The sequence below is a fragment of the Chiloscyllium punctatum genome, chromosome 46, assembly GCF_047496795.1.
Source record: "Chiloscyllium punctatum isolate Juve2018m chromosome 46, sChiPun1.3, whole genome shotgun sequence".
Taxonomy (NCBI): Eukaryota; Metazoa; Chordata; class Chondrichthyes; order Orectolobiformes; family Hemiscylliidae; genus Chiloscyllium; species Chiloscyllium punctatum.
The window spans coordinates 64,053,818-64,125,906 of record NC_092784.1 but is presented as its reverse complement, the minus strand read 5'-3'; the positions used below and the strand labels follow the sequence as shown (position 1 = coordinate 64,125,906).

Genomic DNA, 72,089 nt, shown 5'->3' with positions numbered 1-72,089 from the left:
AATTTCACAATAAGCAAATCGGAAGTCCATTTTCATAGATTACCATAGAAGCATAGAAGGCAGGAGCAGGTGTAGTCATTCGACCCCTCAAACTTGCTCCACCATTCAATATGATCACGGCTGATCATCGAGCTCCATAACCTAATCCTACCCTTCCCCATGAACTGGGAGATGGCATGGGGCAGGGTGACACTAGGTACAGGATGGCCACTGAACCTTCAGTTCGCCACTTGACACATAAGATTGGAGTGGTGCTGGAAAAGCAGAGCAGGTCAGACAGCATCCAAGGAGCAAGAAAGTCAACATTTCAGTCAAAAGCTCTTCATCAAAAGGCCTTTCCTAATGAAGGACTTTTGCCTGAAATGTCGATTTTTCCTTCTCCTCGTATATTGCTTGACCTGCTGTGTTTTTCCAGGGCCACTCTAATCTTGACTCTGATCTCCAGCATCTGCAGTACAAACTTTTGCCCACTTGACACATAAGATGGCCATGGGACCACAACATGGAGAGAAACAGCAGAGCAAACACACTCACTGCTTGGGGCCACCAGAATGCCAGCACAATGCACTCACAACCTAGTTGATTAGTTTAAGGCAGATGGAGGAGGGAATACATATGAGTATTGTATACTGCCCACTAAAGTGTCTGGGTCCAGCCAACGCCTTTTATAAAAATGCTAACAGCTTTATACGGACTCAATACAAAGTGCTAATAGCCAGGGCTGCAGTAATCATGCTTCTCAGGAAGAGTGATTAGCGCCTATTACTACAGCAATGGACTTCCGCGCAGACATTGAAACTGACAATGTCTGCACGGAAACTGACACCAACCGACTGATATTAACAAAGGCTGCGCTGGAACTGACAATGACTGTATCAAAACTATCAACGATTCTACAATGATTGCCATAAACAAACCATGTTACAAAGACAATAATCTCATCACTGACCTATTGTATCACAAGATGTATAAAAGTATCTTGACATGTGCTCTGGGTCAAGAGAGGAATCACAGCTGACCACTATGCTGTTGGTCTTTCTCTCCCAGGAGCTCCAGTATTTCCTTGTGCAATAAACTCTGTCATTGAACCCTGACTTTGACTCTGAGACTGGTGATTTTCCCCATAACTCCCTTGATCCTTTAGGCACAACAGCTACATCTACCTTCTTCTTGAAATACACAATGTTTTGGCCTCAGCCACTTTCCGTGATAGTGAGTCTGTGTAAGTCACCACCTTCTAGGTAAAGAAATTTCTCACCATTTCAGTCATAAACTGTGATCCTTGCATCTGAACTCTCCGACCATCAGCAACATCCTTCCTGCACACAACCTGTCTCGAGTATTGATAGAATTTTATAGCTTTCTATAAGATCTCCTCTCATTCTTTCAAACTCCAGTGAGTACAATCCTAACTGACTCAATCTTTCCTCATACGTCAATTTGATAATTTTTTGCTGAACTCCCTCTGTAGCAAGAACATCTTTCTTTCGATAAGGAGACCAAAATTACACAATATTCCAGTTGTGGCCTCGTCAATGCCCTGTATAAATGCAGCAAGACATCCTTGTTCCTGTACTCGATTCCTTTTACTTTCAAGGCCAATATACAGTATGCTATCTTTACTACCTCCTGCATGTGCGCACTTACTTTCAGCGAATATTCATGAGCACACTCAGGTTTCGTTGAACATTCTCTTCTCAATTTAAGCCATTCAAACAATAAAGTGCCTTCCTAGTTTTGCTACCAAAGTGGATAACCTCACATTTGCCCAAATTATGCTGTACCTGCCATGCATTGTGGCAAAAGTGAGGACTGCAGATGCTGGAAATCAGAGTCTATATTAGAGTGGTGCTGGAAAAGCACATTCCTGATGAAGGGCTTTTGCCCGAAACGTCGATTTTCCTGCTCCTCGGATGCTGCCGGACCTGCTGTGCTTTTCCAGCACCACTCTTATTTAGATCCTGCCATGCATTTGCCTACTCAGCCTGTTCGAATTCCACTGTAACATCACTGCATCGTCCTCACAGCTCGTCCTTTCACCCAGCATTGGAGAAATTAAATTAGAGATCACAAAGCCCCGTTCAAAGTGAAATTGACAAACAGTTTATTAGTACGGCGATATCGCTGAAGAGAAATTGACTGAGCTGAAACAGTAGCTGAAAATTCTCTTCCCCCATCTGAAAATCAAGCCAGGTCTTATAGGAATCTTGTACAATAAGGTTAATTAAAATGGGGAAAGGAGTAATCTAGTTATAATGATGATACTTGGAAACAGTTATCGGATGAATGTCCTGATTCTCGATACAATGCAACATCCTGACAGTATCAATGGGTCAGGAGCTTCCAGTCTTCTTCACAGGTAGGTGAGAATGTCTCTTTTGAAACAGTGAGGTGCTTCCATTGTCTTGTCCTGGGAGCAATGCTCTTGGTGGTGCCTCTGTGTCTGACCTGTTCTTTGTGTGGCTTTGGTATTGCTGGGTTATGAGTCTGCCCTTGGGGCTTTGGGACATCTGTGTTGATCTGGTATTGTTAGTGTGTTTTGGGAAGTGTATTTTCTTGTCTGGGAGTGCTGTCTGGTTTCACTTGTCAGCCTGCTTGGTCCCTGCTGAGGCATTCTGGGTGTTTCTGGTATAGTTTGGCCAAGTTTGCTTCCCTATGCTCTGTGTGGGCTTACTATGGGTAGGCAGGTTGGCAGATCTTTTCCCACATCTAGCTTGTGACATCTGCAAACTATGAGATAGTACATTTAAATCATTATCATTTATTTGAATGGATTCACATTATTACCTATTCTCATCTCATCCAAATTTGTTTTCCTATGTTTTTCAAGAGGTGGAGAGAAACTAGACAGTGACATAAAAGTCACAGCAGGTACCTGATGGCTTCAGCTCACTGCTTACTCCTTTGGGCCTCCCCCCATTATAGATGGCAGACCTTGACATCTCTGGTCTGCTCCATAGACAATGGTCACCTGCATGTCCACAGATGATGGCATCAGAGACACATCAGCCTCACCATATCATCATGGCACATCTCCGACCCATTTGGAATATAGATTAGATTTAATTCCCTACTGTGTGGAAACAGGCCCTTCGACCCAAGTCCACACCGACCCAATGTAACCCACCCAGACCTATTCCCCATATTTACTCCTGACTAATGCACCTAAAACTATGGGCAATTTAACATGACCAATTCATCTTTGAACTATGGGAGGAAACCCACACAGACACAGGGAGAATGTGTAAACTCCACACAGATAGTTGCTCAAGTCAGGAATGGAACCTGGGTCCCTGGTGCTGTGAGGCAACAGTGCTAACCACTAAGCCACTTCATAGTTTGAGGTGCACTGACACTTTACATTGTAATTATGCTGTCAGGACATCTTGCACACAGGACAGGCACAGAATTCCTTCAATGGACCAAGAGTTCATCTTAGTGTTCTTAGCTTGCTCTCTTAGCACTCATTCGCTTTGCGCCTACTTAGATGCTCACTGCATCTCTGTCTAGTCATGCAATTTGCAACTTTTTTGTGATTTGCCATCTCATTCGGAACTTGCAGGCTCACAGTCCTTATGTGTTGCTTTGCCTTTTAATGCAAACACAAATCCAAGCAACTTACTGTGGTAATGAAGAAAAAAAAATCAGTCAAGGGGGTGGACATGTTTCTGAATGACATCATGCTAAATCAATGTTATCCTGAACCAGATACAATCTGGTTTTGTATGTGCACCAAAAGACTTGAGCAATATATATCTCAATCAAACCAACAATGTACATGCATCCCACTGTTTTCCTTGTCAGGTACCCTGATGTCCCAATACTTGGAGGATGCTGTTCAAATCCAGTTCAGTTCCTGGACGCAGTCGGAGAGATCACAAGGTCACACATTTGGGCAGTTGCATTACCCAAAACACAACTCGGGTAGTGTCTCCCACCCATCCTCCTCCTCTAACCAAAAACAAAGCTCAGTGCATCAGTTGGTAAGGTGACAAGTGTTTCCTTTTGTGTTTCATTTCTTTTATTTTTGGCAGTCTATTTGGAAATTTAGAAATAGTGGGAATGGAGGTTGGGCAGTTGAATGTTCTTCTGCAGTAAGTGGGAGGTAAGGATCACCTCTAGTGTCCCTGCTGACTTCATTTGTGGGAAGTGCATCCAACTCCAGCTCCTCGAGAACTGTTAGGGAACAAGAATTGGAGCTGGATGAACTTCGGATCATTCAGGATGCAGATGGGGTTATCGAGAGGAGTTACAGGGAGGTAGTTACTTCACAGGCATGTGAAGAAAGTAGATGGGTTACCATCAGGGGTAGAAAAGGAATCTGGCAGGCAGTGCAGGGATCTCCTATGGTGGTCCCCCTCAATAACCATTTAAGTATAAAGTATACTGTTTTGGATACTGATGGGGGGCAGGACTTACCAGGGGTAAGCAATGGGGCACAGGTGTCTGGCGCAGAGTCTGTCCCTGTTGCTCAGAGGGGAAAGGGAAAGAGAAGCAGAGCTTTAGTCATTAGGAACTCCATAGGTAGGGGGACAGATAGGAGGTTCTGTGGGAACAAGAGAGACTTAGTTGTGAAATAGAAGTCAGTGACAAGAATGGGAGATCAGCAAAGCTCTTTACAATGAGTCTTGTTTGCTGGGACATGGAGGTCCCTGCATCACTAATGGAGATTTACTAGAATGATACCAGAAATTAGGGATTTTAGATACAAGGATAGATTAGATACATTAGGCTTATTCTCCATGGAGCAGGGAGAATTAAGTGGTGACCTTATTGAGATGTTCAAAATTATGAACAATTTTGACAGGATAAAGATGATATGTCAGTAATTAGGGGTCACTGTTTCAAGATTATCAGCAAGAGAGCTGGGAGTGAGATGATGGAAGACTTCCTCATTCAGAGAGTTGTTAAGATTTGGAATGCACTGCCCAGGAGAGTGATGGAGGTGGATTCAATATGAGGTTTCACAAGAGACCTAAATGTGTTTTTGAAACTGATGAATTTACAGGGCTACAGATAGGGCTACAGAATGGGACTAGCCAATACAGACATGATGAGTAGAATGGTTTCATTTGGCACTGTAAAGTTCTATGATTCTATGATTCAGGATCCTCTCCTGCTAAGGCAAAGATCCTCTTTGTAGGGGTTAGAAATGGACCCTGGGTATACCACCACTGTTTGTGGTGCTCTCTGCCTTCTTCTGGGATGTTTTCTCCTGAAATTCAAGGAACAGTTATTGTGTGTCCTTGATAAATATGTACCTGTCAGGCAGGCAGGAAGTGGTCAAGCAAGGAAACCGTGGTTTACTAAAGAAGTTGAATTTCTTGTCAAGAGGAAGGAGTCTTATATAAAGATGATATGTGAAGGCTCAGTTATGGCATTTCAGAGTTACAAGTTAGCCAGGAAGGACCTAATGAGAGCTAAAAGGAGCCATGAGGGGACACAAGAAGTCTTTGGCAGGTAGGATCAAGGAAAACCATTAAACTTTCTCTCGCAATGTCAGAATAAAAGAATGACTAGAAGTAAGATTAGGGCCAGTCAAGGACAGTGGTGGGAAGTTGTGCATGGAGTCCAATGAGATAGGAGAGGCGATAAAAAATATTTTTCATCAGTATTCATATGGGAAAAAAGAGAAGACTACTGAGATACAGGCTATTAGACTAGACTAGATTGAGGTTCATGAGTTCATATGAGCAATTCTAGGATTCTCTGGGAAGCCAGGGAGGTGATTGAAGAGCCCTTAGCTTTGATCTTTATGTCATCATTGTCTACAGGAACAGTGCCAGAAGATTGGAGGAAAGCAAATGGGTGTCCCCTTGTTCAAGAAGGGAAGTAGAGACAACCCTGATAATTATAGACCAGTGAGCCTTACTTCAGTTGTGGATAAAATTTTGGAAAGGATTAGAAGAGATAAGATTTGTTATCATCTGGAAAGGAATAATTTGATTAGGGATAGTCAACATGGTTTTGTGAAGAGTAGGTCATGCCTTGTAAACCTTATTGAATTCCTTATTGCCTGGGGAGGCAATGGCCTAGTGGTATTATCGCTGGCCCGTTAATCCTGAAACCTAGATAATGTTCTGGGGGCCTGGGTTCAAATCCTGCTACAGTGGAATTAAGACTCTAATGATGACCATGAATCCATTGTCAATTATTGAAAAAACACATCTGGATCACTGATGTCCTTTAGGAAGGAAACTGGTCTGGCCTACATGTGATTCCAGACCCACAGCAATTAGGGATGGGCAATAAATGCTGGCCTAGACAGTGACGCCTCAACCTGTGAATGAATATATCTTTGAGAAGGGGCCAAACAGGTGGATGAGGGTAAAGCAGTTGATGTGGTGTATATGGATTTAGTAAAGTGTTTGATAAGGTTCCCCATGGTAGGCTAATACAGAGGTATGGGACTGAGGTTGATTTAGTGGTTTGGATCAGAAATTTGCTTGCTGTAAAAAGACAGAGGGTGGTGGTTGATGGGAAATGTTCATCCTGGAGTTCAGTTACTAGTGGGGTACCATGAGAATCTGTTTTGGGGCCACTGCTGTTTGTCATTTTTATAAATAGTCTGGATGAGGGTGTAGAAGGATGGATTAGTAAATTTGTGGACGACATTAAGGTCAGTGGAGTTGTGGACAGTGTGGAAGGATGTTGTAGTTTACAGAGGGTCATAGATAAGCTGCAGAGCTGGACTGAGAGATGGCAAATTGAGTTTAATGTGGAAAAGGGTAAGATGATTTACTTTGGAAAGAGTAACAGGAATATAGAGTACTGGGCTAATGGTAAGATTCTTGGTAGTGTAGATGAGCAGAGAGATCTCAGTGTCCATGTGCATAGATCCCTGAAAGTTGCCATTCAGGTTGATTGGGTTGTTAAGAAGGCATATGGTGTGTTAGCTGTTATTGGTAGAAGGATCGAGTTTGAGAACCATGAGGGAATGTTGCAGCTGTACGAAACTCTGGTGCGGCCGCACTTGGAGTATCGTATACAGTTCTGATCGCCGCATTATAGAAAGGATGTGAGGGCATTGGAAAGGATGCAGAGGAAATATACTGGGATGTTGCCTGGTATGGAGGGAAGGTCTTATGAGGAAAGGCTGTGGGACTTGAGGCTGTTTTCATTAGAGAGAAGAAGGTTGAGAGGTGACTTAATTGAAACATCTAAGATAATCAGAGGGTTAGGTAGGATGGACATTGAGAATCTTTTTCCTCAGATGGTGATGGCTAACATGAGGGTACATAGCTTTAAATTAAGGGGTGATAGATATAGGATAGATGTCAGAGGTAGGTTCTTTCTCAGAGAATAGTAAGGATGTGGAATGCCCTGCCTGCAACAGTTGTAGACTCACCAACTTTAAGGGCATTTAAATGGTCATTGGATAAACATATGGATGATAATGGAATAACGTAGGTCAGACGAGTTTCAGATTGGTTTCACAGGTCAGCACAACATCGAGGGCTGAAGGGCCTGTACTGTGCTGTAATATTCTATATTCTATTCTCTTCTATTAGATACAGGGGGAATTAAGTGAGATGAAAATGCTGGAGAAACAGAGTTAGCATTGAGTACAGTGACCTTTTTATGAAATCCAGACTAAATGCAGGGATCATGGTTCCCCTGGTTGAGAAGTCTAGAACTAGGGTCACAGTCTCAGTGTAAGCAGTAGGCTATGTCAGACTGAGATAAGGAATCATTTCTTCAGTCAGAGGGTGGTCAACTTGTGGAATTTGCTACCATAAAGGCTGTGGGTGTCAGATCACCGAGTACATTCAAGAAATAAATGGATTGTTTTTGAGGTATTAAAGGTGTCAAGAGGTATGGAAAGGAAGCAGGAATATGATGCGTGATAAAGGATTAGCCATGATCATATTGAATAATATAGCAAACTCAAATGGCCTACTCCTGTTCCTAGTTTCTATGTTTCTATGAAACCTTAATCTGTTTCTGTTTCCATAGATGCTGCCAAAGCTGCTTTGTTTCTCCAGAACTCTCTGTTTTATTTCCTATCTCCAGCACCTACAGTATTATGCTTTTAATTGAATGAGGTGAAGTTGGCTAGCATATGTATAAGAGTCAGAAATCTATAGCACAGAAAAAGATCCTTTGGCCGATCGAGTCTCCGCCTGTCAAAAACAGGCACGTAACTATTCTAATTCCATTTTCCAGCTCTTATAGAACATTACAGCGTAGTACAGGCCCTTCGGCCCTCGATGTCGCACCGACCTGTCATACCAATCTGAAGCCCATCTAACCTACACTATTCCATGTACGTCCATATGCTTGTCCAATGACGACTTAAATGTACTTAAAGGTGGCGAATCTACTACCGTTGCAGGCAAAGCATTCCATATCCTTCCTACTCTCTGAGTAAAGAAACTACCTCTGACATCTATCCTATATCTATCACCCATCAATTAGAGCTATGCCCCCTTATGCTCGCCATCACCATTCTTGGAAAAAGGCTCTCCCTGTCCACCCTATCTAACCCTCTGATTGTCTTGTATGTCTCTATTAAGTCACCTCTCAACCTTCTCTCTAACGAAAACAGCCTCAAGTCCCTCAGCCTTTCCTCGTAAGACCTTCCCTCCATACCAGGCAACATCCCAGTAAATCTCCTCTGCACCCTTTCCAAAGTTTCCATATCTTTCTTATAATGCGGTGAGCAGAACTGTATGCAATACTCAAGTGCGGTCGCACCAGAGTTTTGTACAGCTGTAGCATAACCTCATGGTTCCGGAACTCGATCCCTCTATTAATAAAAGCTAAAACACTGTATGCCTTCTCAACAACCCTGTCAATCTGGGTGGCAACTTTCAAGGATCTGTGTACCTGGACACCGAGATCTCTCTGCTCATCTACACTACCAAGAATCTTACCATTAGCCCAGTACTTTGCATTATGGTTACTCCGACCAAAGTGAATCACCTCACACTTGTCCGCATTAAACTCCATTTGCCACCTCTCAGCCCAGCTCTCAGCTTATCCATGTCTCTCTATAACCTACAACATCCTTCGTCACTATCCACAACTCCACCAACATTAGTGTCTTCTGTAAATTTACTAACCCACCCTTCTACACCCTCATCCAGGTCATTTACAAAAATGACGAACAGCAGTGGACCCAACACCGACCCTTGCGGTACACTGCTGGTAACTGAACTCCAGGATGAACATTTCCCATCAACCATCATCCTCTGTCTTCTTTCAGCAAGCCAATTACTGATCCAAACTGCTATATCTCCCACAATCCCATTCCTCCGCATTTTGTACAATAGTCTACTGTGGGGAACCTTATCGAACACCTTGTTGAAATCCATATACACACATCAACTGGTTTACTCTCATCTACCTGATTGGTCACCTTCTCAAAGAACTCAATAAGGCTTGTGAGGCACGACCTACCCTTCACAAAACCATGCTGACTATCCCTAATCAAATTATTCTTTTCTAGATGATTATAAATCCTATCTCTTATAACCTTTTCCAACACTTTACCAACAACAACTGAAGTAAGGCTCACTGGTCTATAATTACCAGGATTGTCTCTACTCCCCTTCTTGAACAGGGGAACTACATTTGCTATCCTCCAGTCTTCTGGCACTATTCCTTTTGATCCTTGTATGTCTAGACATTGCAAGTGCCTATCTAAAAACTTCTTAAATGTTATGAGACTTTCTGTCTGTGCCATCTTTTTAGGCAGAATTCCAGTTTACTATTACTCTTTGGATAAAAAAAATCTTGTTGATGCAGGTGGTAAGGTGTCCTGAGTGAGTGAGAAGGCAAGTTAATGTCCTATGGGGATTGTGGGGAGTGAGAACAGTGTATGGCTGATGCTTCATGCAATATGTGCCTTAGTGGGAGGTGAGTACGGAAGCAAAGTTCAGGTAAGTTTGAGGTGGCAGAGAGAAGATGACAGCACTTACCCCACGTGGAATGCAGAAAGTCATTAAATCTCTTCCTGCACCACTCGGTTTGCCTCCAAACCACGGGCATTGCACTAACTCAGGTATCAACAGTGGATCTGCTCAACAAGGTCTCCTCTGGCAGTCTTGAGGACTAAAATTCTCTTTCTCAGCTTTCTATGGGGCACTTTTTCACAGACAGGAACTGTGAAGGACATCTGCTAACTGACAGATATTGACCCAGTGCATAGCTGTGTTTTAAAACTGCTGCTGAGTCCAGGAATCTTGGGAGATCCTGGCTGTAATGGCTAGCGCATGTTTAGTGAGCAGATCACTTTGGTTTATGCATAATGAAGCAAGCTGTGGAGAACTGCATGAGCTAACTCACTAGAGCTCATGGACAGAAATACTACACAAACTCACTGAAATTGGAAATTAGATGATTTTTGTGTTTCTTCTAACTTTATTCAAGAAATGTAAACATCAGTAATAAGACTAGGTATTGTCCATCCTTAGATAACCTTGAAAATGTCCTGATAAGCTACCTTCTTGAACTATTGCTGTTCATGTGGTGCTGTTTGTCTGATAGGGAGAGAGTCCAACGACATTGAAGGAGTAGTGATTCCAATGAAAATGGTGTGAAGCTGGGAGAAAATGTGCAGATATTGGTGTTTCCATTTGTCTGCTGCCTTTGTTCATCAAGGATATTGCTGTCAAAGGATCTCTAATTGGGTGGCACGGTGGCTCAGTGGTTAGTCCTACTGCCTCACAGCACCAGGGTCCCAGGTTCAATTCTGGCCTTGGGTGACTGTCCGTGTGGAGGTTGTGCATTCTCCCTGGGTCTGGGTGGATTTCCTCTGGTTTCCTCCCACAGTCCAAAGATGTGTAGGTCAGGTGAATTAGCCATGCTAAATTGCCTGCAGTATTAGGTGCATTGGTTAGAGTGAAATGGGTCTGGGTGGGTTACTCTTCAGAGGGTCCTTGTGGACATTGCTACCATTGTGCACTGGTGCTGGAGGCAACCAATATGTGAATGGGGTGTAATCAAGTTTCCTACTTTATCCTGAACAGTATAGAGTTTTTTGAGCATTGTTAGAGCTGTACACATCCAGATCAATGGTGATTATTCCATTTCACATCTAACTTGTACAGCACAGTCAGTGGACAGGCTTTTGAGTCAGGATTTGAGCTACTGACACAGAAGTTCTCACATCTGACCTGCCACGGTTTAGATATGTTACAATGATGAGAGATTCAGTGTCAATAATGATGTTAAATGCAAAAGGGGAGATTGTCATTGCTTGGCACTTGTGCTACATAACTTTCACTCACCACTTAATAGCCTAAGCCTGAATGCAGGTCATGAATTGTCTCTGTATCTGTTTTGCAAATAGTACTGAGCATTGTAGCATCATCAATGATTATCCTCACTTCTGATCTTATGATGGAAGGAAAATCATTGATGGAGCAGTTTTAGAATCATACAGCATGGATACAGACCCTTTGATGCAACGCATCCATGCTGATCAGGTTTCCGAAACCAAACCAGTTCCAGTTGCCTACGTTTGGCCCAAATCCCTCTAAACCTTTCATATTCATGTATCTGTTCAAATGTCTTTTAGTTGTTGTGACTCAAAGGGTGGGAGTTTTTCCCCAGAGTGCAGGAGATTGAGGGGTGACCTTATAGGTTTATAAAATCATGAAGGGCATAGAAAAATTGAATAGCAAAAGCCTTCTCCCTGGGGTAGGGGAGTTCAAAACTAGAGGGCATGGGTTTAAGGTGAGACCTAAGGGGCAACATTTTTACACAAAGGGTGTTGCATGTGTGGAATGAACTGCCAGAGGAAATGGAAGATGCAGGTACAGTTATAACATTTAAAAGACTTTTGGACAGGTACATGAGTAGAAAATGTTTAGGGGGATATGGGCCAAATGCAGGCAAGTGGGACTAGTTCAGTTTTGGAAAACTGGTCAGCATGGATGAGTTGGACCGAAGGTTCTATTTCCGTGCTGTTCAGCTCTATGAACATAATGTTGGCCTCAAAGACAAAGAAATACAAGACCTTCAATCCAAATTTAAATTTCCTATTTGTTATTCAATTGACTTCACGGTGATAACATAGTCTCTGGTTGCTGTGAATAGAAGTTTACAAAAGATGTAGGCATAAAATATGTATCAGATGGCATTGTCATTCTGTGAAAGCTCATTGCTGCTTGCAACGCTGAACCTCATTAAGTATCAATCATTAGGGACTGTTGATGGCAATTCAATGCCTCAATTTATATTCTGAAAAGTATATTTTACACGAAAACACGTGTAATATTTTAATTTTATTCTCAAAATAGTTAATGATGAGCAAGTGATATCCACTATTGGACCACTGTCATACCAATACAGGCTAGGTATGGCAACTGCATCATGAAATGGACACTGCCTCATTCATTGAAAGCACCTAACAGCAGCTGAGTTTACCATGAAAGCTTGTCCTTCTGATCCTCTCTCCTTGCCTGAGGCATGGTGACCCTCAAGCCACTACCAGTCATCTCTCTGTAATGAGAGAACACCCTGCGGTCTGGTAGGACGACAGCAACTCTACCTAACCTTACATTACCGAATTATTGTTAATACATAAGATCTCTAAAATGCCTTTTGTATAGTATCAGCCTGGAATAATCACCTACAGAGATAGGATGGATGGTTAGGAAGTTGTAAATTTATGCGGATATGAGTTGCGACCTGTTTTGTTCATATCAACAAAGTGCAAAAGACAGAGCCACAGTAATTGTGGTTTTATTCAGATCAATAACAGTCAACAATTTCCATTCATTATCTCGCTTCAGTGCTCAGTCTGGAACAGAAACTGCTTACTCATCCGCTGATAAGATCTGGTGCATGGGTGCTTTCATGACCGTTATTTTAATAGCTAAGAATTTAATAAAATTACCTTCTGTTTCCACAGAAACACCGCTTTAGTATACACCTGAACAAAAGAAATGTTTGCATCTTTTTCAGAATATCTCAAAAGCATTTTTTTTTCTGCAATGATCAAATAAGCAATAGTCAAATGTTACATTATATTTGGTGGCTGCTGGGGTAGTAAAGTTCCCATTTAAATAGCAGGGCTTGCCACTATCCACGGTTTTGGACATCCATGGTAGGTCGTGGAATGTATCCCCTGCATATATATATATATATATATAGTATATATTTCTAATACTGTAATAATGAAAAGTGTTGTACTGTGTAGAGTGTTGGATTGTGTTTTATTGTATTTCAATGATTATGACAGTTTTATATTGGATGGGTAAACATTAACAGAATGGTTTGTTTCGACAGAGAGTAAACACAGACACAGACTGATTGGGCTGAATGTTCCTTTTTATCTATTCAATGGAACAATCTTGTCTGCTTTTTTAAGAGACAATGATGCACAGTTAATTGTAGGCACTCTCAATCTCCCAAAGAAGAAACAGAGCCTTCCTCTTTGATGTTCCTCTGGTGTCCTTTTATGGGCATTATGTACAGACTTCAGCAGCCTAATCGAATGAACTGTAAAGGTTGAGGACTCAGAAGTGACATTGGAAAGCTAGTCTTCTCGCCATATTAAAATAAAGGAAGTGATTTTTCTGGCTGTTCAGACAAATCATGTTAAGAGAGAGAGAGAGAGAGGGCACGATCAACATGTAATAGAAGGACTGGTCATGCAGCCCCTGATTGTAGAGATACTGGTGCTCAGGGAATCCAATTTTTAATAAAAGAGTAACTGTTGAATTAACTTTTGTAACAATGGACAACCACCTGATGAAGGAGCATCGCTCCGAAAGCTAGTGCTTCCAATTAAACCTGTTGGACAATAACCTGGTGTTGTGTGGTTTTTAACTTTTGTAACAAAGTCACATTACTGAACATTAACTTTGCTGGGGAGGGGATGAAAAGTGAAGAGGGGAGAGAGTTGCATTATGATGCCACTGTTAACTGTCTTGGTATAATATCATGAAGGAATGATGGGAGTTTTGGAAATTTACAAACAATGCATCTAATAGTTTTCTCAGAAGTCTTTCTTTGGCGATTGTATAGTTTTAATTTCCTCCTTTCTTTTCAATTCTTGATTTACAGGTATTCTGTGTTTCTAACAGTGAAGAGAAATTCAAAATATCTGTTCAGTGCTTCATCTGTTTGCTTATTTGCCGTTATTAATTACACAGACTCATGCTCTAGCTGAAGAGTGTGGTGTTGGAAAAGGCAGCATCCGAGGAGCAGGAGAATTGACATTTCGAACGTAAGCTCTTCATCAGGAATTAGGAGGTTGGCCCAAGGGGGCTGAGAGAGTGGGGTGGGGCTGGGGGAAGATATCTGGGAATGTGATGAGTAGATGCAGGTGGTGGGGGGAGGGGGGTGGTGAAGGTGATAGGTCAGAGGGGAGGGTGGAGCGGATAGGTGGGAAGGAAGACAGACAGATCGGACAGTTCAAGAGGGCAGTGCTGAGCTGGAAGAGTGGATCTGGGATAAGGTGGAGGAGGGGAAGTGAGGAAACTGGTGAAATCAAAATTGATCCCATGTGGTTAGAGGGTCCAAGGGCAGAAGACGAGGTGCTCTTCCTCCAGGCAGTGGGCGGCTAGAGTTTTACAGTGGAGGAGGCCCAGGTCCTGCATGTCCTTGGTGAAGGGAGAGTTAAAGTGTTCGGCCACAGGGCGATGGGGTTGTTTAGTGTGAATGTCCCAGGGATGTTCTCTGAAATGTTTCGCAAGTTGGAGAGCCAACTCTCCCCAATCTAGAGGATGGATACAGTCGGTGATGTGTGGAAGTACAGGTAAATTTCTGTCAGATGTGGAAGGATCCTTTGGAGTCTTGGACGGAGGGGACGTGGTATGTAGGGCTTTAGAGAGGGAATTTGAGAGCTTTAGCACCTAGGCAGCTGAAGGCAAGGTGAACAGTAGTGGAGCAATTGAGATTGGAGATGCTGAAGAGGCCAAAATGAGTTGAGTGCAGGATCTAAGAGAGTTATGAGGCTAGCGAGATTAACAAGAGAGGGATGGAGTATGTTTTTGAAGATATTTGAAAACAATTTAAAGATTTAAGAGTCAAAGTGTAACTTAATCAGTGTGATAAGTGAATGGGACTTATTATAATTTAAGACATCAGAGTTGAATCTTTGATGACATCAAATTTACATCAGGAGGAAGGGAGGTGGAAATAGCCAAGTTCTAGAGGTAAAAAGTATCCAAGGCAGAGAAATCCTCACTGCTTGGAGTAATGCCTCTGTTCTTGGTGTAATAATTGGTTTGCTGTAGTCAGGAATTGAGCAGCTGAAAATATATAGATTTTCAGAGATGTAACAGAGCCACCCAAAGAAAAAGCAAAGAAGATAAAAATGTGCCAGGCTCCAACATTCAGTTATTGGGTGAATTATAATTTTGTGCATATTTGATGTTACATGTGGAAGTGAACGGAGATATCAGACAGAATTTAATTATTTTCTACTGTCGGTTGCAAAATCATGAAATAGTTCAAGAATTAATTTGTAAATACTGAGCAAACAAGGGTAGACCCAACCATCTTTGGCTGCTTCATCAATGATCTGCTCACCATCATATTGTCAGAATTTGGGATGTTGCCTGAATATTGCACAATATTCAGCACAATTCACAACAACTCAGATACTGAAGCAATTATTGTCCACATATGCCATCAGATCTGGAGAATATCCAGATTTAGGTTCTTATGTAGCAAGTCAAATTTGTGCCACACAAGTGCTGGTTAATGATCATCTCCAACCTTTGCTCCTTGGCATTCAATGTCATTACCATTTTCTGAAACCCCATGATCGCTATCTTAGAGGGTTATCTCTAACCAAAAACTGAACTGAACTAGCCATACACACTGATTCTGGATTAGTGGTGCTGGAAGAGCACAGCAGTTCAGGCAGCATCCAACGAGCAGCGAAATCGACGTTTCGGCCAAAAGCCCTTCATCAGGAATAAAGGCAGTGAGCCTGAAGCGTGGAGAGATAAACTAGAGGAGGGTGGGGGTAGGGAGAAAGTAGCATAGAGTACAATGGGTGAGTGTGGGAGGGGATGAAGGTGATAGGTCAAGGAGGAGAGGGTGGAGTGGATAGGTGGAAAAGAAGATAGGCAGGTAGGACAAGTCCGGACAAGTCAAGGGGACAGTTACTGAGCTGGAAGTTTAGAACTAGGGTGAGGTGGGGGAAGGGGAAATGAGGAAACTGTTGAAGTCCATATTAATGCCCTGGGGTTGAAGTGTTCTGAGGCAGAAGATGAGGCGTTCTTCCTCCAGGCGTCTGGTGGTGAGGGAGCGGCGGTGAAGGAGGCCCAGGACCTCCATGTTCTCGGCAGAGTGGGAGGGGGAGTTGAAATGTTGGGCCATGGGGCGGTGTGGTTGATAGGTGTGGGTGTCCCGGAGATGTTCCCTAAAGCGCTCTGCTAGGAGGCGCCCAGTCTCCCCAATGTAGAGGAGACAGCATCGGGAGCAACGGATACAATAAATGATATTAGTGGATGTGCAAGTAAAACTTTGATGGATGTGGAAGGCTCCTTTAGGGCCTTGGATAGAGGTGAAGGAGGAGGTGTGGGCACAGGTTTTACAGTTCCTGCGGTGGCAGGGAAAAGTGCCAGGATTGGAGGGTGGGTTGTTTGGGGGCGTGGACCTGACCAGGTAGTCACGGAGGCAACGGTCTTTGTGGAAGGCGGAAAGGGGTGGGGAGGGAAATATATCCCTGGTAGTGGGGTCTGTTTGGAGGTGGCGGAAATGTCGGCGGATGATTTGGTTTATGCGAAGGTTGGTAGGGTGGAAGGTGAGCACCAGGGGCGTTCTGTCCTTGTTACGGTTGGAGGGGTGGGGTCTGAGGGCGGAGGTACGGGATGTGGACGAGATGCGTTGGAGGGCATCTTTAACCACGTGGGAAGGGAAATTGCGGTTGCTAAAGAAGGAGGCCATCTGATGTGTTCTGTGGTGGAACTGGTCCTCTTGGGAGCAGATCCGGCGGAGGTGAAGGAATTGGGAATACGGGATGGCATTTTTGCAAGAGATAGGGTGGGAAGAGGTGCAATCCAGGTAGCTATGGGAGTCGGTGGGTTTGTAAAAAATGTCAGTATCAAGTCGGTCGTCACTAATGGAGATGGAGAGGTCCAGGAAGGGGAGGGAGGTGTCAGAGATGGTCCAGGTAAATTTAAGGTCAGGGTGGAATGTGTTAGTGAAGTTGATGAATTGCTCAACCTCCTCGTGGGAGCACAAGGTGGCGCCAATGCAGTCATCAATGTAGCGGAGGAAGAGGTGGGGAGTGGTGCCGGTGTAATTACGGAAGATCAACTGTTCTACATAGCCAACAAAGAGACAGGCATAGCTGGGGCCCATACGTGTGCCCATGGCTACACCTTTGGTCTGGAGGAAGTGGGAGGATTCAAAGGAGAAATTGTTAAGGGTGAGGACCAGTTCGGCCAAACGAATGAGTGTGTCAGTGGAAGGGTACTGTTGGGGACGTCTGGAGAGGAAAAAACGGAGGGCTTGGAGGCCCTGGTCTTGGCGGATGGAGGTGTAGAGGGATTGGATATCCATGGTGAAGATGAGGCATTAGGGGCCAGGGAAACGGAAGTCTTGGAGGAGGTGGAGGGCGTGGGTGGTATCTCGAACGTATGTGGGGAGTTCCTGGACTAGGGGGGGATAGGACAGTGTCGAGGTAGGTAGAGATGAGTACAGTGGGGCAGGAGCACGCTGAGACAATGGGTTGACCAGGGTGGTCAGGCTTGTGGAGCTTGGGAAGGAGGTAGAACTGGGCAGTGCGGGGTTCCCGGACTATGAGGTTGGAAGCTGTGGGTGGGAGATCTCCTGAGGTGATGAGGTTCTGTATGGTCTGGGAGATGATGGTTTGGTGATGGGGGGTGGGGTCATGGTCGAGGGGGCAGTAGGAAGAGGTGTCCTCGAGTTGACGTTTGGCTTCAGCGGTGTAGAGGTCAGTGCGCCAGGCTACCACTGCGCCCCCTTTATCCGCTGGCTTAATGGTGAGGTTGGGATTGGAGCAGAGGGATTGGAGGGCTGCACGTTGTGAGGGTGAGAGGTTGGAGCGGGGGAGGGAGGTAGACAGGTTGAGGCAGTTAATGTCCCGGCGGCAGTTGGAAATGAAGAGGTCGAGGGCAGGTAATAGGCCAGCGCGGGGTGTCCAGGTGGATGCAGTGTGTTGGAGGTGGGCGAAGGGGTCCTCGGAAGGTGGGCAGGAGTCCTGATTGTGAAAGTAAGCTCGGAGGCGGAGGCGACGGAAGAATTGTTCGATGTCACGTCGTGTATTAAATTCATTGATGCGTGGACGGAGGGGGATAAAGGTGAGTCCTTTGCTGAGGACTGATCGTTCGTCCTCAGTGAGTGGGAGGTCTGGGGGGATGGTGAAAACTCGGCAGGGCTGGGAGCTGGGATCTGGTGTGGGTGTAGAGCTTGGAGTGGGGGTGGAACCTGTAACTGGAGTGGGTGTGATGGTGGGGGGAATGGGGGTGGAGTCATGAGCAGGGGTAGTGTTCCCCTCGGGGTTCTGGGGGTGGGGTCTGTGGGGGCATGTCAGCAGAATACAGGTGAGTGGCGCTGGTGGGGGCGGAAGTGGTGGTGACCACGGCAGTAGGGGTGGCGGAAGTCACTGAGCGTGTGGCATCAGCGATGATGTGAGGGGCGGAAGTGATGTCAGGTGTGATGCATGTGGAATTGTGAGGGGTGGAAGTGGTTGTGGGAGTGGCCATGATGGGGGCGGAAGTGACATCTTCAATCAGCATGGGGGTGGTAGCTGCATCAGCTGCATGGCTAATGGTGGAATAGGTTCCGAGGCCAGGGGAATCTTCTGGAATGTTTGAGGAGCGCTGGTTATGGACGTGGGTGGATAAAAGTTTGTTGTACTTACAGTTTTTGATGTTTAAGATGGAATTGAAATACTGTTTGTTGAGAGTATGAATTCTCCTGAGGATGTAGTACAGAGTGGGTCCTTTGTAATTCTGAGAGAGTGTGGCCCTCAGCTGAGGCAGGGCTGACTGGAGAGAGGTTAGGTGCCGGCGCATTGCTGCAAGCGTGGAGCGGAGGATCTTGAAGGAGAACTGTTGCTGGTGTTTTTGAATCTGTAGTCTGTACTGTTTGTCCTGTTCGGGTCCGAACTCTGCTGGTTTAAAGGTGGTCTGGAGTCCGTGTGGGATGAGTTGGTTACGGAGGCATGCACTGAGGAAGCAAATGTGGCTGTGGTACCAAGTTTGTTTCACAACATGGTTGAAGAGCTTCAGAGCAGAGGAAATGACCTGGGAGTTGCAGTGGGAGAGGGACTCCCTGAGATTCTTGTAGCGAGAGGAGGAAAACATCTTCAAGGCAGGCATCCTTGCAAGAGGATTCGCAGTAGGGTTAAAATCAACAAGGTAAAAACAATGACTGCAGATGCTGGAAACCAAATACTGGATTAGTGGTGCTGGAAGAGCACAGCAGTTCAGGCAGCATTCAACGAGCAGCGAAATCGACGTTTCGGGCAAAAGCCCTTCATCAGGAATAAAGGCAGTGAGCCTGAAGCGTGGAGAGATAAGCTAGAGGAGGGTGGGGGTGGGGAGAAAGTAGCATAGAGTACAATGTGTGAGTGGGGGAGGGGATGAAGGTGATAGATCAAGGAGGAGAGGGTGGAGTGGATAGGTGGAAAAGAAGATAAGCAGGTAGGACAAGTCCGGACAAGTCAAGGGGACAGTTACTGAGCTGGAAGTTTAGAACTAGGGTGAGGTGGGGGAAGGGGAAATGAGGAAACTATTGAAGTCCACATTGATGCCCTGGGGTTGAAGTGTTCCGAGGCGGAAGATGAGGCGTTCTTCCTCCAGGCGTCTGGTGGTGAGGGAGCAGCAGTGAAGGAGGCCCAGGACCTCCATGTCCTCGGCAGAGTGGGAGGGGGAGTTGAAATGTTGGGCCACGGGGCGGTGTGGTTGATTGGTGTGGGTGTCCCGGAGATGTTCCCTAAAGCGCTCTGCTAGGAGGCGCCCAGTCTCCCCATTGTAGAGGAGACTGCATCGGGAGCAACGGATACAATAAATGATATTAGTGGATGTGCAAGTAAAACTTTGATGGATGTGGAAGGCTCCTTTAGGGCCTTGGATAGAGGTGAGGGAGGAGGTGTGGGCGCAGGTTTTACAGTTCCTGCGGTGGCAGAGGTAAGTGCCAGGATTGGAGGGTGGGTTGTTTGGGGGCGTGGACCTGACCAGGTCCATACACACTGAGTCTATAAGAGCAGGTCAAAAGCCAGGAAACCTAATTCATCTCCTGACTTCTCAAAGCTGTTCACCATCTCCAAGGCATAAACCAGGAGTATGATGGAATATGTTCAGTTGCCTGGATGTGCAGCTCCAACAACACTCAATAATTTAGAAAGCAGCAAAACAAACTATTAAAATGTCTGCCAGAGCCAATGTCAGGTGATAATTGTGACAAATTACTCTATTTCATATACAGGCTGGCATCTTCAGGTCGAAAGGTGATAAATAGTCTGTAATTTTGAGAATAATGACTCCAGAAGGAGAAAATCAATGCTAGCTTTATGCAACATTTTGAGCTTCGCACATTTGTGCAAACTCACTCAAGATGGTGACCAAAAAATTGAAGCCTTGAAGGTAAGGTTGATGCTAAACAATGTATCAAATACTGCCATTTGGAAGATACAGATGGTTGCGCGTGCTGTTTGGCATTTCCAATGCTCTGGAAGCGCTCTCAATGAAATGTCATTTCTCATGGTGACCAGAACAAAGTAGTTATTGATCTCCTCAGAGTGTAAGCTATTTTGGATGATCTCCTAGTCTTTGGATGTGGCAATACAATGTAATAAGCCATCACAAATGACCATCAGAAGCTGGTAAAGCTGTTAAAGAGATCTTGCCAGATGAACCTGAAGCTAAACAGCCAACCAAGTCATTCAAGTGACTATGTAATCAGATGATAGACAGTTAGAAGTCTTGCCATGATCTCATGATATTTACCAAGACGCCCTTACCATCTCTGCCTTGGCTTTCTCAATTTATCTTACTCAACTACACTCCAACACTGTTGACTTCGGCAACTGTTATTCAATCTTCTCCACTAACAGGCTGTGGTGTTCTCCCTATTGTCTAACCTTGTCTGTCCACAGGAATTTAGTTAAATCCCTCATAGAGTGATAGAGTCATACATCACGGAAACAGACCTTTCAGTCCATGCTGGCCATAATCCCAAACTAATCTAGTCCCACCTGCTGCGCTTGGCCCACATCACTCCAAACATTTCTTATTCATTATTTATCCAAATGTCTTTTAAATGTTGTAACTGTATCAGCATCCATCACTTCCTCTGGAAGTTCATTCCACATGTGACGCACTCTCGATGTTAAAAAAAAATTGTCCCCGTGTCTTTTTTTAAATCTTGCTCCTTTCACCTTAAAAATATGCTCCCTAGTCTCTAGTCTTGAAATTCCCCACCTTAGGGAAATGGCACCTGCCATTCATCTTATCTACACCCACCATGCTTTTATAAATCTCTAAGGTCACCCTCCTACATTCAAGTGAAAAAAGTCCCAGCCTATGAAGCCTCTCCTTACAACTCAAACTCTCCATTCTTGGCAACATCTGGTAAATCTCTTAATAAACCCTTTCCATCTTAATAATATCCTTCCTTTAACAAGGCGACCAAAACTGGACACAGTACTCCAGAAGAGGCCTCACCAACGTCCTGTAAAACCTCAATGTAACATCCCAACTCCTATACTCAAAGGTCTGATCAATGAAGGCAGTCATGCTAAACATCTTCTTAACCCCTCTATCTATGTGATGCAAACTTCAAAGAATTATATACCTGAACCCTAGGTCTCTCCATTCTACAACATCACCAAAGGGTCTACTTTTGATTGTATAGGTCTTACCTTTGTTTGTTTACCTCGCCTTTATCTAAGTTAAACTCCAGCTGCCATTCTTCAGCCCCTTGATCCAATTGATCAAGATCTCTTTGCAATGTTGGATAACCTTCTTCACTGCCCACTATACCGCCAATCTTGGTGTCATCCACAAACTTAGTAACCATGCCTTGCATACTCATTTAAATCATTTATATAAATGACAAACAAAAGTGGACCTCGCAGCAATCCCTGTGGAACATCGCTGGTCACAGGCCTCCAAAAACAAACCTTCCCTGTCTCCTGCTGTTAAGCCAATTTTTGTATCTAATTAACAAGCTCCACCCTGAATCCCATGTGATCTGACTGTACTAATTAGTCTAACATGCGGAACCTTGTTAAAGGCTTTACTAAAGTCCAAGTAAACAATCTGCCTTCATCAATCTTCTTGGTTACTTCCTCAAAACACTCAACAAAGTTTGAGACACTATTTTCCTTGCACAAAATTATGCTGACTATCCCTAATAATGTCTTGCCTCTCCAAATTAATATAAATCCAATCTTTCAGATCCACTTCAATGACTTTTGGGAATACTGTGTGCAATTCTGGTCTCCTTCCTATTGGAAGGATGTTGTGATGGGATGGGACCATTCACCAAAGCAGATTCGCTGCTGACGATTAGCCACTGCCCTTTGACCGCTGAGGACGCTTAGCCACCGCCCATTGGCCACTGAAGACGATTCACCACCGCAAATAAGCAGATTCGCCGCCAACGATTAAACACTGCCCTTTGACCACTGAGCATATCTAAACTATATAAAATTGTTGTTATATTGGTTAAGGTAGTGTTTGCATTGTTTCAGTAACAACTTATCTTTGTTACAGGAGAGTTCTTTTGTAAGCTTGTTTTTTTTTCCATTTACCCTCAAGTCTTCAAAATGGAAACAGAAATTATTAGTAAATGTGGAAATAAGAAGTTTTACCCCGATGGTTTTATGTATGTTTTTGATAAACTATCCAAGAGTGATTCAAGTATTAAGTTTTGACGATGTGAACAAAGGGGTTGATGTAATGGACAGATCCACACCAAGAGTGTCACTGTGATAAAAGCAATAAATGAATAAAAAAAGCTAAAAAAATCGAGACACAGACGATAGAATTTAAAAAATTGTTCTTGGATACAATGAAAGAGATTGTTTGGAATATCTTAGAGGAATAGCGCATAACTATCAAATGAACTAAAATTTCATTGTTTAATATTAATGTGGGATTTTACTACCATTATAAAGATTTTTAAAATATATTTCCTTTTTCTGGTTAAAGTTCGTAACTCATTTTTATATATAAACCAATAAAATGATATTTATTTTACCTTTTTTTATCAATATGTAGTATGTAGTTGTATAAATAAAGGGGACTGAGAAGTATGAAAGAATAGGTGGAAGGAAAACAATCAGTACATGTATATATTTCCGGTGGTGAATAGTCTCCAGAGGTCAAATGACCCCAGTGGAGAAACGCTGGCGGAGAACTGGCAGTGGCTAATCATCGGCGGCGAATCTGCCGTGGCGAATCGTCACCAACCCTAATGTGAAACTTGAAAGGGTTCAGAAAAGATTTACAAGGATGTTGCCAGGATTGGAGGAGTTGAGCTATAGGGGGATGCTGAATAGGCTGGGGCTGTTTTCCCAGGAGCATCAGAGGCTGAGGGGTGACCTTATAGAGGTTTATAAAATCATGAAGGGTGTGGATAGGGTAAATAGGCAAAGTGTTTTCCCTGGGGTCAGGGAGTCCAGAACTAGAGGGCATTGGTTTAGTGTGAGAGGGGAAAAATTTTAAAGGGATCTAAGGGGCAGCTTTTTCACGTAGAGGGTGGTACGTGTATGGAATGAGCTGCCAGAGGAAGTGGTGGAAGCTGGTACAATTGCAGCATTTAAAAGATATCTGGATGGGCATATGAATAGGAAGGGTTTAGAGGGATATGGGTCAAGTGTTGGCAAATGGGACTAGATTAATGTCGGATATTTGGTGAGCATGGACGAATTGGGCCAAAGGGTCTGTTTCTGTGCTGTACATCTCTCTGACTCTAACCTACCCACCATCGAAGTTAGACTCACAGGCTTCTCCTTACATCCTTTCTTAAACAAAAGCACAACATTAGCCACTCTCCACCCAGATTTGTAGATGATACAAATATTTCTGCAAGGAGTCCTGGAATTTCCCCCCTAACATCCCACAAAGTCCTGGGATACACTTGATCAGGTTCCAGAGATTTGTCCACTTTTATATTTTCTAAGACCTCCTGCACTTGCTCTTCTGTAATGGGAACTGTTTTCAAAACATCAACTTTTAATTTCCCTGTGTTCTCTAGCCTTACGGTACAAACCAACATGAAATAGTCATTTAACATCTCTTCAGTCTCCTTAGGTTCAACACAAAGACGACTTAATTGATCTTTAAGGAGCATTACTCACTTTCTAGTTGGTCTGTATCAATGTCTGCTACTTTTAAAACTTAATTTTTTATATCTATATATATGATTTCAGAACATGTCCCCCTTCATCACTTGTCAAAGGGGCAACTCTCCGAAAGCTAGTATTTCCAAATAAACATGTTGGACTATAACCTGGTGTTGTCTGACTTCTGACCTTGTCCACCCCAGTCGGACACCAGCGCCAAAACATCATCAGCAGATAAAAGCAAAGATCCCTTATTCTTATCTAGCCATCTTCAGGAATCTATGGGCAAGCACCCCAAAATCACTCAGTTCCCCTGAGATTCCTAGTGTACTGCTAATCATTGACCATAAGATATAGAAGCAGAATTCTCCCTTAAGTACTACCTTATCTCCTTGCTTCTTGCATCGTCTCCCACTTATCAGGTTAAATTCCATCTGCTGTTGATTTGAAGATCTGACCAACCCATAAAGGAACAAAAGGGCAAGGTTAGGAGAAATGATTTAAAATTTACCTGGATGACTGCAGCTCCAACATCACTCAAGAAGTTCCAACTTCATCCAGGACAAAGCACCCACTTGATAGGTACTCCATCCAGACTCTTAAATATCCAAATGCCTATATCACTTGTGCACCATAGTTGCAGTGTATCATCTGCAAGATGCAATGCATTATCTTATAAAGAAATTTGACAGTACCACTTTCCAAACGTATGACCTTTACCAGCAAGAAGGACAAGGAGAGTAAGTGCATTGGGAACACCATTATCTGTAGATTCTCCTTTAAGACACACACAATCCTGAATTGGAAATGTATCATTGTTCCTTCACGACCATAATACTAACATCATGGAAATTGCTATCTGACAGCACTTAGTGCACTTATGTGACATGCACTACACCGGTTCAAGATAGTCATAGTTCACAGTACCTTCCTAAGGGCAACTAGGAATTGGCAACAGGCTATGCCACTGAAGCATATATCTCCACCATGGATTTTGAAAATAAAAAGCTTTAAACCCATCACTGGCAAGTTTATCCATGTTGCCCAGATATACAAATTATAAACAGTAAATAAAAAAGTATCCCCAGTCTAGGTGCGAATTGTGAACTGTAACACAAAAGTAAATTGCCAATTAAGTGGTAATAAATAAAGGTTTATAAAAAAATTGATGAATAGTAAATGGGCATGTGTCCATTTACTGTGACAGGATGAACAGTCAGCAGGGACACATTCCAGACATAATGGTAGCACATACAAGCGGCATATTTTTACATATGATTTTTATAAGCCTTAGTGGCATCTGCTACTGGCAGTTTGAAATGATGCAAATAGGCATAACTAATTGTAAGGGAGTTGTAATGTCAACTTTCTGACAGCGAGATGAAAGAAGGGAGTAACATTGCAGTTGAAGGGTGATCAAACTTCTCTATGACAAGTGGCTAGAACCTATTTGTTACATACTAGCTGCCATGCAAACTCATTGAAACATCATTTTGGCTGGTAAAATGGCACCTCAGCAATTAACTGCAGCAAAAGAAAAGCACATGGCTTCAGATTCATGACTGGTTAAATGTGACAGCAGCAGATGAGGTAGTCTTCCTTGGTAGATTTCAGTTGGGTGTTGCTTTTCTTCCAAAGGCAGCTTTGTTGGTCTGTGAGAGAGGGGGTATTGATGCATTGAGAATGGCTGTTGGCTGGACAATGGGGATTGAGGGACTAGAGGGAGAGTGGATTGTAGCAGATTTATGAGGGCTTCTTGGGGGCACAGGGAGGAGGCTGATCCGCACTGGGAAAGTCAATATGTACAAATAGAAAGTAGAACATGATTGGGGGAGGTTGGGGTGGGATGTGGATGATAGAACAGACAGATTGCAGGGAACGGATGCCTGTCCAACTGCCCTAGCAGATTGCCAACTTCCTGTGTTCTCACCATGCGACTGCCCAGGCCCCTCAGTCATGAAGATGCAGTTATTTGGCTGCTGCATTGCTGTTTCTGCCTAGCATCTCAACCTAGACTCAACTCCACTTCCACTGCCAAAACAATTGTGTTACAACATGATTCTGGCCATATCTCAGAGGAAATGCTTCCATTGTAAAAGAAAAAAAATTACACACTTCATTGATTATTATGAAGTACACTTAACCTTCACTTCAGCACATTCACTTACTGAATGAGACAAATCAATAGAGAGTCTGACAAATAGTTTAAATCATAAAAGCGCCAAAGAATGTTTCTGCATGGTTGGAGATTTTCAGAAGTCTTTTATCTGTTATTTTAATGAACACATGATCTCCTTCATTAAAATCAAATATTGCCCCCAGGTAGCTATTGTCCAGCCACCGGTCTGAATTCTGCCCTGTGCAGAAGAATTTCCGAACAGCCATTAATTCAATAGGTTGTGGATAGGCGTCTCCTTCTTTGAAAACTATCTGCTTCAGAAACCCATTTCTTTCAACATCACATCCTATTTCACCCAATAGGATCTTTGAGTAAATGAAGTAATGTCCAGATTTTTTAATCACCAATGCTCCTTCCTTATAGTCAATTCCACGTAAGAAGGCAATCCCTTTGTTGTGTTCCCATTGCAGTCGGCCATACCCTGAGGCACTGAGGTTACATCCTGTAAGAATACAAACATTTATAAATACTGTTGTAACCAGACAACACCTATTCCACCATTACAAATTATCTGTGATTAAGTGTGTTTTATTTGCTATCAGAGTCATAGAGATGTATAACATGGTCCTATGCAAGCACATGAGCCACATGAAAGCTGTAAACCCACAAATGGAGTAGGAGCAAAACATATCCGGACTCTCAGAACAGCTGGAAAGGCTGTTGGAACATGGGGGTTTCCTACATCAATCCATCCTCAAAGAAACCAGAGTCTGAGATGGACACCTGAAGAAGAGGATGAATTTCCTCCAAGATGCTCTGTGTGCAAGAGAAAGGCTACGGACTGATACATGCTGCCCGTATCCAAGGCTGAGTTGGAGGAACCTGGATGTGTTGTGAAAATGCCTCAGGAGAGGCCATAAGAAAAAGAACAGCCTCCATCTCCTGACTCAGAGGGAGAGGGATGTAGTGATTGTAACAAGGTCAGCCAGGTGGACCTAATAGAACATGAGTTTCCTGATTGAGCCCTAGATGACAGATATAAACAGGAGTGTCAGGGGATCTGTTCACTCTGAGACATGGCTCTGAGGGAGCTGGATCAGTGTCAAGAACTATACATCTGTAAATAAAAGGTGACTTGATAATGGGATTCTGGCCTCTGGATTTTTTTTCATTTGGGACTGTCCTCCTCGGAGGCTGAAAGATTTGATAAAGGTTTTCAAAATCATAAGCAGCTGGATGAGTACATATGGAGTAGTTGTTCCCACTCATAAAACAAAAAAGAACAACAGGGCACAGACTTAAAGTGATGTGTAAACGAAGCAAGAGTGTTGTGAGAAAAAAAAATTGAGGATAAGGAACGCACTGCCTGGAAATATGGTGGAGGCAGGTTCAACTGAAGCATTCAAGAGGCACTGGATGGTTACTTGGATAGAAATGGAGTGCAGGGATAATGGGGAAAAGGCGTTAAGTAGAAAATAATTGCAGGTGTGATGGGCCAAATATTCCTCTTCTGTCACAATTCTGTCATCCTTTGATTAGGTGGAATATTTTAAGTGTTTCTTGGATTAAATTGTACTAGATTTTACATTGTGTCACATTAGGCTATTGTCAGTAATTATCCATAAAGCTAATATTGATCAGTGAATCTAATCTTTTGGTTTAGTTCATATTCAAATGAAATTGAAATATATATATAGACTGACTGTACATGAATGAAGATGAGCATAGTCTAATGTTCAAACGGCAATCCAAGCCAGCAGAAAAATATGATGTATTTATGTACCAGGGTTCACAGCACTAGAAATCCCAAAGTATTTGTGAAGTAGTCACAGAGGAGAAAAAAACAGCAGCCAATTGCTGTTTAACAAGCTCCTCCAAACAGTAATATAATAACAACCATATCGTCTGTTTTTGTGATGTCGAATGAGGGACAAATATTGGCAAAGACATTGGAGCTAAATCCCTTGCTTGTCTTTGGAGCACTGACTAAAATCCTTTGCATCCCCTTGATAGAGAATAAAGGGCCTTGGTTTCACATCTCGTCTGAAAGATGCTACCCCCATGGTGCTAATCTGGAGTGTCAGTCTTGGATGCTGCATTTAACTCCTGGAGTGGCACTTGAATCCACAACCTTTGTACTCAAAGGAGACAGTGCTGTCAGTTCAAAAAAAAGAAACTTAAGCCAATTTATAATTTCAGTGTGTTTAAAACTCTCCAGACATTGAGTGAGAGATTGACACACCCAGGTTGACACATCTTCATGATAACATTGATAACAAAATATTCTGATACCAGTGTTAAACTATCAGTATATAATTCACTGTTTATGGCTATTGATGATGGTTGAACTAGCTATTCTGCTTTGAGAAACTCCTGCAGTGATATTGTGAGGATGTAATGATTGATCATCAACAACCATAGTATAGGATTCTTCAGAAATTGGGCTTCTGTTTCCTTTAAGCACACATGAGGAAGGTCATGGGAAACCATTCATCATGCCTTCTTTTGCCTTGTCATATTATTCATTAAAATTGAAAATGGGAGGAGACCATTATCAGCACCTAAAGAGAAAGGCCCAAAACTTTGAGGCATGGAGTAATGACTGGCAGGAGGCTGGAAGGATACAGCAAGCCAGGCAACAACTGGAGATGGAGAAGTCAATGTTTCAGGTATACTAGACAAGGTCTTTTCCCTAAGGTGGGAGAGTCCAGAACTAGAAGGTATAGGTTTAGGGCGAGAGGGGAAAGATTTAAAAGGGACCTAAGTGGCAACTTTTTCAAGCAGAGGGTGGTGCATGTATGGAATGTGCTGCCAGAGGAAGTGGTGAAGGCTGGTACAATTACAACATTTAAAAGACATCTGGATGGATATATGAATAGGAAGGGTTTAGAGGGATATGGGCTAAGTGCTGGCAAATGGGACTATATTAGGTTAGGATATCTGGTCAGCATGGATGAGTTGGACCAAAGGGTCTATTTCCATGCTGTACATCTCTATGATTCTATGAATCTATGACTCTCTGACTTTATTGATTACTGAAGATGATTGATAGGGCAGTCATTAATAGAAAGAAAGTTCTCTGCTTTTTGAAGCATGAAGATACCTCGATAGTCTTGCTTTTCAATGGTATCATAGCTATACTGGAACAGCTTGGTGAGGGAAATAACTTGGTCTGGTACACAGGTCTTGCGCAATACACTCAAGATGCTGTTCAGAATCATAGTCTTTGCCGATTCCAGTGATTTAATTCAATTATTCATGCTGATTAAACCAAATTGGCTGGAAACTGATATCTACAGTGGTGGGGATGACAGGAGTAGCTAAAAAGAGTCATCCAATCAGGATGCACTTCTAGCGAAAGATTCCACTTAACACATAAACTTTAATGTTGTAGACTGCACCATATTTGAGGACTCATGAAGCTTCTTCCTATTAGATTCCTTGTTCTCCACTATTCTCATTTATAATTGTTACAGCTAATGTGCTTTGTCCTTAAGTGAAGCTGGGAGACTACTTTAGAACAGCCTGCTGCTTTAGTGTTTTTTTTAAATCTGGTTCACCAAGGAAATCTTTGGTGCAAGTTGCTGGTGGAACTACATCTGGAGTACTATCAGCAGTTTCGATCCCCTTCTTTAAGGAAAGTCATCACTTCATTGGAGGCAGCTCAGAGAAGGTGCACAAGGATGATCCCAATATGGAGAGATTGACTTATGAACAAGGATTATGCAAGTTGGAATTCTACTCATTGGACTTTAGAAGAATGAGAGGTGAAGTAATTGAGATGTATAGAATGCCTAAGAGGCTTGATGGTATAAATTATGCAAGACGTTACTCCTCATGGGAGAGTCAAGGACCAGAAGGAATAGTCTCAGAATAAAGGTGTGCCAATTTAAGACTGAGATGAGGAGGAACTTCTTCTTTCATAGGGTTGTGAGTCTTTAGAACTCCTTGCCAGAGAGAGAAGAGTCCTTATGCATATTTAAGGCTGAGATAGAATCTTGATCAGTAGAAGGATCAACAGTTATAGGGACAGGGCAGGAAATAGGCATTAGAAGTGTCAGATTGGCCATGATCCAGCTGAATGATGGAGTAGGTTTGAAGGGTCAAGCAGGCTACTTCTCTTCTTATTTCTGATAGTCTAATCTGTAGATAGCCTGCGCAGTCCAGTGAAAAATCATCAAACTGAAATGCCAACTCTGTATCTCCCTCTGATCTGAATATTTTTATTGTTTTTTTTAAAATAGCTCTGTGGGTTGCTTCATTAGATTTGTAGCTTATTACTGCACAGATCTGGTCCTGCTTTGAACAAGGTTTGGTGTCCTGGCTTCATTCTGTTCAAGATGTAAAGAATGTGCAAAAGCAATCAAATCACAAATAGTGCTGGCATACTATTCCACCACACCTCATGGATGCTTAGTTTTCAGCTGCTAAATCTGACCTTAGTCCACATGTCTAATTGGGGATCAGGATCTCAAGTATAGTTACAATCTCTGTGGCAGCCATGGATGCTGCGGAGCTCTGACTAAGTTATAATAACTATGTTCCCACTCTAACAACCACTAGCTCACAAAGCAACCCTCCAACCCCACCCCAGTTACCACAATCTTTCGCAGCTACCTCTATCAAGTCTCACTGAAGGACTGTAACAATTCCCAAGGCTTAACATGGGGTCACAGTACAAAAAGGTTTGGGAATCTCTGCCTTCATCAGTCTAACTTAGTGTCATTATAGTGCTATAGTAAACTATGGAATGTATTTTCATATGTGATGATCAATTCTGATAGAAATATCATAGAAATACCCACATATATATCTATAATAAGTTAAGCTGTGAAAAAGATCAAGTTGGCTCCTTTTTCATGTTAATTTCCTCACCACCAGATCCAGTCTGTCATTCAGAACATCATCAGTTCGGTCAATGATACTACTATTGACCCACTTCATGAAGGGCATTGAAATTCCCCATCCAAAGTATATTCTGCGTGCTTGGTTCCCTCTGAAATTCCTACAAGTAATGACCAACATGGAGAAATACTGATTTGCATTTGTAGTGGAGACAGGATGAGCAGGAGGTGGTGTTTTGCAAAAGCTTTCATTTTTTTTTAATCTTGAAGCCATTTAGACTTCTTGAAGTCCAGGGTTAATATTGAGGGCTCTCAGAATCACTCCTTCTAAAGTTTCTCCCACCTCTGGTAATGTATACTGGCCTTCGGACAGGACCAAAGAAGGAGGATTCTTAGTTGACACATAAATCCTTTGGATAAGTTCCATCCCTGAATATAATTACCAATGGTTCAAATTTCCAAACTTGGACATCTTCTTACTGAATTTTATAGCAGTTATAAAAAACTATACAGGACATTTTTCATGCCCTTAAGAGGAAATCATGTAATTTGGGACTGGAATAACAAACCTGGGTATCAGACTGTCTTTATTGAAATGCAAATATGACCTTTAAATCCTGTGGCTTTCTACAAATTACTAGATTTAGTGAATTCAATTTCTAAATTTGCCATGGTGAAATCTAGCTTGTTAATCCAACATCATATCATTAAACTACCATACCGCTTATTAATACATTCTTCCTATAAAAGTGACTTGAGACACACTGAATCTTATGATAGTGTTTACCACTTTGTAACAAGGCCAGTAAACAGGTGCTGGACCCCTCATAAGATACCATTATAAAATCATAGTTAGAATTTTGTGGTTATTGCATGAATATACAATTAAGATATCTGCTTGACAATCTGAATTATTCATTTTTAATTATGCCACTTACATATAGACTTACCAGTAACATGTGCTGCGGGCTTTTCTGAATCTTGGAAGATCATATCTAAATAACAAAACAGAAAGTCTTCATAAAATGACATTTGAACATGTTCACCGTTACATATATTTAATCACTTATTTTAAAAAGGTGTAGTTTCAAAGAAAAGATAAAAAGGAAATCATGTATCTTTGTTTAAAAAGGAAGCTAGAACACATTCAGGGACTGAAGAGCAGTCAGTTTGATGTTGATGTCAGGAACAACAACAGTATCCTATCTAAGGGAGAAAACATCCAGAAACACACAACCTAATAATAAATTGTGGAAATATTCAGGTTTATTTCTAGATAGATAGAATTTATGTTCATCGTGCATGAAACCTTGGTAAGGATGTACAATTCTGCTCACTATGTTATGAAAAAGGATGTTAAGGCAGTGGAGAAAAGCCAAGAGTAGATTTTTATGTGGATTATACCAAACTCTTTGAGGAATCAATGGATCTAGAAGTGCAAGGTGAGCAGATGCATGCAGGTTCCCATCAAGGAATTGAACAAGTTGGGAAGGCAAAAGATGTGCTTCTATGCTCACAATTGAGCAATGCAATCAGAAACCAGATCAGCCAAAGCAATGCTGATTTTGAATACCAGTCTAAGCAAGCTGGAATTCAACATCTGATCCATGACATTCCAGACAGACCATGAATGAAGCTGTGAGTAGACCTCTACACTCTTACTAGAACTGATTATCTTGTCACCATAGACTATTATTCTTACTGTTTGAGAAGTGGACCAGCTGATTTCAACTACCATGGAGACCATCAAAAGCACACTATAGCCATTATGGCATTCCCAACATTGTCATGAGCAACAATGGCCAATATTGGGGAAGACATTAAACAGGAATACAGAGCCACAAATAATAAAGGTACAGCCGTAATTATAGGATACTTTATTCTGCATATAAAGTCAACAAACCGAATCAGTAACAATGTCAGAGAGGAAGGAAGGATTCTTGGAGTGTGTATGAGATGGTTTTCTGGATTAATATGCTGCAGAACCAACGAGAGGATAGGCCATTTTAATCGAGGTATTGTGTAATGAGAAAGGAATAATTAGCAATCTAGATGTTTGAGGCTCCTGGAGAAGACAGACCATAATATAATAGAATTCTTCAATAAGATAGAGAGTGAAATAGTTGATTTTGAGACAATGATTCTTTATTTGCCTGCTGCCCTTTGTGATTGTTTTGCCCTCTCAGCCTGGAGTATCTGTTGGCATGATGCAAGGTTAATATGTTCTCCCTGGAATATGCTCTAGCTGCTGATTTATAATCTCAGCACTCCTGCACATGTTGATCGTTTTTCTAAGGAGGTTTCTCCTTTCTCAGTAGACATGCTCCCGTTAAGCATCTCTATTGCCTAATACAGTTAGATTGTATTGTAGTTGTGCAAATTCACAGGATTTTGAGTCACTGTGAGGCTCAATGTGCATTCAAGGCTTTCAAAATCTCTGCAGTCTTACTTTTCCTGTTCTTCAGAGAGAGTTAAAGTGGAATATGCTTTGAAACAGTCTCTCGCAATAGTGATAACAGCACAGCTACATGCAGATGTGCTGGCTTGTTAAGTAGATGTTCCTAATATTTTGCCAGTATGAAAAAAATGACAGTTCTATTTCATATATTTTATACTGGTGCTGTGAGAGGAAGGGTTGGAGCCATTGTGACTAATACAATGTTTTAACTGCAGCTTTTTTCTTTGTTTCCTTTTCAATGTTTTTCAGTGACTTGTAGCAGCTTTTACAGCTCTGAAAATTCCTGTATCTCTTTGTCAGTAGCTGTGTTTTCACACAGTTCTTTGACACTCAATCTCAGTTCTATTTCTGACACCATATTGCATGTTTATTACAGTTCCACAAAGCCTGCCCTCACTCTGTCTTTATTGAAACTGCTTACAAGACGTATGCCCCAGTAGAACCAAGCTTCAGCAAGTTACACATCTCTGAGAGTATTATCATCAATTGTAAATAGCTATTTAATCCAATGAGAGGAGATAGGAACAGTCCAATTACCTCATTGCTTATCATGAGTGGGATTAGGTGTAAAAGACTAGGTTACAAATAGAATTCCTCAAGGCTGCATGTTTGGCCTATTGCTGTTTATTACAATGACATACGTTACATGAGGATATTGATGCAGCTATTCATAAATCTGTGGATAATATAAAAATGTGCAAACAAGTTGGAAATCTAGACAAAATGTTTGCAAAGCAATTTGGTTATGGTGCACTTGAATATGGTTAATAAAAAAGGTCTTTTGATATTGATAAGTGCACAGTCATGCAGTTGAAATCAGGAACCCCATTTTTCAGTACAGTGCAGGAAGGGACTTGGGGCTTTCCACTGATCATGCATTAAAGGTTCAAAAACAGTGAAAGATAGCTCTAATGGGAAAGCAACTATCATTTTAGGTCGAATTGCCTGAAGAGTTAAGGAAAAACAACGCTAAACACAAACACAAGGCTGTGATGTGCTTACACATAGATCACTATCGAATTTTGGTCACTGGTTTATGGTGGGGATATAAAACATAAATAGAAGATATACAGGACAGTGATCAATCTGGTACCTGTTATTACAGCATGTGTATAATCAGGAGGCACCAGACTGAGACTATGTTCATTAGAAAGGAACAAGCTCAGAAGGATGAAGAATTGAGTTTTGTTTTTGTATTATGAAATTATTAGATTCTGCCCAGTTAGCTAGGTTACTTGGGATGGATAGATATTGGAGGACTAGCCACCATGGTGGAAAATTCCATGTACAGAGTCTGGTTTGATGTTGTGAAATATTTCTTTTGTGAGCCATTGCTCTGGATAACAGGTAGCTGTGGCAGTGGTGATTATTGATTTCTTGGCAGATTCCTGAGAGAGGACAATAATTCCAGTTCAGGTAAGTTGCAGGGTAGCTGAGAATACAAAGCACATAGTAGGTATCCTCTCCTTCAATACTTGCTCCCTAACTCCATACCTACCTTTGACCCATATCACTTAATACCTTTGATTAACAAAAGAATGTCATATTTAAAACTAATCACTGACAAATCCTAGAATCAGCTCCAACCTCTCCTGGTGTCGACCTCCAAACATCACCATGAGCTTCTACGGTCATCACCAAATTCTACTATTGTTAATGTTGACTTTGTTTAAAGTCAATATCAAGCCTTCCCAAACATAACCAATTTATCCTACACTTCTTAGTGCCTGCACAAATCTGTCAGTATCACCAATGTAATTATCAACACTTTCAATGTGCATATTAACCTTCCACATTTCACCATCAATTTCTGAAAACCATCAACACCCCCGGATCAGTTACAGCATGCATTAAATGAAAGTAAAGCTGTCTCTATATATACTCATCAAGAATCTCACATCTAATGCAGCATTTGACAGTTTTTCAGCATCCTTGGTCTAATGAGGTGTTTGCTTTGTAACTGTCTCAAGCATTAACATACTTCATCTTTCTAGATTCAACAGCGACCACTTTTGTGGTCTTTCTGCAAGAGACTGATATCTTGAAACAATCTGACGGCAGTGCTGTGTTGTGGACCCTTAGCCAATTCACATTGATTCAATTCATGTCAGACCTCAAATTCATCCAGTTAAACTGGACCAACTTTCAATACAAATTTCAAGGTAAGAAATCACTGAACTAAATCAATGATTTACATATCTTCCCAGATATTTTATTTATTCACTCATGGGACCTGGGTATCACTGCTGGGCCGAGGATTTATTGTACAAGCCTAGTTGCCCCTGAGAAGGTGGTGGTGAGTTGCCTTCTTGAACTGTTGCAGTCCATGTGCTGTAGGCTGCCCCACAATGTTCTTAGGGAGGGAATTCCAGAATTTTGACCCAACGACAGTGAAGGAATGCTGATATATTTCCAAGTCAGAATTGTGAGTAGTTTGGAGGAGATCTTGCATGTGGGTGCTGTTCACATGTATTTTCTGCCCTTGTCCTTTGAGATGGAAGTAATTGTGGGATTGAAAGGTGCTGTCTAAGGATCTATGGTGAATTTCTGCAGTGCACCTTGTAGATGGTGTTGCTGAGCGTTGGTGGTGGAGGGAGTAGATGCTTATGGATTTGGTGCCAATCAAGCAGGCTGCTTAGTCCTGAATGGTGTTGAGCTTTTTGAGTGTACCCATCCAGGCAAGTGGAAGTATTCCATCACACTCCTGACTTGTGCTTTGTAGATGATGGACAGACTTTGGAGAGTAGGAGCTGAATTATTCATTGCAGTCTCCCTAGTCTCTGACCTACTCTTGCAGCCACTTTGTTTGCCACTGTGATGAGTCTAGATCAATGGTAATCCAAGCATCTATATAGTGGAGGATTCAGTGATGCTAATACCATTGAATGTCAAGAGGCAGTGTTTAGATTGTCTCTTATTGGAGACAGTCATAGCCTGGCAATTCTGAGATGTCAAAGTTACTTACCATTTGTCAATTACTAACTAAGCTTGGAAATCATTCAGATCTTATTGCATTTGAACATGTACTGCTTCAGTATGTGAAGAGTCAGGAGTGGTGCTGAACATTGTGTATTCATTGGTGAACATCCCCACTTCTGACCTTATGATGGTGGGAATGTCATTGATGGCTGAAGATTTGTTTGGGCTGAGTACATTACCCAGAGGAACTCCTGCAGAGATGTCTTGGAGCTGAGATGGCAGACCTCCAATAACTACAACAATCTTCCCAGGTGCTACATATGACTCCAACTAGGTGAGAGTTTGCCTCTGATACCCATTGATTGCAGTTTTGCATGGGCTCCTTGATGCCATACTCAGTCGAATGCAGCTTTAATGTCAAAGTCTGTCACTCTCACCCTGAATGTTGTCATGGCTCATAGACTTTGCAGTATCCAGTGCCTCCAACTGTTTCTTGATATGACATAGAGTGAATTGAATTGGCTAAGATTGGGATCAGTGATGCTGGGGACCACTGGAGGAGGCTGAGACGTATCATCCACTCAGCATTTCTGACTGAAGATTACTGCATTCCTGAATAAAATTCTATAAAATGAATGTATGATTTACATATTACTGCTCTTGTAAATGCTTGCATTAAATTAACAATAACATCACTCACCTTGGATACTTCCAACCATAAGAGAAGTGTTCTGAAACAAAATGGGGGGAAACAGAATGTACGTTAATATCATGATCATGAAAATTATTCTTAAAGAAACCCTGACTGGATTGTCAAGGCTGAGCATTACAATTTCATTGAACCCCGAATCACATTCACTGCTTTGTTCAATTCTTCCTGTCAGTAATTTCATTTGCCATAAGACTTACTACCTGAAATGTTAAACATAGAACATAGAACAATACAGCGCAGAACAGGCCCTTTGGCCCTTGATGTTGTGCCAACCTGTGAACAAATCTAAGCCCATCCCCCTACACTATTCCATCATCAACCATGTACTTATCCAAGGAATGTTTAAATCTCCCTAATGTGGCTGAGTTAACTACATTGACAGGTAGGGCATTCCCGCCCTTACCACTCTCTGAGTAAAGAATCTACCTCAGACATCTGTCTTAAATCTATCACCCCTCAGTTTGTAGTTATGCCCCCGGTACACGCTGATGTCATCATCCTAGGAAAAAGACTTTCACTGTCTTCCCTATCTAATTCTCTGATCATCTTGTATGTCTCTATCAAATCCCCTCTTAGCCTTCTTTGATCCAATGAGAACAGACCCAAGTCTCTCAGCCTTTCCTCATAAAACCTTCCCTCCAGACCAGGCAACATCCTGCTAAGTTTCCTCTGCATCTTTACCAATTCTTCCACATCCTCCTGTAATGGGGACCAGAACTGTACATAATATTCCAAGTGTGGCCTCACCAGTGTTTTGTATAGTTGCAGCATGACATGGCTTGTTGGTGATGCTGTGTGGGCCTGTCGGAGATGCAGTGTGGGTCTGTCGGTGATGCTGTGTGGGTCTATCGGAGATGCTGTGTGGGCCTGTGGGTGATGCTGTGTGGGCCTGTCGGTGATGCTCTATGGGCCTGTCGGAGATGCTGTGTGGGCCTGTCGGAGATGCTCTATGGGCCTGTCGGTGATGCTGTGTGGGCCTGTCGGAGATGCTCTATGGGCCTGTCGGTGATGCTGTGTGGGCCTGTCGGTGATGCTGTGTGGGCCTGTCGGAGATGCTCTATGGGCCTGTCGGTGATGCTGTGTGGGCCTGTCGGAGATGCTCTATGGGCCTGTCGGTGATGCTGTGTGGGCCTGTCGGAGATGCTCTATGGGCCTGTCGGTGATGCTGTGTGGGCCTGTCGGTGATGCTGTGTGGGCCTGTCGGCGATGCTGTGTGGGCCTGTCGGAGATGCTCTATGGGCCTGTCGGCGATGCTGTGTGGGCCTGTCGGAGATGCTGTGTGGGCCTGTCGGCGATGCTGTGTGGGCCTGTCGGAGATGCTGTGTGGGCCTGTCGGAGATGCTCTATGGGCCTGTCGGTGATGCTGTGTGGGCCTGTCGGAGATGCTGTGTGGGCCTATTGGTGATGCTGTGTGGGCCTGTCGGAGATGCTCTATGGGCCTGTCGGAGATGTTGTGTGGGCCTGTTGGTGATGCTGTGTGGGCCTGTCGGAGATGCTGTGTGGGCCTGTCGGAGATGCTGTGTGGGCCTGTTGGTGATGCTGTGTGGGCCTGTCGGTGATGCTGTGTGGGCCTGTCGGAGATGCTCTATGGGCCTGTTGGCGATGCTGTGTGGGCCTGTCGGAGATGCTGTGTGGGCCTGTCGGTGATGCTGTGTGGGCCTGTTGGTGATGCTGTGTGGGCCTGTCGGAGATACTCTATGGGCCTGTCGGAGATGCTCTGTGGGCCTGTTGGCGATGCTGTGTGGGCCTGTTGGAGATGCTGTGTGGGCCTGTCGGAGATGCTCTATGGGCCTGTTGGCGATGCTGTGTGGGCCTGTCGGAGATGCTGTGTGGGCCTGTCGGCGATGTTGTGTGGGTCTGTCGGAGATGCTGTGTGGGCCTGTCGGAGATGCTCTATGGGCCTGTCGGTGATGCTGTGTGGGCCTGTCGGTGATGCTGTGTGGGCCTGTCGGTGATGCTGTGTGGGCCTGTCGGAGATGCTCTATGGGCCTGTCGGTGATGCTGTGTGGGCCTGTCGGTGATGCTGTGTGGGCCTGTCGGAGATGCTGTGTGGGCCTATCGGAGATGCTCTATGGGCCTGTCGGAGATGCTGTGTGGGCCTGTCGGAGATGCTGTGTGGGCCTGTCGGAGATGCTCTATGGGCCTGTTGGTGATGCTGTGTGGGCCTGTCGGTGATGCTGTGTGGGCCTGTCGGCGATGCTGTGTGGGCCTGTTGGTGATGCTGTGTGGGCCTGTCGGTGATGCTGTGTGGGCCTGTTGGTGATGCTCTGTGGGCCTGATGGTGATGCTCTCACCTTTCTTGGATATGATTTTAATTATGACATCTTGGAGATCCTCTGGCATGCTCGATTCCATCCAGAAGAGGGAGATGAGGTCATATTGTCATGCCAACATCTCACCTCCACCATATTAATTTTTCTGCTGGGTTTTGCCCGCACTGGGACCTTATTAGTTCTCAACTTCCACACCATAAGACCATAAGATGTAGGAGCAGAATTAAGCCATTTGGCTCATCATGTCTCTCTGTTATTTGACCGTAGCTGAAATGTATCTCAACCAGATTTTCCTGCCTTCTACTTGCAACCTTTGATTCCTTACTAATCAAAAAACAATCTATCTCTATTTGAAAGGCTTGATGACTTGGCTTTCACAGATTAACCACCCTCTGGTTAAGTAAATTTCTGCTCATCTCAGTTCCCTTCACTCTGAGGCTGTGCCTTTGGGTCTTAGTTTCTCCTATCTGTGGAAACATCTTCTCCCAGGTCTCACGATATTTTGTAAGTTCTATTGATACTCCCCCATCACCCTTCGAAATGATATTGAGTTCAGATCAGGGTCCTCATCTGACAAGCTCTTCATTTCTGGGATCATTCCTGCCTCAGGCGACTGACTGTGTGGAGTTTGTACATTCTCCCCATGTCTATGTGGGTTTCCTCCGGGTGCTCCGGTTTCCTCCCACAGTCCAAAAATGTGCAGGTCAGGTAAATTGGCCATGCTAAATTGCCCATAGTGTTAGGTAAGGAGTAAATGTAGGGGTGTGGGTGGGTTGCGCTTCGGTGGGGCGGTGTGGACTTGTTGGGCCGAAGGGCCTGTTTCCACACTGTAAGTAATCTAATATAATCTAATCTAATCATTCTTGTGAACCTCATCAGCCCCCTCCAATAAGCACATCCTTCCTTAGATACAGGCTCCAAATATGGTCTGACCAGTGCCTTAGACACCCTCAGCAAGTAGATCCCTGCTCTTGTATTCAAGCCCACTTGAAATGAATGCAAATGTTGCATTTGCCTTCCTAAGTGCCATCTGAACCTGCATGTAAACCTGAAGAGAATCCTGAACTAAGATTCCTGAGTCCTTTTGTGCTTTATATTTACAAAGCCTTTCCCCAGATAGGAAATAGTCTAACCTCTTCCTTTCTATCAATGTATATAACCTCACACATTTCCACATTGTATTCCATCTGCCACATCTTTGCCACTTTCCCAGCCCGTCCAAGCCCTTCTGCAGCTTACCCACATCTTCAACACTACCTATCCCTCCACCTATCTTTATGTCATCTGCAAACTTAGCAACAATGTGTTCGGTTCTTTCAGCCAGATCATTAATGGATCAACACGGATAGTGGTGGTTGCAACACTGGCCCCTGTGGAACTCCATGAGTCACCATGATGCCATCCTGAAAAAGACCTCCTTATCCCCACTCTCTGCCTTCTGTCAATCACCTTACCCTCTATCCATGCCTGTACCTTGCCCCTAACACCATAGACTCTTATTTAGTAGTCTCCTGTGCAGCACGTTGTCAAAGACTTCCTGGAAGTTAAGACCATAAGACATAGGAGTGGAAGTAAGGCCATTCGGCCCATCGAGTCCACTCCGCCATTCAATCATGGCTGATGCGCATTTCAGCTCCACTTGCCAGCGTTCTCCCCGTAGCCCTTAATTCCTCTAGACAACAAGAACCTATCAATCTTACAGCCACTGGACTCTCCTTTGTCTAATTTACTTTTTAACTCCTCAAAGTTTAACTCCTAATAGCTCAGGCAACACCTCCCCTTTATGAAGCTGTTGCTGGTTCAGCCCAATTTTACCATGCATTTGAAAGTACTTGCAATCTCATCCTTAATAATGGACACCAAAGTCGTACCAATGTTCAAGGTTAGGCTAACCAGCCTATAACTTCCTATCTTCTGTCTCCCTACTTTTTAAAATACCCCTGCCATCTTCCAGTCATCTGGGACCCTCCCTGACTCCAGTGATTCCTGAAAGATCGCCACCAGTGCTTCCACAATCTCCTAAACTATCTCCTTTAGAACCCTGAGCTGTAGTCTATTTGGTCCTGGTCATTTATCCATCTACAGACCTTTCAGTTTCCCCAGTACCTTTTCCTTGGTGATGGTCACTACGCAGACCTCTGCCTCTCGACTATCTTGAAGTTCGGGTAAGCAACTGGTGTCTTTCACCGTAAAGACTGAAACAAACGATTCAATTCCTTCGCCATATCTTTGTTCCCCATTACTATTTCTCCAGTCTCATTTTCCAATGGTCCAATGTCCTTGCCTCTCTCTTACTTTTTCATATATTTTTTTAAAAACTCTTGCAATCTTCTTTTAGATTACTAGCTAGCTTACTCTCATACTTCATCTTCTCCCCTCTTACTGCATTTTTAGTTCGCCTCTGCTGGTTTTTAAAAGATTTCTCAATCCTCTGTATTCCCACTAATCTTCACCACATTGTATGCTTTTTCTTTTGATTTTATGCTGTCCCTGACTTCCCATGGTAGTCGTAGTTGCCTCTTCCTCTCCTTAGTATGTTTCTTCCTTGGGATGCATTTCTGCTATGCTTCGTAAGTTACCCCTAGAAACTCCTACCCTTACTGCTCCACCATTTTCCCTGTGAGGGTCTCCTTCCAATCAGGTCTGGGCCAGCTTCTCCCTTATATCTTTGTAGTTATCTTTACTCAACTGCAATACCATTACATCAGATTCCAGCTTCTCCATCTCAATTGCATGGTGAATTCTATCATACAATGGTCACTGCCCCCAGGGGTTCCTTCACCTTAAGCTCCCTATCAAATCTGCCCCATTATATGCCACCAAACCCAAAATGGTCTGTTCCTTGGATGACCTTTACAACTTTGTGTCAGGTTAGGGTTTTGCTGAGATAGTGATGCCATCTGATGGGTTCAAGGGCATTCGTGTCGAGAACTGAGTCTCAGTTTAGGTGATCCTTGAAATCCTCTTTTCAACAAGGGCTGACTATCTCTCTGTCCTTAATGAGGGCCACTCCATTCTTAGCTGTCAGTGGACAATAGACAATAGACAATAGACAATTGGTGCAGGAGTAGGCCATTCTGCCCTTCGAGCCTGCACCACCATTCGATATGATCATGGCTGATCATCCTTAATCAGTATCCTGTTCCTGCCTTATCTCCATAACCCTTGAATAAGGTCGTAGATGCTTAGGTTTTAGATGGTAGATGAAGAATCCACTCACAATTGGCAAGCTGTAGGATTTCCTGTGCTCTTTTCACCCGCCAGCTTTCACCCACCATCTGTTCATTTGGTGACAGATTTCTTGTTGACCCTTGGCTTCATATATTTGTTGACCAGTTTTTTCTTCCACTGAATTTCAGTGCTGCTTTAAGTTCAGAAATACCTTATGCTTGGTTTTGTCGCACCTGAAATTCCTGATCATTGTTGTCACAGCAATCTTGATGTTTCCTGGTCTAGAAATCAAGAATATTCTCGCATGTGCTGTTCGTGATAGATTTCAGGGTCCAGGAACTATAGATGGTTTGTGGTTTCTGTTCATTAAGCATTGTTAGACTGATTGAGTGGGACTTTCTATGATGAGTCTGTGAATCCAGTGTTGCTTCTGCTGCATTGCTTTTTGTTTTGGCGAGATTGATGGAGATAGAAGGAGGGATTGCCCAGCAGTCATCAGCTGCTGTCATGATACAGTCTGTTCAAAAATGCCCGTGTGAGCCTTTGCTTGGACAGGGATGTGGTCAAACAGGTCAAGATTAGAGTAGTGCTGGAAAAGCACAGCAGGTCAAGCAGCATCCGAGGAGTAGGAAAATCGACGTTTCGGGCAGGAGCCCTTCATCAGGAATTCTAACACCACTCTAATCTTGACTCTGATCTCCAGCATCTGCAGTCCTTACTTTCACCCTGTGGTTAAATGGGTGCCATGTCCACATATTGCCAAGAGCTCTTGTCTTTGTCTGTACGATGAAATATGGTGTAGTTTATAACCAGACCACATTCTAGGTATTTCACAGGAATGAGAATGTCAGTGTTTGTTGTCCTTATTGCTTGCTTGCCTTCCTTTTTAGAGGTTTGTGTCCCCACAACACTCTAGCTTTCCTCTTTGACCTTATCCATTGCTTCTAGGGTTGGGAAATGCACTGATGCCTGAGGTGTACTGTTTCTGGAACAGAGTATGCCAAAGGGTTTTGAGACATTCACTTGTTACACAAGGGTGTTCACTAAGATGCTCAATTAGTTTTTAATGGCAAAGCCAATTCAATGGAGTCAGCATTTTTCTTCTGATTTACTTGTCAAGGAGAAGGTGGTATACCACCTTGATCTTTGAGCTGACTTTCTCCTGCTCCCTGTGTCTCACTCAGGCCAACAATGTTAGTGTTAAAGCATCAGCCATATTGCCAGGCTACTACAGCTATGCGACATTCAGGTCAGTCACTGCTCGGGTTGCCTACAACAGTCCTGTTCAGAAACAGTTCTAGTTTCTGAAATTAATTTTGAGGGCGTGTAAAATGCTTGTGCATGGGATCATTTGCACACTGACTACCACACAGTCTCAGTGGTGCAAGGTTTTATCCAAAGGCAGGATAGCTGAGACAATTGAAGACCAGACTCAGCTACACAGGTGGGAGCTTAACACATGTGTACGATTTTGTCCCTAAACATTCCCATCCCTGCAGTCTACAGTTTTGCTTGTTTTCTGATGGCATTAAGACAAAGAATCTGTGTCCAACTTACCTTCATGTAATATGACTCGCCTTTAGGCTTTGATTCTGTCTTCCTGAAGTCAGGCTCTGCTGTGTCCTGGAGATTGCACAAGTCAGCCTCACTCTGATCCGGATACTGTTTCTGGGAGCCCCACTCTGATCCGGATACTGTTTCTGGGAGCCCCACTCTGATCCGGATACTGTTTCTAGGAGCCCCACTCTGATCCGGATACTGTTTCTGGGAGCCCCACTCTGATCCGGATACTGTTTCTAGGATCCCCACTCTGATCCAGATACTGTTTCTGAGAGCCTCACTCTGATCCGGATACTGTTTCTAGGAGCCCCACTCTGATCCGGATACTGTTTCTGGGAGCCTCACTCTGATCTGGATACTGTTTCTAGGAGCCCCACTCTGATCCGGATACTGTTTCTGGGAGCCTCACTCTGATCTGGATACTGTTTCTGGGAGCCCCACTCTGATCAGATACTGTTTCTAGGATCCCCACTCTGATCCGGATACTGTTTCTAGGAGCCCCGCTCTGATCTGGATACTGTTTCTAGGAGCCTCACTCTGATCTGGATACTGTTTCTGGGAGCCCCACTCTGACCAGATACTGTTTCTAGGATCCCCACTCTGATCCGGATACTGTTTCTGGGAGCCCCACTCTGATCAGATACTGTTTCTAGGATCCCCACTCTGATCCGGATACTGTTTCTAGGAGCCCCGCTCTGATCTGGATACTGTTTCTAGGAGCCCCGCTCTGATCTGGATACTGTTTCTAGGAGCCCCACTCTGATCCAGATACTGTTTCTGGGAGGCCCACTCTGATCTGGATACTGTTTCTGGGAGCCCCGCTCTGATCTGGATACTGTTTCTAGGAGCCCCACTCTGATCAGATACTGTTTCTAGGATCCCCACTCTGATCCGGATACTGTTTCTGAGAGCCCCACTCTGATCTGGATACTGTTTCTAGGAGCCCCGCTCTGATCTGGATACTGTTTCTAGGAGCCGCACTCTGATCCAAATACTGTTTCTGGGAGCCCCGCTCTGATCCGGATACTGTTTCTGGGAGCCCCGCTCTGATCTGGATACTGTTTCTGGGAGCCCCACTCTGATCAGATACTGTTTCTGGGAGCCCCGCTCTGATCCAGATACTGTTTCTGGGAGCCCCGCTCTGATCCGGATACTGTTTCTGAGAGCCCCGCTCTGATCCGGATACTGTTTCTGGGAGCCCCGCTCTGATCTGGATACTGTTTCTAGAAGCCCCACTCTGATCTGGATACTGTTTCTGGGAGCCCCACTCTGATCTGGATACTGTTTCTGAGAGCCCCACTCTGATCTGGATACTGTTTCTGGGAGCCCCACTCTGATCTGGATACTGTTTCTGGGAGCCCCACTCTGATCCAGATACTGTTTCTGGGAGCCCCACTCTGATCTGGATACTGTTTCTGAGAGCCCCACTCTGATCTGGATACTGTTTCTGGGAGCCCCACTCTGATCTGGATACTGTTTCTGGGAGCCCCACTCTGATCCAGATACTGTTTCTGGGAGCCCCACTCTGTTCTAGATACTGTTTCTGGGAGCCCCACTCTGATCCGGATACTGTTTCTGGGAGCCCCGCTCTGATCTGGATACTGTTTCTGGGAGCCCCACTCTGATCCGGATACTGTTTCTGGGAGCCCCACTCTGATCTGGAACCTGTTTCTGGGAGCCCCACTCTGATCTGGAACCTGTTTCTGGGAGCCCCGCTCTGATCTGGATACTGTTTCTGGGAGCCCCACTCTGATCTGGATACTGTTTCTCGGAGCCCCGCTCTGATCTGGATACTGTTTCTAGGAGCCCCGCTCCGATCGGGAGACCTTTTCCAAGAATGCCATTCTAACCAGACACCACTCCAGGCAGACTCACTTTGATCCTGAAATCTCATCTCCACTCTGTGCAGACTCTGCTCTCAGCAGCCCCCATTCTGATATGGCAAACACCACTGGCCAAAAAGAGGCCAAATTAGGGATTGTACTCAGTGCTGAACATGGACAAATAAAAGACCCTAAATTACATCACCAGATAAACAAACCAACAAAAAAACTCAACCTAAATAAAAGTCTGGATAATTATCTGCAGCTAATGCACCCAAAATAAACCCCCATAAATAACTCTCAATCTCACTTCCCAAAACCCTACTCCCCACATCCCAAGACTTTGGATTCCCATTCCTCAGACTCCAGTTCCTGTTTCCCGGATTCTTGGTTCGAATTCCCTGGACTCTCATCCCTGGCTTTCCCAGACTCTGAGTTCTTCTACCCAGTCTCTCACCTTCACTTCCCCGGACTCTCACTCCCACTTCCCCGGACTCTAACCCCCAAACTCCCCAGTCTCTCACCCCCACTTCCCTGGACTCTCACCCCCCACTTCCACGGACTCTCACCCCCACTTCCCCGGACTCTCACCCCCAAACTCCCCAGTCTCTCACCCCCACTTCCCTGGACTCTCACCCCCATTTCCCCAGACTCTCACCCCCACTTCCCTGGACTCTCACCCCCACTTCCCCGGACTCTCACCCCCAAACTCCCCAGTCTCTCACCCCCACTTCCCTGGACTCTCACCCCCAATTCCCCAGTCTCTCACCCCCAAACTCCCCAGTCTCTCACCCCCACCTCCCTGGTCTCTCACCCCCACGTCCCCGGTCTCTCACCCCCACGTCCCCGGTCTCTCAGCCCCACTTCCCCGGTCTCTCACCCCACTTCCCCGGTCTCTCACCCCACTTCCCCAGTCTCTCACCCCACTTCCCCGGTCTCTCACCCCACTTCCCCGGTCTCTCACCCCACTTCCCCGGTCTCTCACCCCACTTCCCCAGTCTCTCACCCCACTTCCCCGGTCTCTCACCCCACTTCCCCAGTCTCTCAGCCCCACTTCCCCAGTCTCTCACCCCACTTCCCCAGTCTCTCACCCCACTTCCCCGGTCTCTCACCCCACTTCCCCAGTCTCTCACCCCACTTCCCCGGTCTCTCACCCCACTTCCCCAGTCTCTCACCCCACTTCCCCGGACTCTCACCCCACTTCCCCGGTCTCTCACCCCACTTCCCCGGTCTCTCACCCCACTTCCCCAGTCTCTCACCCCACTTCCCCGGTCTCTCACCCCACTTCCCCAGTCTCTCACCCCACTTCCCCGGTCTCTCACCCCACTTCCCCAGTCTCTCACCCCCAAACTCCCCAGTCTCTCACCCCCACTTCCCCGGTCTCTCACCCCACTTCCCCAGTCTCTCACCCCCACTTCCCCGGTCTCTCACCCCACTTCCCCAGTCTCTCACCCCACTTCCCCGGACTCTCACCCCACTTCCCCAGTCTCTCACCCCACTTCCCCGGTCTCTCACCCCACTTCCCCAGTCTCTCACCCCAAACTCCCCAGTCTCTCACCCCCACTTCCCCGGTCTCTCACCCCACTTCCCCGGACTCTCACCCCACTTCCCCGGACTCTCACCCCACTTCCCCGGTCTCTCACCCCACTTCCCCGGTCTCTCACCCCACTTCCCCGGTCTCTCACCCCACTTCCCCGGTCTCTCACCCCACTTCCCCGGTCTCTCACCCCACTTCCCCAGTCTCTCACCCCACTTCCCCAGTCTCTCACCCCACTTCCCCGGTCTCTCACCCCACTTCCCCGGACTCTCACCCCACTTCCCCAGTCTCTCACCCCACTTCCCCGGACTCTCACCCCACTTCCCCGGTCTCTCACCCCACTTCCCCGGACTGTCACCCTCACCTCCCCGATCTCTCACCCCCAACCTCCCCAGTCTCTCACCCCCACCTCCCCGATCTCTCACCCCCAACCTCCCCGGTCTCTCACCCCCACCTCCCCAGTCTCTCACCCTCACCTCCCCGATCTCTCACCCCCACCTCCCCGGTCTCACCCCCACCTCCCCGGTCTCTCACCCCCACTTCCCAGGTCTCACCCCCACCTCCCCGATCTCTCACCCCACTTCCCCGGACTGTCATCCCCAACTCCCTGGACTCTCAGCCCCACTTCCCTGGACTCTCACCCCCACTTCCCTGGACTCTCACCCCCACTTCCCTGGACTCTCACCCCCACTTCCCTGGATTCTCACCCTCCCCTTCCCCGGACTCTCATCCCCACTTCCCCGGACTCTCATCCCCACCTCCCCAGTGTCTCACCCCCACCTCCCCAGACTCTCATTCCCATTTCCTCGGACTCTCACCCCCACTTCCCTGCTCTCTCATCCCCACTTCCCCGGACTCTCACCCCCACTTCCCTGGATTCTCACCCTCCCCTTCCCCGGACTCTCATCCCCACTTCCCCGGACTCTCATCCCCACTTCCCTGCTCTCTCACCCCCACTTCCCTGGACTCTCACCCCCACTTCCCTGGATTCTCACCCTCCCCTTCCCCGGACTCTCATCCCCACTTCCCCGGACTCTCATCCCTACTTCCCCGGACTCTCATCCCCACATCCCTGGACTCTCACCCCCACTTCCCCGGACTCTCACCCCCAACCTCCCCTGGTCTCTCATCTCCACATCCCCGGACTCTCACCCCCACTTCCCGCTCTCTCACCCCCACTTCCCTGCTTTCTCACCCCAACCTTCCCGGTCTCACAGCCCCACCTCCCCAATCTCTCACCCCCACCTCCCCGATCTCTCACCCCAACCTCCCCAGTTTCTCATCCCCAACCTCCCTGGTCTCTCATCCCCACTTCCCTGGACACTCTTCCACCCTCCCCTCCTCCCCGGATTCTCATCCCCAATTCCCTGGACTCTGCGTTCCTCTTTCCTGGACTCTCACCCCTACTTTTCCAGAGTCTGGGTTCCTATTGCCTGGACTCTTGCATCCTACTCCTTGAACCCTCAGTGCCTTATTGAGTTCCTATTCTCCAGACTCTCAGTTCCAATTCTACGGACTCTCAGCCCTGCCTCCCTGGATATTTTAGGTGCCATGTGCAAGGTATGCAGCACAATTGGAAATGCCACTTTTGCATCAGATTTTAAATCAAGTTCCACCTGCTATCAGCTGGCTGCACAGAAAGCAGTTTTTATTTGCTGCATGTGCAACCTTGAGGCATGCAAATCAGTTGCTTAGTTTGATGCACTAACATTTACATTGCAAAGCTTTTCTTCTTCCTTTCTACTGTTTACAATGCTTGCTCAATGCATTTCTCATATTTGTTCCTTAATGTCAATAAAAAAATGTTTTCTCTGATTGATTTCCTTCTCACCCATTCATTTCAAATCTATTGGATATTCAGTTCTTCACTGAGGAATGGGGAAGGAGAAATACCCAAGATCAGTTCGCCAATTCCTTTTGTGTCTTGGAAAGTTCAACCTTGAAACCTCTTTTCCAAAAATGGCTCAATATTTTAATTGTCCTTTAAAACTTAAATTCCTGATTATGTTACTTTTTGGACCAACCTTACCCTTCTTATTCTGAGTTATTTCCGTAAAGTTTCTGATGCCACTCTGTTGGCAAGTTTTATTTCTATGTATCTTTAAGATTATCTTCACTATTTCTATCTCAGTAAGATTTTGTTAACAGCTTCAGGAAAATAAATTTCATGACTTTTGTGATAATTATTCATTACTATAAGAATAATCCTGTACCTCTCTAAAATCTCTCCAATACTGATAAGTGATAGAACAGCAAATCAGTTTTAGGCCTACACTACCACGTCTTCAAAAAACAAGCAAGTAAGTAATGGAAGTTACTCACATTAATTAGCTTGCATATTTACAGTAAAATTATCTTATTTGATTCAATAAATAATAAACATTTGCAGTTTTATTGCTACGCTATTATTTTGAAAATAGCTTTTAAGTCTGTTTTTCCTTATTTAATTTACCACTCACAATCTGCATCATCTGAAAATACTTTTCATCTTCTGTGTTATAATCCCAGATCTGTCCAGCCTGTCTGATTAAATCCACACTATAACCTCTCACTGGGAGATAAAGTAGCCTTCTTAATGCAGTGTATAACCCCTCAACCTGTCTCCTGATCATTGTATCACACTTCAATATAATCAGATATTCCATTTTATACAGTTGACTGTACATTCTAACTCTGTCTTTCTGCAACTTAATTTGGTTCAATTTGATCACCATTATCCCTCAATTTTCACAAAATCACATGCCAGAACATCTTTTATATCAATAAGAAACAAAAACAGAAGTTGCTGGAAAAGCTCAGCGGGTCTGGCAGCATCTGTGCAGAGAAATCTGAGTTAATGTTTCAGGTCCAGTGGCCCTTCCTCAGAACATATTATCGGATGCTGCCAGATCTGCTGAGCTTTTCCAGCAACTTCTGTCTTTGGTTCTGATTTACAGCATCCACGGTTCTTTCGGTTTTTATTTTGTATAAATAAAGTTATTGCAGGTACTTGTTCCAACTCTTTCTTCACTTGCTGATGTAGCTGAAGCCAGTGTCAGGTCATTTCCAATGTTGTTCTTGAAGTTATTTAACCGGGTAAAATATTTGTAGAACAACATATATTTATTCCCTTGATTTCTTTCTATTCCCATACTGAATTATATTTTCCATCTGAATGCTCAAACATAACACGCACTGTTCCCAGGTGACAGGCACAATCTGTATCATCTCCTCATGATGGGCCTTTTGTGCAGAAACTCATTACATTGACACTCACAGCCATGATTCCCTGTGTGTACACTTTGTGGCAACACAACACATTCGCAGTATGCACCTCTGCAAGAGTTAAACCCAGGTCCTTATTAGCTTTGTTTAGTCTAGCAATCCTCAACTTTAGAGACCCGCACTTATCCCATTAATATCACAGCTTCTGCAATGTGACTATTAATTCAGCTCACTTACTTCAAATCTGTCACCTGGAGAGTTTGTTTGTGACGGCTGAGATTAAATTATTAACACAAAACTCTGAGAGATTCTCTGACTTTATTGATCTATGGGTTAGATTTGTTTAATTGACATATATCAGGCCTATTCAGCAATCAGAGTAATGTATTCTGTCTGAATGTATCCCAACCATTCCCAATTCAGGAAGATTCTGTGCAAAATTGAAGGTATGAAGCATTTTATTAACAAGGTCCTTTTACTGCCATTAGTTAGAAATTTATGAAACTTTGTTTAATAAAAGGAAGTTACTAGCCAATGGGCTCAAACACATACAGTGAAAAACTAATTACTGACATTTCAAGTTATCTTTTTGTTTGCGAGTTTCAGTTTATACATGTATCGTCAATAAGAGAATTTTGCATAAGAGCCGAAGTTGCACATTATTTACCTTGGTAGCTAAGAACATAGAGCTGAATTTCTGAACATCAGATCGCAGTCTCCAAAGATAAAATGCTCCAAGTCCATCTCCAATCAGAGCCAGAAGAACAAGCATCAGAAGAAACTTGTGTGTGAAAGTCAAATTTTTCCGTTTAGTTGAGGTTGCAAAAGGGACAGTGTCTGTCTGTCCGTCCACTACAAAAACTGAAGGATAAGCATAGCTGTCCCCCATTTTTGGGGCGTCGAGTACAAAAAAAATCAGTCAAGGAAAGAACTTTCTGGTAAATTTGGATTTAAAAGCAAAGTGATGCCGAGCACATTCATCAATTAAGAGCACCACCAGTCCCCAGGCAACATCATTCACTCAAAAGTGGGCAAACCTTGTGGCTCAGTGCTTTATATCATTACTAAACAGCCACCCACAGACTTCTGTCAATTTGAAACCACATATTTAGCTCCCAATAGTCTTCACCACTGGGCTTCCTGCTGCTTGTGAAAATGACACAACAGCAAGAATGGATGCTTATAGAAGCAGCTCCTACAGTTGCAGGATGTTTGCAGGTTGTTGTCTCACACAAAGAACCAATAGCTTTTTCAATATTTCTGATATCCTTTATCAGATTTGTTATCATTTTCCATTCAGTGATTTCTTTCCAGTCGCAGGTTGCTAGGGATATTTTATTCTGTGTATTCATGTGTATTCCATGTATTTAAAGAAAACACTCTTTACAATGGAAACCTTCTGTCTCATAAGTTGAAAGTTTGCGCTACCCTCCTCAACTCTGTGTTAGGCGTTTCCTGGTGTGGCTCAAGAGGACTACAATGATTTGAGAAGCTGCACATTTCTCTGTTCTCTGTTTTTGCTGAACTCTTTTCTCTGGCTGAGCTTTTTGTCTTGGCTCGGTTGTTCCAATGCCCTTCCAAACAGAGAGCCTCCCGAGGTCACAGCTGCTAGGACTTTCTCTCAGTTGTCTATGGCATCACATCACACAGGTCTCCTTGTCTTTGAGGAATGTACACCTAGGAGATCATGACCTTATTGGCCAGTTCAAAATACAGAAGCTGTTTAGGTAAATGACAGTCTTTAATCTGCTGAACACGATTCAGCCAATACAGACTGACTACTTAGCAAAGAAATTCTATTGATAGAATTAGCCCTGTTCAGGACCCTCTGAGTTTGTGATCTTATCCTGCCAAGAGATGCCAAGGAGACATCTGAAACAGGAAAGATGAGAAATATTCAGCCTTTTTTCCGACCAAGCACATGGTGTTCAGGTCTCACTCGGTGCAGTGATGTAAGGTGTTGGAGCAGAATCAGGCCATTCAGCCCATCAAATCTGCTCCGCCTTTTGATCATAGCTGATATGTTTCTCAACTCCATTCTCCTGCCTTCTCCTCATAAACTTTGATCTCCTGACTAATCAAGAACCTATCTATCTCTGTCTTTTAATACACTCAATGACTTGGCTTCACAGGCTTCTGCAGCAATAAGCTCTGCTGATTCACCACCTTCTGGCTGAAGAAATTCCTCTTCATCTGATATATTGAACAAACCTGGATTGCTGTTAAGTCTTTCATCTTTTAGAATGGATTGCAGGTTTCGATTCATTAATATGTAAATCCCAGAACTTCTTTCAAGTCACATTCCTGAGGTAACTTAAGGTTTTATTAAAAAAGGTGACATCTCAGCTCAGACAATGCATTAAAGGTGTGAGGTTGGAGTCTGTCTGTCTCTCAATCTTGAGTCAGACTGGTTCTATTTCCAAACTAGGAATTTATAAAATTACACATGGACTGACTGCCTGCATTGATTAGGCAGAAGTGTGTACTGCAGATGCTGGAGATTAGAGTCAAGATTAGGGTGGTGTTGGAAATGCATAGCAGGTCAGGCAGCATCCAAGGAGCTGGAAAATTGATGTTTTGGGCAAAAAGCCCTTCATCAGGAATGAGGCATTGACTGCCTGCAGATTGTGCACTTTTTGAACAAAATAGAATGTATCTCCAAAACAATTCTGCAATTGCAAATTTATCTTATAGACTTACATATGTGCATGCATGTGAGGGAGAGAGAGAGAGACAGTGTGTGTGTTTGTGTGTTTGTGTGTGTGTGCGCATGTGAGAGTGTGTGCTTGAAAGAAGTTCTGATTAATTCTTCTGGACATGCCCAATGATCTCTCCTTGGTGATACTTGGATAAATCTATTCTGCTCTGGGCATAATTCATAATTACTGCATAATTTAGTAGGTAACTTAGTGATACCCATGTACCCTCACAATATTTTCTAGATACATCAACAAATAACTGCATCACTCCATCTCCTTCCATCTCCTCAGCAACCTTGCCACTCTCCCCATCACTGACTTCTCACAAACGCTCAATGGCTCCTCTCCCCTTGATGTTTGAGTGTAATAATCTGTTCAAATTGTTTGCATTTGTATTTTCTTTCAGTTAATCTGTCTCCAAAACTTTTTCTAAAATACTCTATATTCTAATTATCCATAACCTCTGCATATTATAGATTCAGATCTCTGCTCCTTAACTTGGTTTGTTATCTTGTAGTTCCTTATCTGCAAGCCACCTCACTCAATAATAGCAAAATAACATCATACATGAATTTAAAATTCTCCAGCTCTCTTTCATCAGTGTCTGTCTTTAGGATACTTCTCACTAATTGTTCCAAACCCAAGCCCTTGGCTGTTTAAATCTAAATTTATTCCATTTACTTTAGTCTATCCCAATTATTTTATGGGAGAAATTTTATGATTCCTGAAGAAGGGCTTATGCCCGAAATGTCGATTCTCCTGCTCCTTGGATGCTGCCTGACCTGCTGCGCTTTTCCAGCAACACATTTCAGCCCCAATTATTTTATGGCCATTTTCACTGGGGAGTAGATGTCTTATAAATTAAGATGTTTCTCACTTTACTGGCCACATTAACCATTTTATGTTATGGCGTTTGTCAAGTTGGTGCATATGATGGAAACCTGTTCTTCAGTGCAATATTGCCTCTCCTTTGTACCAGTCTATTTTGGACTAATCTCAGACTATCCTTACACGCCTATGCAGTATCCTATGTGGGATTGTGTTCAACAATGACTGAATTCAGTGAGTGGTGAAAATAGCCTCTTTACCAAGCATAAGTAATTGTAGTGAGGATATTAAAACTGATCTCCCACAGCTGAGGCATGAGATTTCATCTACCATTGTCAGTTTTGACTATTCTTACACATTCATTCATGAAGTTTCATGGAAGTGTGATTTTGATAGTAAGTTTCTGAAAGGGAGTAGCAGTCCTATTTAATATATATTTAAAAAGTACAGACTTGTGAAGGAAACTGTTTCATGTTCTGCAACCTATTCAGAGAGACAGTTACTAAGGGCTAATTAATATTATGATCTTTCCACAGTTTTGAGTGAGTTATGGAGACATGATGGCATTGTTCCGTGTAGGTTAGAGTATTAACACTTATTCAGGGTAGCCTTTGATACATAACCAAGTCTAAACACTAATCAGCATGGGACTGATAAGAATTGAAAGGTGTAAAGAAATAGTAATGGGTTGGAAGGGATATTTACTTTACCTTGTATGAGTAAAATGTACTACAAAAACACAGTTTTATGAATGAGTGAATGGAAACGTGGCATAGTAAAGATAGAGTGTTTGTGAGTGAGTTAGTATAGAATTATGAATGAATGAAAATGCATTACAGTAAATATAGAGCACTTGTGAGTGAGTTGGTAAAGAAAATCATAATACAATATCGCACACCCAATACTATGACCACATTCTTGACTCTTGTATGATCTTATCAAAAGATCAGTGAGATTTTAGCTTTCTTTTAGTGTATGGTCCTGATGTCTTGGTTAGTGGCTCAATCATCAAATTCAGATCTCTTAAAGGAAGTACCAGGGGACAAACATCACCAAGCGAAAGATATCAGTTTAGTACTCTCATCTAAACTTCCCTTTTACTAAATTATATGTTAATCTTAATTGTTGTTATAACACATTATTCTAATTTTGTTTGATTCTTCTGCCATCATTCTCCAAACTTAATTACTTCCTGAACCCTGGAGAGATTTGTAGTCCAACAATATACTCATAATATCTTTAAATCAGAAGTCAAACATTTCTGACTCCAGGCAATAACATACTTTGTTCATTCTTTGTTTTCAGACAGCATTTTGTTTAAGGTTACTTGGTAACTCTGGCTGAGAAATTATATACATAAATGTGTCCAAGTTCAATATTCGGTTTCCTTCTTCAAAAGTCCCTTACAATTTTTCTTCTGTCGTTGAAACCATTAAGACTATGTGCATGCATATTATAATTTTCCAGGATCTTTTTAAAAAGGGAGATTTTCAAGAATGTCACCAGAGTTTGAAAATTACAGCCATCTGAAAAAAAAATTGCAGAGGCTAATATTGTTTTCCTTAAAACAGAGAAGGCTAAGGGGTGCTTAATTGACGTGTATAAAATAATGATGTTTTTGGATAGAGTGGACAGGGAAGACATAATTCCTTTGTGGAGAGGCGAATTAACTAGAGGCACAGTTGAAAGGTAAATGATAGAAGGAAAAATGAAAAAAATGTTTTCACCCAGACAGTGGAGAGTGTCTTTAATTTGCTGCCCCAGTTTGGTGGTTGATGCTGAAACCCTCAACTCATTTAAAAAGAACATTGCTCGACCATTGGAAATCAAATGGGCAGCTAGTGTATTTAGCTAGCACAGACACAATGGGCTGAATGGACTCTTTCTGTGCTGTATCTGTTCTACAGTTCTACGATCTAACACAATGCCGTCACCTCTGGTGGGTCTGTCCAGGCAGTGGGATGGTGGGGTCTGTGACATTGTAAGGTGTAATTCTATGAGTATGACTTCGTAATGCTGTTTCTTGCCTAGTTTCCTCTCCTAACTTTGAGGCAAGCTCCGAGATATACACTTGAGTGTCGACCACATTAGGATACTCAACTAACTTTTCTCATTCTTTACATGATATACTCGGAGTTTAATTAAAGCCTATGGGATAAAAGTCTGATGTCTCCTGTGTCTGCACTTTCCTAACACAAGACCTTTACCATTGAGAAAGACAATTGTTCCATGTAAATGTTTTAGAATGCCAAGCTATGTAGGTCTTAAGCATATCATAATGAGAAATTACATTAAGTGTGCCCAGGCTTAGTGGTTTTGAAATGCCTGACATTTAATATATTTAATGTGATCATAGTAGTTCTCCAGTACTGAGGTACATTGTTAACAAATGGCTAGGTGGATTGAGGATGACATGTCCATCACCATGGGGCAAAATACAAAGTCTGCAGCCAAACTCAGAAATTCAAAGCTGTTGGGAAAATCATTCTATATTTGCAATTATCTGAAAAACAAAAAGTATCCACCCATCCCACTTCAAGCAGGATGGGTTAATTAGTCTAAGTATCTCTATCAATAAACAATGTATATATAATCTTCCTCCTTTGTTTAGATTTTACTTTTCTTTCAGACTCTTAGATATCGGATTTCTCAGATTTTAGAATATATTGTCAGATCATTTAGTTCAAAGAGAATTACTTTTCCAAAATTCCAATTTTCCTTATTTCATACCTATGAGCATTTAAGATTAGCAATATGTTAAAATAATATTTGAAAGATCACTCTGGCCAGAAAATGAAATTCCAAACATGATAATTCAAACAGGTTCTTAGATTAAACTTTTTTTCCCTGGACCCTTTCTTCAAACTATAAATGACACAGGGTACGGTTTTTTAGGAAGAGAGGAAATAAGTTATGTTATTTGACTTGATTTTTTTCCTTCTTCAGTTGGTCTTATTGGAAATGATTCCATAGGTAAATTTTTACCAAGCTTTTGAGAAACAAATTTTATAGCAGGATTTTGTTTTGCACAAACATTGACAGTTCTTTAAAGGAAGCTCATCATAATCATACATGTTCTAAAGTGACGCAGCCAGACATCACATTTTCACATCACCATATATTCATAGAACATAGAACATAGAACAATACAGCACAGAACAGGCCCTTCGGCCCACGATGTTGTGCCGAACTTCTAACCTAGATTAAGCACCCATCCATGTACCAATCCAAAATGCCGCTTAAAGGTCGCCAATGATTCTGACTCTACCACTCCCACGGGCAGCGCATTCCATGCCCCCACCATTCTCTAGGTAAAGAACCCACCCCTGACATCTCCCCTATACCTTCCACCCTTCACCTTAAATTTATGTCCCCTTGTAACACTCTGTTGTACCCGGGGAAAAAGTTTCTGACTGTCTACTCTATCTATTCCTCTGATCATCTTATAAACCTCTATCAAGTCACCCCTCATCCTTCGCCGTTCCAACGAGAAAAGGCCGAGAACTCTCAACGACCTACTCTCCATTCCAGGCAACATCCTGGTAAATCTTCTCTGCACCCTCTCCAAAGCTTCCACATCTTTCCTAAAGTGAGGCGACCAGAACTGCAGACAGTACTCCAACTGTGGCCTAACCAAAGTCCTGTACAGCTGCAACATCACTTCACGACTCTTGAATTCAATCCCTCTGCTAATGAACGATAATACTCCATAGGCCTTCTTACAAACTCTATCCACCTGAGTGGCAACCTTCAAAGATCTATGTACATAGACCCCAAGATCCCTCTGTTCCTCCACCTGACTAAGAACCCTACCATTAACCCTGTATTCCGCATTCTTATTTGTTCTTCCAAAATGGACAATCTCACACTTGGCAGGGTTGAACTCCATCTGCCACTCCTCAGCCCAGCTCTGTATCATATCTAAGTCCCTCTGCAGCCGACAACAGCCCTCCTCACTGTCCACAACTCCACCTATCTTCGTATCATCTGCAAATTTACTGACCCACCCTTCGACTCCCTCATCTAAGTCATTAATAAAAATTACAAACAGCAGAGGACCCAGAACTGAACCCTGTGGAACTCCACTTGTAACTGGGCTCCAGGCTGAATATTTACCATCTACCACCACTCTCTGCCTTCGACCGGTTAGCCAGTTTTCTATCCAATTGGCCAAATTTCCCTCTATCCCATGCCTCCTGACTTTCCGCATAAGCCTACCATGGGGAACCTTATCAAATGCCTTACTAAAATCCATGTACACTACATCCACTGCTCTACCCTCATCCACATGCTTGGTCACCTCCTCGAAGAATTCAATAAGACTTGTAAGGCAAGACCTACCCTTCACAAATCCATGCTGGCTGTCCCTAATCAAGCAGTGTCTTTCCAGATACTCGTAAATCCTATCCCTCAGTACCCTTTCCATTACTTTGCCTACCACAGAAGTAAGACTAACTGGCCTGTAATTCCCGGGGTTATCCCTATTCCCTTTTTTGAACAGGGGCACAACATTCGCTACTCTCCAGTCCCCTGGTACCACCCCCGTTGCCAGTGAAGACGAGAAGATCATTGCCAACGGTACTGCAATTTCCTCTCTTGCTTCCCACATAATCCTAGGATATATCCCGTCAGGCCCGGGGGACTTGTCTATCCTCAAGTTGTTCAAAATGTCCAACACATCTTCCTTCCTAACAGGTTTCTCTTCTAGCTTATCAGTCCGTTTCAAAAATAAAAACTGAACTCAAAGTATCCCCTGATCTTGAGCTCCAGGGAATGTTAACACACACATTACACAACACTTAGCAAAGTAATGAATGAAAACACATACAGCCAGACTACATAGAAGTAACATTTAATTCTGGGACTATGGATATTTAAATTCCTACCCAATCAGGAAAGGCTTATTACCTTGATCAAGTGTAAAGAGCTGGTGTCTCTCTCTATCTCACAACTTAAGAAGACTTCCTTACTTTTTTCTGATCTCAGTTTTTCACTTACTGCTTATATTTTGCTTGCAGTGAGAGTGAGGTGTACAAATGGTTTTACATCCTGTGATTCACATCCCAGAACCAGCAGTTAAAGTACAAAGTCATGATACAGAAATTACCTCTGTACATCTCAGCTGTGAGAAACATCTGCTGCCTAAAGAATTTCCCTTTAGATTATTTGGGCTTGGTTCAACGGCCACTCGTACTGGCCCGGCCTCCATTAATTTGGACATCTTTTATTTCTGTGTTTAATTGAATCATGCGTCTTATTAATTCTGCATGAACTTCATGTATCAATATTAAGGCCTTGTCCTCTTTGTTTGTCTTTTTGTTTTCTTACCACTGTCTTTAGAAACCAGGTGGTTTTGTGGGATTCTAATTAGCTTTAGCTATTTGATCAATATGTTTCCTTTGTTTGGTCAACTATAAATGGAGCATGGATCCCTCTGGACCCCATTTGACATCAAGATACCTTTCCTTTGGTACCCTTTCCTGATTTGTTAGTTATCTTTAAGGTAGTGTAAGGTTTCTTCCCTTCTTAGTTTCCTGTACGCTGTCCTATGTCCTACCATACATTCCCTTTCACGTGGCCTTTAACTCTGTTGGCGTCCTGTCATCAGGTTTTCACAGGGCCTATTACTAATTTCCTGTAACAACCCTTAGATTAGCGCAATGAGTGATTCCATTCAACTCAATCTGACTCCACCTCCGATAGTTCTTTGGTACCACAGTTTATGGTCAGTGATCAACTACATGGTTTGCTCCTCTAACTACGGATGATAAAATAAACATACTCACCTTATTAGGACCCACAGAGCCAGTGAGTACTCTACTCTCAATGCCAATTGTTGGAGGGACTTGCATAAATTGAGTCTTCAGTCTGAGTAGCTTGGAATAAGGCAGACTTTAGTCAAGCATGTATCAATGCAGCGTGGGATTCAAGCTCCAAGACACACTGCCATTCACAGTCCAAAACAACATATTTATACATTTTTGCGTGACAATAGTAACATGCAGCATTGATATAAAATAAACTATACATCAATCCTTTACTGCAAAAGTTGGATTCAGCTTATTCTCTGCAAGGTGCTGAGTCCTCTAATTCCAACAGAACTTCCATGTCTGTTTTATCTTCAGAGCTTATCTGTCCTCAACATCTGCCCCTAGCACCCAAACCTTTTCTTAAGATTCATACTTGTATGGCTATCTTAGGCTATACAATGATCTCTGGACTCTAATTAACTGTTGCCTGTATTGTGTGATGCTAATGAGCTGTGATCTAGGGATGATACAACATGAAATTCTTGACCAAAAAAATTCAGCAACTCTTCCCATTAACTGCTAATTGTACACTCACTATGTTCCTTTAGTTAACTGTCTGAGCTACACTGATTGTTTCTTTACATGAATGTTCTTCGCCCTATACTCTACTGCTTGTCCAGGATTATTTTCTACTGTGGACAATGTTTTTTGGTATTTTCCTTCTCATTTCTTCCCTTTTACACTCCTCTACCCCATGTACCCTTTCTCAGAAGGCACTTTGGCAAATACGATCCAAAATTGGCTGGGTGACAGGAGACAGAGGATGATGGCTGAAGGTTGTTTTTGTGACTGGAAGTCTGCATCCAGTAGTGTTCCACAGGGCTTGGTGCTGGGTCCTTGCTGTTTGTAGTGTATGTTAATGATTTAGACTTGAATAAAGGAGGTTTTAATAGTGAGTTCAAAGATGATACAAAAATTGGTAGCATGATCATGACCTGGTCAGCCAGGTTGAACTGTGGCAAATGGAGTTTAATCCTGAAAAATGTGAAGTGATGCATTTTAAAAGGACCAGCAAACCAAACGAGTACAATGACTTGTAGGAACCTCAAAAATATAGATCAAAAGGACCATGGTGTGCAAGTGCATTGATCCTTAAAGGTAACAGGACAGGTGGATGGGGTGGTTAAGAAGGCAAATGGGATACTTGCCTTTCTTAGTCAGAGCATTGAATACAAGAGGAAGGTGGTTATGATGGAGCCTTATAAGATGCTAGTTTAGGCAATAGTTGGAGATCTATTTTTCACACGATAGGAAGGATGTGTTTGCACTGGAAGTGTGTGCTAAATGTCCTCTGCACAATGTTGCTCATGTTGGGAGTCTTTCAGCTATGAAGTGAGATTAGATAGGCTGGGGGAAAAATGGGGATCTGATTGAAACAAAAACAGAAATTGCTTGAAAAACTCAGCAAGTCTGGCAGAATCTGTGGGAAGAAAGCAGAATTAACATTTTGAGTCAGGTGACACTGGCGAACATTTTTTTCTTCCCACAAATGCTCCAAGACCTGTTGAGTTTCTCCAGCAATTTCTGTTTCTGATCTCCAGCGTTCACAATCCTTTGTTTTATTTTGATGAGGTGTTCAAAATTCTGAGGAACATAAATGGGGTTGATGAAAATAAACTTCCCACCTTAGAGGGGTCAATTACTGGCGTCACAGATTTAAGGCAAAGGGCAAGAAATTTAAATAGGATTGAAGGTGGTATTATTTCATCCAGACAGCGGTGGCTATCTGAAACTTGCTACCTGAAAGGGTGGTAGAGAAGGGAACCATTACAACCTTTAAGAAATATATAGATAATCATTTGAAATGCCAAATTTGACATGGACGAAATGCTGGGAAATGGTGCTTGAAGGCCAGTGCAGACAATAGGCTGAAGGGCCTCTCTCCAGGATGATATATTCTGAACTGAACCTTCTAAGTCTGGGTTATATTGGGTAATTTGGAGGATTTTACTCACAACACCAAGCAATGACCTAAATGGGAACAGAAGGAGTAAAAGAATTTCTTTAATTTCAGAAAAGTTGTTGGTGGCATACCCTGCAAATTAAAATTCTGAAGGAGCAAATTAATTCCCACTTGGAAAGGCTGCTTTGTCAGAGGGAAATTACGCCTGTGTGGATAAGGGAAGTTCAGTCGATGTAGTTTACATGGATTTTAGCAAAGCTTTTGACTAGGTCCCTCAGGGGAGACTGAATGAGAAGGTTAAAGCACATGGATTTGAGGGAAACTTAGCAGGATGGATCATAAACTGACTCAGCAATAGGACACAGAGGGTAGCGCTGGAAGGCTGTTTGAGTGACCAGAGGCCAGTATCCTGCCGTGTACCACAAGGATCAGATTGGGACCCTTATTGTTTGTTAGATTCATAAATGATTTAGATGAAAATGTGGGTGGAATGTTCAGACAACAAATTTACAGATAACACCGAGATTGGTAGAGTGATTAATAGTGAAGAAGATGGTTGTAGGTTACAGGAAAATACAGATGGGTTGGTCAGATGGACAGACCAATGACAGATAATATTTAACCTGATAACTACGAGGTAATACACTTTGGAAGAAGAAACAAGATGAGGGAGTATTTGGACACTGGGTAACTTAGAGGAGCAGAGAGATCTCAGGGTAATTATTCACAGATCCCTGAAGTCAGCAGAGCATGTGAACAGGAGGGTTAAGGCCATATATGGGACACTTGCTTTCATTTAGCCATGGCAGAGAGTACTAAGAGCAAGGAGGTAATGCTGGAGTTGTACAATGTGTTGGTCAGGCCACAGCTGGGGTAGTGTGTGTTCTTCTGGTCCCCTCACTATAGGAAGGATGTGCTAGCACTAGAGGGGCTACAGAGGATGTTCACCAGGATGTTGCCTGGGATGGAGATATTGAGCTATAGGGAGAGACTAGATAGGTTTGGATTGTTTTCTTCAGAGCAGAGAAGGGTGACGGGGTTCATGATTGAGGTGTATAAGATTATGAGAGTGTAAGCAGGGTGAATAGAGATCAGCTGTTCCCCTTGGTTGAGGAATCAATCAAGCATTGTTTTAGGGTAAAGGCCAGGAGATTCAGAAGGGATTTGGGAAACATCTTGCTCACACAATGAGTGGTAGGAATCTGGAATGCACTGCCTGGTAAAGTAGGGAGGCTAGAAACCTTTAAAAAATATTTGGATGAGTACTTCAAATATCACGAGATTCAAGGATATGGGACATGCAGGAAATTGAGATTAGTGGTCCAGTGGTAGTTATAAAAGAAGGGCTCATGCCCGAAACATCGATTCTCCTGCTCCTTGGATGCTGCCTGACCTGCTGCGCTTTTCCAGCAACACATTTTCACCAGTGGTAGTTATGTCAGAGTAGACTTGATGGGCCGAAGGGCCTTTTCTGTGTTGCATGAATCTATGAAAAAGAATAAAATTCGGAAGATTCTCAGCGTCTATTGGCCAGAATGTGTCCAGTCTGGTTTATTACTCTTGACAAACTTGTTCAAGGAAAGCTCATTCAGGACATGCATTCCAGTGTCATTCACATCCTGAAGATTATTTCTTTTAAACTGATTGCCTCATTCCACATACGAAGTAACATGATTGTTAATGTGAAAACCACAAGAAATAATGACCTGTCAACAGATGATTCACGTGATTGTGCAACCTGTAAGAATGATCTGCAAATTCACTCAGCAGGAATATGCAAATCTGAACTATAAGCAAGTCTATGCATTACCACACACTTACCACGGAAGCCAAGCAGGTCCTGTCCCTCTGTAAACTATTCATACTGAGAACCAAGTTTGGCCTGTATTGTACAACCTTAATCTCTGCAGTATCTCCAGCTTCAATTATCTGCTCTCACAACCCATATTTTTGAATTATGCTCTTTATATTCTTTAATTATCTTTAATGCAACGTGACAAATTATGTTTTACCTGTATGAATCTTGTGGTGGGGAGCAATAACCATGTGGTTTGGGGGGTGTTTGGATCCCTCAAACATGAAATTGATTAAACTTTGAGACAGTGAAAGCAAATATTATCCCATCACCCTGCCTTCACCACCACCAAACCAACTCAAATTCTGTTGTCATAGTCAAGAATACGACACCCCTTGCAATTCTGCTACACTCACTTTTTAACATTAACATTAACCTGAAGTTGAGTCTTTTCAGCAAAATCATTTCTTAACAAAGAGATCATCCTACGCAGGGAGAAAGTAAGGCCTGCAGATGCTGGACATCAGACTGGAAGAGTGTGGTGCTGGAAAAGGTGATTCTCCTGCTCCTTGGATGCTCCTTACCTGCTGTGCTTTCCAGCACCCCACTGATAATCTTATGCAGAGTAAATCATTCTCTCTCTTCCAAAGAACAATTCTTCAGAAAGTTGCTGCTTGACAAAGGTGAGGTGAGAGTGACATCAAGGCAGTCCTTGACCAAGTATGACATCAAGGAGTCTGAGTAAAAACGGAGTCATGGAAATCTGAAGGAAAACTGTAGTCATTCACATGAAGCACAAAGAAGGATGGCTTTGGTTGGTGGAGGCATCATCTCTGCAGGCATTCTTCGGATTAGTGTCATAGGCCGGAATATCTTCAGCTGATTCATCAATAACCTACCCTCCACCATTAGGGTAGAAATGAGGATGTTTGCTAATGATAGCACAATGTTCAGCATCATTCACAACTCCTCAGACACAGAAATGGTCTATCTCCATATAGATCAAGGTCTTGACAACATCCAGATTTAGGCTGATGAGTAGCAAATAATGTTTGTACCACAAAACTGCCAGGCAATGAGCGAATCTAACTATCGCACCTCAACATTTGACAGCATTACCACTGCTGAATCCACCAGTATCAACATATTGGGGTTACCACTGACCAGAAACTGAACTGGACTAGTTATATAAATAGCATGGTGCTGGAAAAGCACAGCAGGTCAGGCAGCATTTGAGAAGCAGGAGAGTTGATGTTTCGGGAATGTCGGAGGGGGAAAGGGGGCTGAGAGATAAATGGGGAGGGAGCAGGGGGAAAGGTAGCTGGGAAGGGGATAGGTGAATGCAGGTGGGGGATGATTGTGTTAGGTCATGGGGAGGGTGGAGCGGATAGTGGGAAGGAAGATGGACAGGTGGGACAGGTCAAGAGGGCAGTGCCATGTTGGAGAGTTGGATCTGGGATGGGGTGGTGGGAGGGGAGATTTGGAAACTAGTGAAATTGATGTTGATACTGTATAGTTGAAAGGTCGAACATGGAAGATGAGACGTTCTTCCTCCAGACATCAGATGGCTTTGACTTGGCAGTGGAGGAGGCCCAGGACTTGCATGTCCTTGGTGGAGGTGGGGGGGTGGGAATTGAAGTGGTCAGCCACAGGGCGGTGGGGTTGTTTCATGCATGTGTTCCAGAGATGTTCCCTGAAACATTTCGTGAGTTGGTATTCTGTCTCCCTAACATAGAGGAGACCACATCGAGAGCAACAGACACTCCACCAAGGACGTGCAACGTACCACAATTGGATTTAAGAGCTGTGCGGTTATGCTGCAGCTCTATAGAGCCCTGGTTAGACCACACTTGGAATATTGTGTTCAGTTCTGGTTGCCTCATTATTGGAAAGACATGGAAGTTTTAGAGAAGGTGCAGAGGAGATTTCCCAGAATGCTGCCTGGACTGGAGGGCAAGTCTTATGAAGAAAGGTTGAGGGAGCTAAGGCTTTTCTCATTGGAGCGAAGAAGGATGAAAGGTGACTTGATAGAGGTGTACGTGATGTTAAGAGGCATAGATGGAGCGGATAGCCAGAGACTTTTTCCAATGGCGGAAATGTCTATCATGAGGGGGCCTAAGTTTAAGGTGATCGGAGGAAAGTTTAGGGGAGATATCAGAGATATCATGGAATGCACTGCCAGTGGTGGTAGTAGAGTCAGATGCATTAGGGACATTTAGGCAAATCTTGGATAGGCACATGGATGATAGGACAATGAAGGGTACGTAGGTTAGTCTGATCTTAGAGTAGGATTAAAGGTCAGCACATCAAGGGCCAAAGGGCCTGTACCGTGCTATCATCCCACACCTGCAACCACTTATCGCCATCACATCTACCTTCCTCCCAGCCCCATCCTCTCCTATTTATCTCTCAGCCCCCTTCCTCCCCCACATTCCTGATGAAGGGCTTCCACCCAAAACGTCAATCCTCCTGCTCCTCGGACACTACCTGATCTGCTGTGCTTTTCCAGCACCACACTTTTCGAGTCTGACTCACCAACATATGCAGTCCTCACTTTCTCTTAGTCAAATAAATGCTGTGGCTACAAGATCAGGTCAGGGGCTAGGAATTCTGTAGCCAGGAATGCCCCTCCTGTCTCCCCAATCTGTTTGAAATGGGTGTTTTTAAAAGGGAGAGAAGTAAGGGGATCCAGAGGGCAGGACTGTCAGCCTCTGTAGTTGTCCAGTTGGTTTGAGATTCTCACGGCCTGTACAGATGAGCATGGAGGGCTACAGAGTGGCTGAGCTAAGTGACCATGTCAGAATGGTACAGGAAACCATTCATGAGGGGGGTGAGCAACAAGGAATGTAGTATTAGTAGAGAAGAGTACAGTGAGGGGTGTCGACACTCTTCTCTGCAATAAAGAACAATAACTCACACAGTTTGTTGTGATGCCTGACCAGTGCCATCGTGTCAATATTCCAACCATACAGGATCAATGTGGATTTCACCAGTTTCCCCATTTCCCCTCCCCCCACCTTATCCAAGTCCCAACTTGGCACCACCCTCATGACCTGCCCCATCTGTCCATCTTCCTTCCCACCTATCTGTTCCACCCTCTTTTCCAACCTATCATTTTCACCCCAAACTTCATCTACCTATCACATTCCCAGTTACTTTCCCCCCAGTCCCCAGTCCCAACCCTCCCACCCATTTATATCTCAGCCCCCCTTGGCCCACAAGCCTCATTCCTGATGAAGGGCTTCTGCCCAAAATGTCGACTCTCTTGCTCCTCATATGCTGCTTGACCAGCTGTGCTTTTCCAGCACCACACCCTTCGTCCCATATTTGCTGTGTCTGCTTGAGGCTAGAATGAGGCTTGCAGAAGGAGGGGGATAATCGAGTGGTCTGGTCTATGTAGCTACCAACAGTAGAGTTAAAAGTAGGAAAGAGTTCTGAATAGAGAGTGCAGTACTAAAATTACCTAAACTCTAAAGGTGCTAATGGACCATAAACAGAAATTGCTGGCAAAACTCAGTAGGTTTGGCAACATCTGTGGGAAGAAAGCAGGGTTAATGTTTTGAGTCCTGTGCGCCTTCATTAGAACTCAGAGTCAGAGATATACAGAATGGGAACAGACCCTTCAGTCTAACTTGTCTATGCCGACCAGATATTCTATATTAATCTAGTCTCATTTGCCAGAATTTGTCCCATATCCTTCTAAACTCTTTCTATTCATATACCCATCCAGATGCCTTTTAAATGTTGTAATTGTATCAGCCTCCAGGCACCACCCTCTATGAGGAAAAAGTTGTCCCTTAAATCCCTTTTATACTTTTCCCCTCTCACCCTAAACCTATGCCCTCTAGTTCTGGACTCCCCCACCATAGGGAAGAGATTTGTCTATTTATCCTATCCATGCCCGTCATGATTTTATAAACCTCAATATGTTCACCCCTCAGCCTCCTATATTTCAGGGAAAACAGCCCCAGCCTGTTCAATTTCTCCCTATAGCTCAGATCCTCTAACCCTGGCAACATCCTTGTAAATCTTTTCTGAACCATTTCAAGTTTCACAACATCTTTCCATAGGGAAGGAGACCAGAATTGCACGCAATATTCCAACAGTGGCCTAACCAATGTCCTGTACAGCTGCAACATGACCTCCCAACTCCTGTACTCAGTACTCTGACCAATAAAGGCAAGCATACCAAACGCCTTCTTCACTATCCTATCTACCTGCGACTCTACTTTCAAGGAGCTATGAACCTGCATTCCAAGGTCCCTTTGTTCAGCAACACTCTCTAGGACCTTACCATTAAGTGTATAATTCCTGCTAAGATTTGCTTTTCCAAAATACAGCACCTCACATTGATCTAAATTAAACTCCATCTGCCACTCCTCAGCCCATTGGCCCATCTGGTCCATCTGGTCAAGATCCTGTTGTACTCTGAGGTAACCTTTTTCACTGTTCACTGCACCTCCAATTTTAGTGTCACCTGCAAATGTACTGACCATACCTCCTATGCTCACATCTAAATCATTTATATAAGTGACAAAAAGCAGTGGACCCAGCATTGATCCTTGTGGCACACCACTAGTCACAGGCTTCCAGCAACCCTCCACTACCACCCTCTGTCTTTTACCTTTGAGCTAGTTCTGTATTCAAATAGTTAGTATCCTATTGGATCTAAGCTTGCTAACTAATCTACCACAAGAAATCTTGTCAAATGTCTGATTGAAATCCATTTAGATCACATCCACTGTTCTGTCCTCATCAATTCTCTTCATTACTTCATCAATAAACTCAATCAATTTAGTGAGACATGATTTCCCACACACAAAGCTATGTTGACTATCCCTAATCAGTCCTTGCCTTTCCAAATACATATAACTCATGATGAACACCTGAACATGTTGTTCACTACTACATGTTGTAGTGAACCACAAAACTGGGGAAGTCGAATGGGTTTTAAATTATATAGTAAGGGAGCAAGGGAACAAATATGGAAAGATGTGGTATGTCAAAAAGTATAGTCAAGGTAGGAGAGGAAAAGGGGAAATGAGGATCAGAGAATAACAGAAATGAACAGAGAGAAAAAAATTCTTAGGAATACATAAACAAGCAACTCTAAATGCTACAATGACAATGAAAGGACAAGCTAAAGGTTCTGTATCTGAATGTATGCAGCATTTATAACAAAGTCAACTAACTGATGGTGCACAATGAAGTAATTAAATGTGATTTGATAGCCAATAAAGAGACATGGCTTCAGGATGACAAGGAATTGGTCCTGAATATTGAAGGGTATATGACATTAAAGAAAAATAGATAAAGGTAGGGAGGTAGCGCTGTTAATCAAAGCTGGTACTTGTGCAATCGTTAGAGATTAATTTGGTTCAGGAGATCAGAATGTAAAATGGGCTTGGGTGGGTAGAGAAGGATAATAATAGAGGAAAAAAATCTCTGGTGGGAGTGACCTACAAGCTCTTAACAAACCATGTGGGAAAAAGTACATGAGAAGAAATATTGGATGGTTGTGGAAAAGGGCTAGCAATAATCATGGCTACTTTAATCTACATATAAAGTGGAAAAATCAGATTGGCAATAGTTGTCTGGATGTGGACTTCATAGCATGCATTCAAGCTCCTCCAACTTCATGCTTCTGAAAGGGTTAAAGATGATATGATTAAATACAGATTCAGTTAAAAGTAAATGTAATAAGATAAATCTGAATGATGGCAAGGTACCCAGAGTGAGTGATAGAAACAAGGACCCAGCCTATCCTGCACAATCAGCAGGATAAGGGGAACTTTGGTTGGATATTAACAATACCTGCTGTAAAGTCACTATAGTTCATTGGATCATTAGACTGCTTTTTCATTAGAGAGGGCTGACTGATGGTGGTTTAGCTGTGTGTCATCATATCTCAGGCACGGGAGACATTGAGAAAGAGTGTCCTTCATGGTAATCTGAGCAATGCAGGAACTGAGCCCAAATGGGCATCACTCTACATTGTAAACCAGCTAACTGAGCAAACTGATACCTGATGTATGTATTGTGGGAAATAAGTGACACCTGATTAACATATTGTAGTTAATTGATTAGATTCACAATTGAACACATGACTTAAGGTGTATAAAAGATGCAAACTGGTGGGTTTTGCCTGAGTTTAGTCTTAGACTGTTCAGGCTGACTCATCTTGCATTTGCTTCAATAAATTATCGTAACCTATACCTGGTGGTTTGTTGAGTTGAATGACAACACATCCATGCACCCGATATTCTGTGCTCCCTTGCAGCCCCTTCCACTCTTTGATGCCTCTGACCTCATTCCATACCACTTAGGCCTGACTCATCCTTGCCAATTCTGCTGCCCCTCCTCAAGGAAACTGTTGAGCTCAGACACAGCTGCAGAATGTGTGTGATGAGATTCTTACATATCACTGACTTTATCTGGATGCATGACAAGTAGTAACATGCCACAGGACAGCGAGAGGTTTAACCTACACAAACATGTTGCTGACCTAATCTGTAAATTTGAACCAACTGTTGAGAAACTGACAGTTTGAGTCCGACCTTGGAATTTCCTCCATCAGGGCATTGTGGGTCTACCTACAGCAGCAGCAATTCAAGAAGGCAGCTCACCCCAACCTTCTCAAGGGCAACTAGGGAATGGGCAATAAATACTGGCCAACTAGTGACACCCAAGTCCCACAAGCGAATAAAACAAAAGTTAGGTATCCCGCCCACACTTGCCACAATGTCTGTTTTTCTAGGCTCCATTAGGTTGCCCTGAGATATGTGAGAGATAATAAATGTATAAATGTCATATTTGACACTGAGGCACCATCTGGTGGAGCTACAGTATAGAACCACATGTGTGCCTATTAGCAGATGCAGTATGCTGTAAACAAAGCTAACTGTCTTACAGTTAATAGGCTGGATGTCATGAAATCTAGGTCATGAATAGTGGTAGCTGTCCACCATCTACAAATCCTATTCAACTTCAGACATCATTACAGCAGTGATCCACACATGGATTAAAGAGCTGAGAGGAGTGTGACTTTGCTTGACATCAAGGCAATATTTAACCGAATGTGGAATCAAGTAGCCCAAGCAAAACTGAATTAAATAAGAAAGAGGGCAAGTTCTTCATTTCTTGGAAATCAGACCTAAAGAAGGAAAATTATTCTGGTGGTTGTAGATCGATTGTCTCAGCTCAGGACATCACGGCAGGACATTTTCGGCCCAAACATATTCAGTTGCTTCATCAAATAGCCTTCCCTTCTTTATAAGGTCAGAACTATAGATGCCTGCAACTCCTCATAAGAGTCTCCAAGTGACAGACAATGACTACCTTCAACCAGTCGTGACACTCAATGACTTCCCTGTCATCAACATTTTTGTTGTCACCTTTCACAGAAACTTAAATGGATGAGTTACATGAAATTTTATTTGCATATCACTTTAAATCCATGCCCTCTCATTCTTTTATCTGTTACAAGCAAGAACAGTTTCTCCCTATTGACTCGACCAACTCACTCATGATTTTGAGAACCTCTATTAAATCTCCTCTCAACCTTCTTTCTTCCAAGAAGAACAGTTCCAACATCTTCAATCTATCCTCATAACTCAGGTTGTCACTTCTGGAACCATTCTTATGAATCGATTCTGCACTCTCTATAATAAATTCACATCTTCCCTCTAATGTGGCACCACAACTGTATATAATACTTGAGCTGAAGTCTAACCAGTGCCTTGTATAAATTCAACATTACTCCTTGCTCCTGTACTCTATGCCCACATTAATAAAGTTGAGGACACTGTATGCTTTATTAACTGCCCCCTCATCTATCCCGCAATCTTCAATGATCTGTCCACATCTACACCCAGGTCCCTCTGCTCCTATACCTCCTATAGAATTTCAAAGCTGCAGCTGATACCCTAAGTTGTATTTTCTGTCAATGTTTTTCCTACCAAATGCATCACCTTACACATGTCTAGATTGAACCCCATCTGCCATCTATCTGCCCGCTCCAACAACTCATCGATGTCCTTTTCAAGTTCCACGCTTTCCTCTTCACAGCTTCCAAGTTAAGTGTCATTTGCAACTTTGTCCCCTGCACACCAAGACCCAGGTTTGTAAATATGTGTCAGGAAAAGCAAGGGTCCCAATACCAATTCCTGGGGAACTCCCTTACAAACCTTCCTTCAGCTCAAA

General features: G+C 43.4%; 1 protein-coding gene across 1 annotated transcript; it reads right to left on the bottom strand.

Moving 5' to 3' along the window:
• Positions 1-26,382: 26,382 nt before the first annotated feature.
• Positions 26,383-51,741, bottom strand: LOC140468110 (tumor necrosis factor ligand superfamily member 14-like). Its single transcript, XM_072564288.1, has 4 exons — positions 51,520-51,741; positions 37,273-37,303; positions 32,146-32,190; positions 26,383-26,853 (listed from the first exon to the last, which is right to left on the bottom strand). The coding sequence occupies exons 1-4, from the start codon at positions 51,739-51,741 to the stop codon at positions 26,438-26,440; spliced, it is 714 nt and encodes a 237-aa protein (XP_072420389.1). The 3' UTR covers positions 26,383-26,437.
• Between the last annotated feature and the right edge of the window lie 20,348 nt (positions 51,742-72,089).

Bases quoted from the DNA above. Each gene is read 5' to 3' on its own strand.
- LOC140468110 (XM_072564288.1), bottom strand. From the start codon at position 51,741: ATGGGGGACAGCTATGCTTATCCTTCAGTTTTTGTAGTGGACGGACAG. The intron at 37,304-51,519 runs GTAAATAATGTG...ATTTTGTTTCAG, and splicing joins CTATGTTCTTAGCTACCAAG to AACACTTCTCTTATGGTTGG. The intron at 26,854-32,145 runs GTAAGTCTATAT...GTATTCTTACAG, and splicing joins GCCCGCAGCACATGTTACTG to GATGTAACCTCAGTGCCTCA.